The following is a 72,089-nucleotide window of genomic DNA, read 5'->3' on the forward strand; positions in this document are numbered from 1 at the left end:
TGATTGGTTGACAGTGTAAAATTATTTTACACTGTCAGTGTATATCCTTTTTTGTTGTAATATATTACACGTACTAATATATGATATTATATAATATAATAAAAATACTATTTAATATTTTTTCACTCAAATTATGATGCATTAACAAAGAGTATCGTGAGCTTGTCAATCAAGAAACAAAAATGTTTAATTAAATGTGTTTTCATATATAAATCAACAATTTGCAAAGAAAAAGAGACAAACAATCAACAATTTGCAAAGAGGAAGAGACAAACAGTGGTAGAGTAATTGTTCTATGAATATGGTGATGAATAGAGTGACAATCAATTTTAATGTGCTTGGTATGTTCATGAGATACTGTGTTGTGGCAATTTGAATGGCGATTTTGTTATCACAATACATGTGAGTCAGTTCAGAAAGTATGACACCCATATCCAAAAGTAAGCATCGAACGAAACATATGATAAATATGAAAAAAATTCAAAACTTTAAATAGTAGATATCGGAAAGTGATATACTAGTTGTTGAGACATGACTAATGCCTGCTAATGGCATATGTGTACCATAAACAATGTAATTGACATAGACAGAGAAGGATTTAACGACAAAAATGATTTATCATTATATAACATGTGAATTGATGCTCAAGAATCAATGATCCATATGGAGTGAGACATACTTGGTAGACTAGAAGATTTCTAACCTTTAATAAAGGAGGTAAACATGGCACATGGCTGAGTGGCAAGAATATTTTGAAGCTGCTCTGTAATATTAGATATTTGAGAAGTGGTCTTAGATGGACATACATAATTCAAACTAAAACCAATGGCAATAGGAGCAAGAGCAGCAACATTGGTTGATGAACTTTAACTTTTTTATTTGCTCTCGTCAATTTGGGACACTAGCTAAGATTTCCAATTACTTTTTTTTTCTTAAAAAAAAAGCACATTCATCATTACCAAGTCCAATTCTACCTTAATATTTTTCTTTATGAACAGGAGTAGTAAAAACATATGGAAGAGTGCAGAGAATTCCTTTATTTTGAATCATATTGGAGTGAGTCTTAAGTATGATTTCTTATGCCAATAACTCATAACACGTGATTCAACATTAGAAAGAGGACTATGATGTATAATACTTCCACGAAAACTCTCAAAATCATTCCGAAGGGCCATTGCAAATTGAACGAGAAACTGCTTTTATCTATGCTCGATGTATGCTTTGACAATTTTAATTCCGCTGATTCCATAAGAGCCATCCTATAAATTAGTTATGGCCGAATAAAATTCTTGAATGGTCATATAGTTTTGCTTAAGAGCCCTAATGTCATTCTTCAACTGGCACCACTTTTCAAAATTAGAGTGGTTATACACAGTGCCGGCCTAAGGGGTAAGCGAGCAAGGCAATGGCCTAGGGCCTCCAAACTCTTTTCCAATTAGTGCTATATTTAAAGTAACATCTTGTCCAAACAATATTCTGTAGCATTTAAATATTATAATCACTATTACTATCATATTCTTTTTTTTAATAAAATGGTAATAAATAAGATTAACTATGTGTTAAATATAAAAACTACCAAACTATTTATATATGAATATTTTTATATTTTTAATTGAGAGATGTGAGAGTATACATGACTGATTTTTTTTGCAAATTAAAAGTCTTTATTAATTGATATTGTTGTATTAGAGTGTGTCCTCTCAATTCTAGTAAAAGGATTAAAATATATTTTATTTATATAGTAACTTTCTTTTATCTAGTTTTAATATAAAATATGTATTTTGTTTAATTGTTTTATTTTGAAATTATTGTTTTCTTATTTGTCTTTATTGTGAATTTATTTTATTTTATTTAAAGTATTGTCAATCAAATATTTGAGTTTTCGCTATTCAAAACAAAAAACAAATCGTTGAAATTTTAGTTGAATGACAAAAAAAAAAAACTAGTTTAAGAGTAAAGTTTAGTGTCGTTGAATAAATAAATTAAAAGTGCAACATCTAACAAAGAAAAAATGAAAATAAGAATTTATTAGTAGAAAAATTCAAAAATATAAAATTATAAACAAAGTTAAAAATTTAAATAATTATGAAATTTTTAATAAGTAATTTATCAATAAAAAATTAATAATTTATCAATTAAAAGTTAATAATTTATCAATTAAAAGTTTAAATAAAAAATATATTTTTTATTCTTAATAATTTAAATTACTTTATAATAAAATTGGCCTTAGGCCTCCATATATGTTGGGCCGGCCCTGGTTATACAAACGTTTCAAATGACCCCAAACCTCCTTAGCAGTATCATATTATTCTAGTTACTCACCTATTAGTTGAGAAAGAGAATTATTAATGCAAGTGAGAAATTTCGAATTATTAACATCCCATGTTTCCACCTCCCTATGGAGGTCACCCCAGCGAAAAACCAATTTTACCCCGTTTCGGAAATGCATTTCCGAAATATTTTTTTTTTCAAAATTTTTCCAGACTTCGGAAGTGCATTTCCGAAAAAATCCCAAAAATTGGGATTTTGACTAATTCGGAGATGCATCTCCGAAACAACAAAAAAAATCTAAAAAAATCCCAAAAATTAATTTTAGGATATTAATTAATTCACATATCATAAATTTGATATAATTTATGAATAATGAATAATAATAATTATATATTTTGATATAATTTATGAGTTATGAATAATAGTTATTATATATTTCTATCTTAATTCATATTTTAAACTTTAAAATAATTTTAATTAAAAAAATTAAAATAATTTTACTTACAAAATAAGTTATAATTTTTTATTTATATATTTATAATAATTGTTATATATTTATAAAAAAAATTAAAAAAATGAGTGTTTTAATTTATATATTTATATAATAATTATTATATATTTATAAAATTTATTATATATTATATATTTATATAATAATTATAAAAATTAAAGAAATGAGTGTTTTAATTTATAATAATTATTATATATTTATATATTTATATAGAGGAGGACTCAAATTACACCAATATATTACACTTATAATTACACTCATTTATAACCTTTGATATTATTTTAATTCACTGGTTAGAAACAACAAGTTAGTGATTCATGATTCTTACTTAAAATAGTTTTTTCTACTTTTGGTAATATATAATTTTTATCTTATCAAATCATAATTAATTCTTATAAAATTAAATAAATCTCTCCAACTTTTTCTAACACATAAATAAATTTTATTTTTATAAAAAATACGTGCATAAATAATGAACAATTAATTAAAGTAAATAATAAAATTGTTTCAATTTTAAATAGAATAAAAACTAATGCTCAAAATGTGCATAAATAATGAATAATAAGCACATAAATGTTACAATTATATATTTTTTTTCACAATAAAATACAATTATATATTATATATTTATATATTTCACTTACAAAATTAATAATTATGATTATATATTTATATATTTCTATTCTGATTCATAATTAAAATAATTTTAATAAAATAATTTTTAACTTTAAAATTGTTTAGGAAATTTTGATTCACCTTAATTTTATTGATTTACCTTCATTTTATTGATTCACTTTCATTTTATACCTATTAATTGTATTGATTCACCTTGATTTTAATTTTTTAATAATTATTAAATTATTTCGGAAGTGTATATCCGAAACATTCCAAGACCAATTTGGTCTTGGAATATTTCGGATATGCATCTCCGAAAACACCTCCCTCTCCCAAAAAGGGGGTGTTTTCGGAAATGCATCTCCGAAAACTCAAAAAAGGGGGTGTTTTCGGAAATGCATCTCCGAAAACACCTTTTTTTCGTGTTTTCGGAAGTGCATTTCCGGAAACACCTTTTTTTTCCAATAAAAGTACGTTTTCGGAAATGTATTTCCGAAATAAGGGGTATTTTGGTAATTTCGCCAGAGGTGGGTAAGAATGTTAGTAGGTGGGTAAAGAAATTTTCTTAAAAAACGCCTTCAACATTTTCAATGATCTCTTTGATTGAGAAATTCCAGTTCAATGTCAATGTCTGACTGCTTTGTTAGTTGCAAAGGTGAGGATGTCTCTGTATGTCCATCCAGCAACCTAAACAATTAAATACCAAAATAAATTAGATTCATAGGAATTAATATAGGTATTGTACATTAAGGAGCTGAAACAATTGAAGATATTCACAACGATAAATCAATTGTTGCCTTCCCTAAAACCCATCAAAGGTTACAACGATGACCCAACCGTCACCATCTAAAACTCATCAACGCACGTTTTTCGTTATAAAGGAGGTGGAAAAAAACCTTAGCCCGTGCACAAACAGTGAAAAACCCTTAGCCCGCGCACTAATTTCACTTTTCCTTTGTTCACTTTCTAAGACTTGGTATTCTACATCCTTCACTTTCTCTGACCCTTCTACCTTTAAAACTCATCAATAGGATTGTTGTCAGATTCGAACATCCTTCACGTTTGCACGAACAGGTTTGACGATCAGACTTGGCCTTTTTTATTTTTCACTTTTTTAGATTCGAACATGATTTCACTTGATTATTTATGTTTCAATTTGAATTTTTGTTAGAATAGTTACAAATGAGGTCTATCGATTGACCCTTCTCGTTTGTGTTTCAATTTGTATTTTTGTCGATTGACCCTGTGGATGAAAATTGTAGCTTTCAATTTGGGGGGAATGGGTAGGGACATGATGATAAAATTGTGGCTATTAGGTCTAAAGTGAAAGGGTTTGTTGTTTTGGATATTGAATATGAATCAGATCTTGAAATGGAAGTGGGGCTGTGAAAACCCTAATTTTAAGTTTAATTTTGGGAAAATGGGAACTTGTTCGTGAAGTTGTTTATTACAAGTATGTTAAGTAAAGATTTAAGCAAAAGAGCTTATTAAAGTGATTGATAATAAAGGTGAAATTATTTCTAAGTTAAGAGTTAAGCTTGTTACTCTAGCAAAACCAGGTTCGAATAATAAACATTGAAATTGTGGTGTTTAGATCTCAGATGCCCTAAGAGATATCGAGACAATGATCTCTAAGCAACACACAATGACAAGGTATATAAAAGTGCAGTGCAGAAACTATAAAGAACACAAGTAATTGTTTACCCAGTTCGATATCAACAATACTTAATCTAGGGGCTACCAACCCAAGGATAAATCCACTATGATAGTATCAATTCAAAGTACTATGCAAACAATCTCTGGTTCACACGTAAACAACCTCCGGTTTACTGACTTCTTACTTAATCACTACTCGTGCTAACTTCTATCTAAGACTCACCTAGGTATGAGGCCCTCCTTAATCCCCCCAATCAAAATCGTGATGATCAATTACAAATATTAGAAGACACACTTCCAAAACACATTCACTCAATGCTTAAAAGCTTGAATGAACACAGAACTTACAACTCAATGGAAACATCACACTCTTATATCAAGATGATATTAGAGAGGTTCATAATAGACAAGACTGCACAAACCCTAACACAAATTACAATGTAAGTTCCACTAAATAATAGGTTTGATGCTTGCTATTTTTAACAATCTTCTGGATTGGAATTGGGCTTCACATCGTTGCAGGGCACTCCAGAAAATCTTCCAAAATCTTCTCCATGAAGATAGGGCTCCAATCATTAGATTCCTAAATATTCTCCATATTTAGTAACTAATCAAATATCTTTAAAACAAAGACAATCTCGTATCCCTCAAATCAAACTCCACGTAGGATTGCATAATATTCCATTCAATCTACTCCACTGAGACCAAGGTATAAAATAATTTAACACGAGACTCCAAGTACATTCTCTAACCTTCAATTCGCCACTCTCGTCTTGAGTTTTGAAGTGAATTGGACTTAAAAGTGCCTTGCAGATACACACCTCTTCCTCCTCCGCACTAGAAGCTCATTTAAGCATTGTTGGAGGTTGGGACTACTAGTTCAAGATTTTGCATCAACAGATCAGATTCAATTCTAGTTCCTGAATGGAACATTTACAAATTTTCCCTTAGTACTATGGGTTTGCTGCATTTTCTTTTTTAAAAAACTTTTCTATATTGTATATATTTTAATTCACAACGTTTCCTTTTCATATAAATTATAAAATAATATTTTTTCAAAAAAATTATTATGAGAAAAAATTCACATATTAAATTTATTAAATAATTAACTTATTTAATCTATAATTAGATATATTAACTATTCACTCACTTTAAAATGTAATTTTTTTCTATATTAGGTCAAAAAGAGGCTAGCTCGTATCTCAATCAATCCAGAAACACTATAAGAGGAGAGAAGGCGAAAAGAGGCGGTGTTACATGGTGGGCATGTGAGGGCGCCAAAACTGGCCTAAGACGTTTGACATATGTCGCCTGGCCCAAGTCAACCTTCTTAATATCCAAACTTAGTGAAAGTGTGTCAGACCTGTACTCGACAAGTAACTGACACTACTACCATTCCAAAATGCAATTATTTCTCGTATTAAGAAGGAAAGTATAGTTTCCTATATTCATTCGATCTAGTAGTATGGGTAGGGAAAATAGTCGGTCCAATGTGTTTTTTGTTAATAAAAGGGTAAGTTCCCTTTATTTCTTATTTTATATAAAAAATAAATAAAAAACTTATCACCATGGTCCATATATATTTACAACCGTGGTGTAATACCAGGACAAATCACCACAATTAATTTTAACGACCGCTGTGAAAAATATTACCTATATATGCTAACTTAATTCACTTCAGGACAGACAATGTTGTAAGTGTGAAACTCTAACTGCTCTCGTCTTGTCCCAATATTTTAAAACTCCATCCTAACTTTACAAAACTTCAATATAACTTCTCAAACTAGTATGAATCAAGAGAAGGGGTCACAAAACAAGCAAGCTCATAACTTTGTTTTCGTTTTCCACAAATCTTTTCAAGTTGTACGTATGTAAGTTATTTCTTTTCAAAACTCCATTCTTTTATTGATGTTAAGATGATGTATGTAAATTGTTTAAGTTATTGGTGAGATATATGTGGTTATATTTTAAAAGTATTTTGTTGTTTATGATTTTGTTCATAAATGTTGTTGTTGAGGTATGTTTGATAAATGTGTTGTTGTTTATGTTAAGGTTAATTTATGATTTTGTTCATAAATGTTTTTTGTTGAGGTATGTTTGATAAATGTGTTGTTGTTTATGTTAAGGTTAATTTATGATTTTGTTCATAAATGTTGTTGTTTATTCATAAATATTTTGTTTTGTACATAAGTTTATGATTTAATTTTCATATTTTTTGTTGAAGTATGTTGATGTTTATATTAGGTATTGTTAAATTATAATTCCTTGTGTCGAAAAGATTTGATTTTTTTTAAAAGTGTGAAAATAGTTTGTTACACGGAGATTTGTTTTAGATCTAGATAAATTTAATTTAGATTTAAAATATATTAGATTTGATTTAGTTCCAAAATAGGTATTTTGGACTTTTATAGTTTTGGGTTTTTGCTTAGGGAGAAAGTAACCTAAATCTATAAATAGGGAGAAACCCTCATTATTTTGTAATCAAGTCAAAAGGTTGTATTCACAGAATTTGCAGATGCAAGTGAATAACAAATTTTTTCACAGTTTGTGGGGAGAGAGTTACTCTGCAGAAACCATAATCTCTTTTCTTCTTTAAATCTTCTTTCTCTTTTCATTGTTATTTTGTAAGCATTATTGGAGGCTACTCGGGAGGGGGTGAATGAGGGAGCACTTTACACTTGGGACACACTTTGTGAGAGATACACCATTTGTCCACCTAAAACCTTAAGATTTTATGTGGAGAAGTGATGTGTCTCCCACGAAGATGTGTTGCTCAAACGGAAAGTCCCAAAAATAAGAATGCTCCTCGCTCGACCCTCCCCCTGGTTCGAGAAAGGGACCGACTAACTTGTAGTTGAAGAAAGTCAACGGATACAAATGAGAATGTGGAAGAGAGAGCTCTCACATGAGGGGGAGCATTGTGGACTCACACTTGAAGGGGAGTATTGAGAATCAAGTGTGAGGAAGAAGTCTCGCATTGGTTTGAAAAGGAAAGAATGAACACTATATAAGTGAGAGAATCCACACACCTATCATCTTAAGGTTTTAGGTGGACAAGTGGTGTGTCTCTCACAAAATGTGTCCCAAGTGTAAAGTGCGTCCTCGGTCACCCCCTCCCGAGTAGCCTCCAACAGGTATGTTAATAAATTTTGTTGTTGAGGTATGTTTGTTAAATGTGTTGTGTTTATGTTAAGGTTAGTTTATGATTTTGTAGATAAATGTCGTTGTTTGTGTTGTTTGTTCATAAATTGTTTTGTTTTGTTTGTAAGTTTATGATTTAGTTTTCATAAATTATTTTGTTCTGTTTAGCAACTTATTCTTCTAAAATAACTCGATTTATCAAATTATTAATTTCTAAATTAGAATGAAAGGTAATATGTTTATTAACAAGTTGGTAAAACAAGCATTCCACATAAATTATAATAAACTCATATGAACATATTACAATGGTTGCTACTTATAATTGTTGTAAAATATTGTACGCTAAATCTTTCACTACGGTTTTATCTGTCAACCATGGTAAGATATTGAAAAATCTCTCATATTTTAGCAGTGTGTATCGAATCTCTGACCTCCACATTTTACTACAGTTTCTTTTTACAACCATAATAATATGTAACGCGCTATTGAGTTTTTACTACGGTTATCAGCCTGTGGTTGTAAAGTGGACACATACTACCCCTCCCTAAGTTACCATAGTTGATCAACCGTGATGGTATCCCTTTTCTAATTGTGGTGAAATAGCCTTTTCGTAGTAGTGCATTAAAGAGGTTCTCCTAACAAAATATGTCAAAGAAAATTATGAACAAACAAGAGACGAATCTCGTCCTCAAGGGTGTAGCTGGCCTTAAAGTCTTAGATAAAAAAAGGATAAAGAGTCAGAAGGCGAAAGATAGGACAAGAAAGTCCATCAAACACTTAATATCATCGTTGGAGAGAGGGTTTGCAGGACAAGAAAAGATAAAAAGTGAGAATAAAAGACTTACGCCAAATCTTGACTGTTAAAAAAATTGATCAAACAGTCATATAAAAGACTTACATCAAATCTTAACTATTAAGAGCATTCGATTTAACGGTCTTATAAATAGCATAATTTTTAGGAGAAATAATAGATTATGTATTTTTTTTTAATTTTATTTAACAAATTCACCGTTGGATTGAAAGCTAACATCATATAGATCATGTCCATAAAATTTAACATCAATTAGAAATTATTTGATATGTCAACGGGATGCATAAAAACTAACGTCTTACAAAACTTCATCAAAACCATTAATTTTGATCATTCTCTTTAACATATCAAATAATTTCCGATTGATGTTAAATTTTATGAACATGATCTATATGATGTTAATCATTCTCTTTAACATATTAAATGATTTGCGATTGATATTAAATTTTATGAACATGATCTAAATGATGTTAGCTTTCAATCCAACGGTGGATTTCGTTATACGAATATTCCTTAAAGAGTTATTGGAAGTGTCATATTACTAAGTTTGACACTTTGATGTGTATGTATGTGTGTGTGTGTGTATATATATATATATATATATATATATATATATATATATATATATATATATATATATATATATATATATATATATATATATATATATATATATATATATATATATATATATATATATATATATATATATATATATATATATATATATATATATATATATATATATATGTTTGCTAACATAGACCCAATTGATTTTATGAAGGTCTATTTTAGCAACATATGCACCTTATGGTGCATTTAACTATTTTTTTGTTAAAACTTGCTAAAACACCGGAGTTTGCTAAATTACATCCATTTATTTTTATGAATGTGTGTTTTAACAACATGCACCATAAGGTGCATTTAACTATTTTGTAGTTAATGCTGGCTAAACCTTCATAAAAAAACAAGTGGGTATACGTAAGCAAATAATTTTAAAAAGTTCACTTCCTATTTATTTTCACTTTTGCATTTTTTTCTAATCGAAGTTAATGTTTCTACCTCATGTACAAAGTCATATAATCATATGGTGCCATTATTGAGCAATATGACACATTATTCACATAAAATTAGGTTTTAAATTTGTGATAATTTTTCCCTGTCTAGAACCAGGAGCTTCTACATTTATTTTTCTTTTATATCATTGTATTGCCCAAAGACAAAATATATAACCCCAAAAGAAAATTGTTTCCACTATCAAATACAAATTTGATACGTACAACTAATGTATCAAAGCAAACCCTCGTGATTCGTCAAAGAGTGTATCTTTCAATGGTTGAAAGGCGTTGTTAATCAGTCCAATAATAAATTAGACAATTTAAACAAGATTGTTAAATATACAACGCAAAATTGCATGCTATCTTTAAGAAAGAGACATTTGATAACTGTCTTTTTTTTTTGTTTAAAACAACATTTAAAGGAAACTGAATAATAAAAAATTGACACGGATAACATGCTGATTATCTACCGTGTTTTACTTGGCATATTTAGACACATGGGAAGTCGCACTCAATATATAATTATTAGAGCCTTGGAAGCCAATCATGTTTCGACACAGGAAAGCAACTAGAATCTCGAAGATAGATTTTGAAGATCGTGAGATATCCTATTCTGAATACGGTGTATATGCTAAGTCTTAGTTTTAGTAAATGATTTAGTTACTAACTTGAGTTATTATTTTTAACAAACCAAAGGACATTAATTAATTATGTTAGTATAATATCGGAAATTGCAAACACATACAGGAATTTTTTTTTAAAAAATGAGATATTTTTTCATAAATTTTGAAATTTTCGGAAGATTATATCATAAATTTTGAAATTTCTACTAGATTTTACCGAAAATTTTAAAATTTTCGAAAGATTTTACTAGAAATTTTAAATGTTCCGGAAGATTTTATCAGCAATTTTGAAATTTTCGGAAGATTTTATCAGCAATTTTGAAATTTTCGGAAGATTTTACCGGCAATTTCAAAATTTCTAAGATTTTACCAAAATTTTCGAAACTTACAAGATTTTACCAAAAATTTTGAAATTACCGTACCTAATTGCAACTTACCAAAAATCTTTTGAAAAAAATTATTCCGATTTCACCAAGGACATTTTTGGAATAATGAAAATAGAGGTGCCAAGTATAATTTGAGGGGTAGCAAGTAAAATTCTCCATCAATACAAATTTTTTTGTTGGGCTTTAAACCACATTTTATCTTTCTTAGAAAATTATACCTCGTACCCCTATCATTATCCCTCTACCCTTATATTTTTTAAAATATTCTAATTTTATCCTTTTAATTTATAAAATAATTTTATTATTTAATATTTACCATTTCACACCCCTACCAAAGTGCATCGGATAACTTGCAATCAAGTTTTCCGGTTTGTAATTTTTCTTCACCGGATAACTTGGAAAAAGTTTTCCGGTTTATAATTTTTTCACCAAATAACTTGCAGTCAAGTTATCCGGGTTGTATTTTTCTTCACCGGATAACTTGCAGTCAAGTTATCCGGTTTGTAATATTGTAGATAACGATTTTATTTACTTTTAGCCATGGTTTTTCCTTGTTGCCTAAACTTTTTTATTTTTTATTTTATTTATTTTTGTCCACGATTGTTCCTTATTGTCTAAACTTTTTTTTTTTATTTTCGGATTAGTTAAAAACTATGCACCATCATCATTTTTAAATGGTTTTAAATTTTTTCCTAACAACCCTTTCATGTTTCCATCATATTTTGATTTCATCAAGATTAAATGTAGTGTTTGTAACGTCCCAAACTACTTTCAAGATTGCTGACCCCCACAACGTGTGAGTGAGGAAAACGTATGATGAAAAGACTCGTGTTGGTTTGTGGGGTTAGTCGGTAATCCTGAAAGTAGTTTGGGGCGTTGCAGACACTACATTTAATCTTGATGAAGTCAAAATATGATGGAAACATGAAAGGGTTGTTAGAAAGAAAAAAAATTAAAACCATTTAAAAATGATGATGGTGCATAGTTTTTAACTAACCCGATAATTAAAAAAAGTTTATGCAACAATGAACAACCGCGGCCAAAAGTAAATAAAATAAAAAAATTTAGGCAACAAAGAAAAAATGTGGCTAAAAGTAAATAAAATCGTTATCTACAGTACTACAAACCGGATAACTTGACTGCAAGATATCCGGTGAAGAAAAATTACAAACCGGATAACTTGACTGCAAGTTATCCGGTGAAGAAAAATTACAAACCGGATAACTTGACTGCAAGTTATCCGATGCACTTTGGTAGGGGTGTGAAATGGTAAATATTAAACGATAAAATTATTTTATAAATTAAAAGGATATAATTGGAATATTTTTAAAAATGTAGGGGTAGAGAGATAATGGTAGGGGTAAGAGGTATAATTTTCCCTTTGTTATGGACAATTTTCAGGGCTCAAAAATGGGCTATGATCCCCTAACTACGAGAGAATTTTACATGCTACCCCTAAAATTATATCTGGCACCTCCAATTTATCTTAATACCAAAAATATCTCTTCTTAAAAAAGAACAACATATTGGAACAAACTTTTTGATACCATGATGAAAATTTCGAGTATCAACAAAATTTTCAGTAGTTCATTTGAAATTTTCGGTACGTTACAATTCTTTTCGGAAACTTCATAATTTTTCATTTTTACCTGAAATTTAGTTCATTTGAAATTTCTGAAATTTAAAAAATAAAAAATAAACTACCGGAAATTTCAGAATTTCCAATAAGATTTACCAGAAATTCTACAATTTCTAGTGTTCCGCTAAATTTTTTCAAATAATTTTCGGTATATATGAACGTGAAATTTCTAGTATTCTACTTACTATTTTCAAATAATTTCTGGTATGTTACCCAAATTTCCGAAATCACCCTAAAAAAAGTAAACTTTCATTGAAAACGTGAATTTGTGAAAATTTGAGTAGGATTATAATAGTCTTTTCATTGAATTCAAGAGGTGTGAGATATAACTCAGGGGTGGCATGTAAAATCCCCTAACTACGATGGTTGGATAAAAATAATTTCAAAAAAAAATATTTTGGATTCATTAAAAGAGCTTGAGTGCATCTCAATGAATTAGTCAAATAAGAATACTATAAGATTTCACTAAAGACATGATTCTTTCTAATGTAAGTCAATTACAAGATAATCAAAACTGTTTAAAACAAGCGATTTAAAAACACTTTACGTAAATATTCATTCAAAACATAAGTGGATTTATGATGATTCAATATGTTTGATACATTGTAGACCTAAGCTTACACATTCAGACCCGATTCATAGGTTAGGCAAGTGAGGCCAGACCCGATTCATAGGTTAGGCAAGTGAGGCCTTTGCCTAGAACCTCAATTTTTTTTACCTTTATGTATATTGTATCGTTGATGTACCATGAATTAATTAATTATTAGACTTATACGTTGTACTGTTGCAAATAAAAAGGCAAAAGAGCGGCACTTGTAGCATCTTTTTAATATAATAATTTCACTCATATAATACAAAAAGGCGTTTTCGGAGATGCATCTCCGAAAACAGCATTTTTTTGTATTTCGGAAATGCATTTTCGAAGCAGGGGTAAAGTGGGGTTTTCGCTGGGGGTGATCCCATAGGAAGGTAGATAAAGAAAAAACCATCAATTTATATTAAATAATAATAGATACAATTTTTTTGCACTACTTGGCTATTCTATTGTTTCTTTCTCTTTCTCTACTTTCATCTTTCCCACGTCACTTTCATATTAGTTTTGTTTGTCTCCCTCACACCTCTCATTATAATTTTCGCAAAATTAGAGAAATAATATAAAAACAAATTTTATTTATTTGATATTTTATCTTTTTATTTTTTTTTAATTTTTTATTTGTTTTAATTTTATTATTGATGAATTTTATCTATTTTATATTAGTGTGTACTGTAAAATATTTATTAGTTTATTTTAAAATAGGAGAATGTCAACTCAAAAATTTGAATTAGAAAATTCAAAATTGAAGAAAAAAAGAACTGAATCCTTAGTTGAATCACAAAAAGGAGCTTTAAATAAATTTATCAAACCAAAAAAAAAGTAAATTTGAATAAGAACATAACAATGGTCAATGTAGATGAAGTTAACAACTTATACAATGATGAAAATACAAATGGTGATTTATTAATAGAAGAACTTAATAGAGTAGACAACGCTAAAAATATACGTGATCTAAGTTAGTGGACAAATATTAGTACAAATTTGAGAGAATTATTAGTATAAAAAGGTCTCCTTAAAGTTATCGATATAGATTTTTCTAAGGATGAATCTTCGAGACATTTTTCTTCCTCATTTTATATTAAAAAATTATGAAATAGAGAAAAACGTGAAAGAAGATGACTAATATATTCTCAAGATTTGGATAAAGTATTTTGTTTTTGTTGTAAATTATTTAATACTCTTTCAAATTAGCAAGTTGTGGTATTAAGGATTGGAAAAATATGAGCTCTAAGTTGAGGAGTCGTGAGATGAGTAATGAACACATCGTTAATACGAGTTCATGGGTTGATCTAGAAACAAGATTGTTAAAAAATAAAACAACTGCCATACATGTTCAAGAACAAATAAATATAGATAGAGAACATTGGAGAAATGTTTTATTTAGAATAATTGCAGTTGTTAAAACTCTTGAAAAAAACAACTTAGTCTTCTGTGGAACAAATGAAAAGATTTATCAAGAACATAATGAAAATTTCTTAAATTTTATTGAAATGATTGCTAAATTTGATCCTGTAATGCAAAAACACATTCGTCGAATTAAAGATAAAGAGATTTATAACCATTACCTTGGTCATAAGATACAAAATGAATTAATAAGTTTGATAGCAAAAGAAATTAAAATTAAAATTATTCAAAAAATTAAAAATGCAAAGTATTTTTCAATTATACTTGACTGCACTCATGATATGAGTCATTAAGAGCAAATGACTTTTGTCAAACGATATGTTGATAATTCTTCTACTCCAATAAAAATTGCTGATTTTTTTTTAGAATTTTAATAGTAAATGATACAACTGGAAAAAAGTCTTTTGACGCAGTTACAAATGAGATAAATATTATTGGACTTGATATTAGTAGCCTAAGAGGACAAGGTTATGATAATGGGTCCAATATAAAAGGAAAATATTAAGGAGTGCAAAAAATAATTTTAGACATTAATCTTATATCATTTTATACTCCATGTGGTTGTCATAGTTTAAATTTATTACTTTGTGACATGGTTAATTGTTGTCCTAAAGCTATATCTTTTGTTAGGGTGTTGCAACGTATATATACATTATTTTCTCTGTCTACTAAAAGATGGAAAATATTACAAGATCATATAATCTAGTCTAACACTTAAATCATTGTTACAAGCATATTGGGAAAGTCGTATTGATCAAAGTGTGAAAGCTTTGAGATTTTAAACTTTACATATAAGAGATGCTTTATTAAAATTATATGAAATTACTTATGAACCTAAAATAAAAAAATGAAGTTGAATGTTTAGCCACTTATGAGCTTGAAATTTTTGAATTTTTAGTAGGCATGATTATTTGGTATGATATATTATTTGCATTAAACTCTATTAGTAAAATTATGCAATCAAAAGATATGTGTATTGATGTTGCTATAGAACAATTGAAAGGGCTTATTTTATTTTTTGAAAAATGTAGGGAAAATGAGTTTGAAAATGCTATGATTTCTGCAAAAGAAATTGCTTTTGAAATGGATATAGAACCAAAATTTCGTGAAAAAAATATTATTCATAGAAAGAAACAATTTGATGAGATTATTAACAATGAAGTTGTAAAATCTCCTGAAGAATCATTTAAAACTGACTACTTCTTATATATAATAGACCAAACAATCACTTTATTTCAAAGTAGATTTGAACAATTTAAAATATATAGTGATATTTTTGGTTTTCTATTTAGCATTGAGATGTTAAAATCTATTGAAGTTGAAAATTTAAAAGAGAATTGTTTTAATTTTGAACGAGCATTAAAAAATAATGACAAAACTGATATCGATGGATTAGATCTATTTACGGAACTAATATATTTTTTTAAATAACAAATGTATAAAATGATACACCAATCAATATACTTAATTATATAAAGAGACTTTATTCTTTTCCAAATGTGTATATTGCTTATAGAATAATGTCAACAATTTCTATAACTATTGCATCTGTCGAGAGAAGTTTTTCGAAATTAAAGTTAATAAAATCTTTTTTTTGTACAAATAAAATCTTATTTAATATCAACAATGTCTCAACAAAGATTAAAAAGATTGACTTTATTATCAATTAAAAATAAATACTAAATGAAATTGATTTCAATAGTTTAACAAATGATTTTGCATCTAAAAAAGCTCGTAAAATAAAATTTTAAATAAAAATAACTTTTAATTTAAAAGGCCTCATTATGTGTTGGGTCGGCCATGTACACATTAAACCACTATAAGCAAGATCTAACCTAATAACATATAAATGATGCAATAATGCACTAATGCAATAGCTATAGTAATGAATGTCGAAAATTAAAGGAGATAAAGGAAGAAAGAAAAGATACACAAAGATATGTAGTGGTTCGACGTACATCTTCGCTTTGCCTACTTCACTCTTTAATGGTGTTAAAACCATAGGAAAATAATAATGATCTTCCACTATTTGATAAGTTTGATACAAGCATTTTTAAGAAAATAAAATATTTAATGATAATTTCCTCTATTGAAGCTTACACTCAAACTGCTAATAAACACAACATCCTCATTGATTCTGATGCAATAAACTTGCTATCCATAATAAATTTCTCCAAGTCATTGTATGTGGCGATCCACCTTGATCCCACTGATTTCTTGTTTGAGTGATTTCCATTAGCTAAGCTTTGAATTGGAAAACTCCTAACTTTGTCTACGAACAGTCTTTACACAATTTCACTAAAGTTGGACAACTTCCAACTCCACCTTATGAATAATTTGTACTCGACTTTGCCAAAGTCTTCTATGGAGTGTAGTGAAACTCTATTCTTGATAAATAACTCAACTACCAAACCACATTCAATAGATGATCCCTACACCTGATACAAACAACGAACTTCACACAAAAATATTAGATACCCTAATGTACCACTTGTCTCCCTCAAATACTCATTCTTTAGAGATAAAGGTCCACAACAATGAATAACGACTAAGGTTGAAGATGATGAACAATGCCAAAGGAATAACACATAAACCATATACAATTCACAAGATAACTATAGGGAATTTAGATAAGGTCAAAGAAGAACACTCAAAGGTTCCTTCAAATTTTTGGGTAAAATGACTCTTGGATCTTAATGTTTATGGATAGTTTGATCAACCATAAATCATTACAAGATTGATTAACTCTATTTATCTGGTTTCCCTCAAAATAACAAATTACATACACAAGATGTAACAAAGAGAGATGCAATCTGACATGAATTAACATCCAATAAGTTATTCTCCAAACAAGAGAAAGAAACAAATGTGTTAGGAATAAACACACTAGAGAAGAAAAAAAAATGACATTTTTGTCTTAGGGTTTCACTTGAGCTTATTCATCTTGAAAAAGAATCACAATCAAAGTTACTTTTTCATGACTCATATTTCAGTACTCATGTGTTTAGATCAAATAAATAACTATTTAACCTAAGGTGAAAATTTTAATTTAGGGTTAATATCTATTCTCTCCCCTGTCATATGGCCGCTTTTTGAAAAACCCTCTACAAAAAAATTGCATGAATTCCCTTAACATTTGAAGATTCTCTCACTTTTTACCTTCATCACATCCAGTCTTCAAAAAAATTGACGTGGCGGGTTTATTTTTTAATTTATTTTATTAACTTGGATGTCCAAGTGGCTTTTTATTTTAATTTTTTATTATTTTTAATGCCATGTCGGCATTTTATTTATGTTCTTTTTAAGTTTATATTAGAAAATATGTTAACTACTAAAAAATGGTTGAGGTGAGAGTTGAACCCATGCCTTTCACATTACAAGCTACAGCGCCCCATCACTAGGCCAGTTGATTTGTTTCTTAATATATTCCCACCAACTTTATTTATCTCTTATTTGGTACTCTCATTGATCTTTTACAAAATGACACATCAGTAACCCATTTTTCAATCCAAGTTACACCATTTTCTTCTCCGTATTCACTAACGCTTTTTCATTTTCACTATGAACAATGCTTCTCCAATAATAACTCATATTCTCCATCTCAAGCACCACTCAAAACCCATAAAAACACTTCACCCTTTACCTCAAAGTTCATAACTCTCAAGATTATAACTCATTTGCATTTCATCATATTCCTTTCCTTAACCTCATGATTCAAGTCATAAATATGTTTTGATTTTGAGTCAAGTTCAAATTATGATTCGAATCAAGTTAGTCAGAGCCTAATTTTAGCAATCATGGAGAGTTGCGATTCAAGTCAAGTTCATCTTATGATTCGTATCAAATCACACAGAGGAAAAATCCAATTTTCACATTTTACATGGTTCGAGTCATATAATATACATGATTTAAATCAAACAACAGATTACCTTGATTAAAGTGCTCTAACTTGTGATTCAAGCAACATCCGATGAAATGACAAAAACAATTTTCTGGGCTAAAAAAGGATCATGGACAAACATTATAATTTATTGAATAATGAGGGGTCTTAATGGTACAAAGCTAAATAACAGAAGCGAATATAATGCAACTCAAGTGAGAGAGAAATACAAACACGCGAATATTTAAATAATGAGCAAATTAAATTGCAATCACGCTAATAATCAATAACACATACACGCAAATTAACAAAAATATCAAAACAAAGAAAAATGATACAATACGATAATGTGACTGCAATTTCAACAATATATTTCCATTATGTATTCACTTTTATCTTCATTGCTAAATAGATATTAAAGATAGCTTGCGCTTTTCTTGAAGTTAATTGAGGTATCCTATTTGATTTCAGGTAGCTTCTCTGATAGTCTATTCATTGAAATTAAACACTTCTTTCATATTCCATTCACCTTATATAGTTAAATTAGCATCAATACTAATTATGATTTTGTTTTTGTTCAAGATTTTGTCGTTGTTGATATAAATCTCTTCATGCATGTTGCTACTAGCGTTACGATGTTGGTCTTCTTCAATTTTCTTAAGGACGAATTTCAACATGTTGATCTTATCGCAAGCCTTTGCTTATTTAGTTTCGTACATGTTTGTGTTTGAGTCTTCACAGTGATCTTCGTCTATCCCTTTGCATGTTGGCTCTATTGTCCTTTCTAAGATTTTTTTCCTCCATCCCTCATCATATCCTTAATCATGTAAGTTTTCCCCTCTTCCATCTCCAATTTTTTTATTCAAGCTTGTGTTTTCCCTATTCTATCTCCAATTTTGTTACTCAATGATGTGTGTTCTAACTTGTGATTCAAACAACACTTGATGATATGACAAAAAAAACTAATTTGCTAGGCTAAAAAAGGATCATGGAACAACATTCTAATTTATTGAATAATTAGGGGTCTTAATGGTACAAAGCTAAATAGTTAAAGTGAACATAATACAACTCATACGATAGATGATTATAAACACACAAATATTAAAAAAAAAAGCAAATTGCACACACGGGAGTAATGAGTAACACATACACGCAAATTGAAAAAAATATCCAAATAAAGAAAAACGATACCATACGATAACGTGAATGCAATTTCAGTCGCCCCCTTTTGATGTTTGGAAAATTTCGAGACATTATTGTTGATCAATTTGATTTAAGCGTTTATTTGGAATTTGAAGGAAATTTAATTTAATAAGTTTCATTAGCACACTATAGATGAGCATGCAACATGTTTCTTGAGCTCTAAGTCTGCCCCTTGCATTAAACACTTAATGCGCATGAATATCAATAATATCTCGAAAACTTCTCTCCCTTTGACAAATATAAAAAAGAGAAAAGCAAAAAAGAGCAGGAAAACAACTATATCCATGATAATATAAAAGTCCAAAATAGAAATGCCACACTAACAAACTAAAGCACCACATAAATTTCATACGATACCAACTAGTGCAAACAACACAAATTCAGAAAGTAATCAAGATAAAAGAGATAAAACACAGAGAAATCATACAGAGATACCAAGAAAATATGGCTAGAAACTTGCCCCAAGGTACATAACCAAAATATAATGTCACACAAAGATAGTATCAAATTAACAATATTTAACAAAATGTAAATGTCATGTTATGCAATGCATGAAATGGATAAATCAAGGTAAGTTAGCTGCAGGATCAGGAGTGGAAACAACAACTATAAGATCAGGAGTGGGAGCAACAACTTCATGATCAATTTTGAATACTAAAACAAAACTACGAATGTATTCAACGACACCTTTCAAAGTATCCACTTCAACCATGACTTTCGCTTCACCTGCTTCCATTTCAGCTTTGTTCTCTTCCTTCATCTTTTATCTGCCTTCTTCCACTTCCTTTGTGATAGCTTTAATGAAACTCATAACTGGACCTTCACGAACATGATTATCAACCAAAATCTTTCCAAAAAATCATCAAAGTACGCTTTCGCATAATAATAAAGTAACCCAACAAATGATGAACCAGCTTCTTTAGCGAAACTCGCTCTTTTCTTCTTCTTTGGTTTGAAAATCTTGTATCCATACACCCAGCTACCATCGGTGTCCTAGTATTTGTACTCCTTTGTTAGACGATAGGCTAATGATCTAGAGGGGGTGAATAGATCAACCGAATTTTTTACGGTGTTTTAAAACTTTTGGTTAACAAAAGCGTCCTGAAATTGACTTTCGTCTATTTCGAACCACTATTGGTAGGATCAGATATGCTACAAAACACGAAGAAAATTGATACGCTAAAGAATTTGAAAAAGGGAATCAATTATGTTTTTCAAAAATTATTAGTTTGAATGGATACACTTAATCACCTATTTCCAATGAGAAAAGAATCGATAAATTTGCTAAGGCAATTTATCGAACAAGTGATGTGCAAACAATTTGCTGCACAGACAAATCAACAAACAATTGGCATGCAATAGTTAACTAGTCAATTGTAATCTAAGTGTGGTTGAATGTTAAATCTAATTGCAATTACCAATTACAGTTCTCTATACAAAATGGTTTTGTATCACAATTTAACACTTAGACTAATTTCCAAATTAACAATTGAGAACCAATATTAATAGTAAGTAATAGAGAAGTAAGGAAAGAGGAATACAAAGATTTATTTAGGAAGTTCATCGTTCGTCCTCACTACGACTACGTCTTCCCCCAATTCTAAACGGGAATTGAGATAGATTTTATTACTTTGCAAATTGTTATTATAAGATAAGTTAATGCAATATACAAACAAATTCAGTTTTGATGTTGATTCTTTATCTTCTATTCTCTTGACCTTAAGCAAGATCAAGTCGCCTAAAAGTCTCGAATTAATCCTCCGGTTACCGCTACTCCCTTGATCGAACCCACTATTCTTCAAGGCTTTCACTCGGTTGAATTACAATCGCAAATTATTGTCATCCAAAAACTTTGATTAATTCTCCGTCTACCATTACTCCCTTGACCGAACCCATCATTCTTCAAGGCTTTCACTCGGTTGAATCTAATCCAAAGCTTCTTGTCAAAAACCCCTAAATTACATTGATCTTGGAGGATAAAACCCCAATGGTTTTATTCAATGAAACCATCACAATCTTCACTCAAAGGAATCTTCAATTCCTATCCATGGACGTTATCAAACTTGATCATGTACCAGCAACACAAAAATGATTATGTGTAATTGTGTTAAGAGCAAGAAGAATAATGAATATGCTAAGTCTTCAGTATCTTTTAGGTTTCAAAGTTATTTTTCAATAAGTGCATGAATGTATATGTATGTCTGTGAAAAAAACAAAATTGGAAAATTCGTGCATAAAAAATGCCCAGAATTGAGCGACAGGTCGACCTCTGGACCCCATGCGTCAACCTAAACAAGGCAGTAATGTTTGGTGTTGATTCAGCTCAGTACGCGTCAACTCGTGCCTTCTATGCATTGACTCATATTTTTTTTTGAAATAAAAGCTTTTATTTACTTCAAAGAAACTATTACAGAGCAGGGCATTCTAGCCATAAATTGTGCCTATTTACATGAGGTTATTAACTATATGAGTCTTATATTTAGGTTTCATCCACCCTCTATAGACAATAGTATCTATAATGTTTCTAGTTACCAACTGTCTATCTCTAACTATACCCTCTTCACCAAAAATCTTTGAATTTCTATACATCCAGATATTATAACATGTTTCAATTATAACAGCCTTAAGAATTCCCATTTTCCAGCCCTTGCCTTTAGATTTCCTCAAAATCCAGGTAAGATCCAGTCTGCTAGGAACCTGCACTTTCATCCAATCAAGCACAGTACTCCAAATGCTCTTTGAATCCTGACATTCGAACAATATATGGTCACGATCCTCATCAGCCTTATTGCAAAGTTCACATAAGGAATGCTGCAATATACCAAATTTTTTCAATCTAGTTTTAGTAGGGTAACCTATCTTGACAAGCCAACCAAAGGATAGTTTTTGCTCTTGGCCGGGCAAAGTTATGTGCCAGCACCTGATACCATTCAACAATGTTGCTCTCTTGCTTCAGTGCTTCATAGACTTTCATCATCTTGAATTTACCAAGTGTAGCCATACTCTGCCATATATTTGCAATCTGTCCTATCTCCACTCTTTTAGCCATGATGTTCTTGAGTATCCAGGTGCAGTTATTGCCAAGATTGTCCTGCATTATATCTCTACCCTTTAAGTAATAGGTATGAATCCATTTTACCCAAAGGCTATCTCCTTCCATACTGATATTCCAGAGGCATTTTAGGAGTGCTACAGAATTCCACGTTTTCAAATCAAGAATATTCAAACCTCCATGCTTGAGAGGTCTGCATACTTTCTGCCAGGCAACAAGGCTCTTCTTACTAGGTGTGCTTTTACCAGACCATATGAATGTCCTGCAGATGGAATCAAGTTTCTTTATGACACAGTCAGGCAAAGGAAGGCTGAACATCCAGTACTGAGCTATGGATGCCACCACACTTTTTACCAATTGGATCCTGCCAGCTATACTTAACAGCTTAGTAGTCCAATGCTTTATCCTGCTACTAATTTTATCAATCAAAGGAAGATAATGGCTCATGTGCAGTCTTTTACTCGATAATGGGATGCCTAAGTACCTAATTGGCAGATGCCCCTCCATGTAGCCTGTAGATATCATCACCTCTGCCTTTGTAGCATCATCCATACCTCCAAAAAAAGCCTTGCATTTCCTCGGGTTAACTATGAGACCAATAGATTTAAAGAAGGATGAGAAAGCTTCTATGAGAAGCTTAATGGAATTAGTATCCCCCCTGCTAAACATCAAGATATCACCAGCGAAAGTAAGGTGAGTGAGGTTTAATTTTGCACATTTACTATGGAAATGGAAATCTGAGTTATTAATCATCTTTGCCATTACTCTATTCATGTATTCCATCATAATGACAAATAGGAGTGGGGAGATGGGGTCTCCCTGTCTAATGCCTCTCCTTGCTTTCAAAACCGCAGAGTATTCACCATTGACATTAAACCTATAGCTGACTGTGGAGGTGCCCAACATGATCCATTTTATGAACTTATTTGGCAGGCCAATTTCACTCATAATTGTTTCCAAGGCTGACCAGTCCACCATATCATATGCTTTCTGAAGGTCAATCTGAAGCATGCATCGAGGTGTACCTCCTTTCCTGTCATAACCTCTCATGAGCTCAAAAGCTAGCAAAATGTGATTTTGGATAACCTGGCCTTTCAGAAAAGCTGCCTGGCTCTGATGGATTATGTCAGGGAGCACAGTGCCTAACCTATTAGTTAAGACTTTGGAGATAATCTTGAAGAAAGTTGTACATCCAGCAATGGGTCTAAAATCTTTCACTTCATTAGCAAGATCATGTTTTGGAATAAGTGTGACAATTGTACTATTGAAAGCTTTGTACAACTTACCTTTCACAAAGAATTCCTGGACAGCAGCTATCACATCCTGCTTTATATATTCCAGCTGGCCTTGAAAAATTTAGAGCCATAGCCATCAATGCCTGGAGCTTTAAGGTCTCCTATACCCTTCAAAGCTTCCCAAATCTCCTTCTCAGTTACATCACTAGTGAGGTAATCTCTTTGACTGGGACTGACTTGTTTTCCTCTTCTCATTGCCTCAATGTCCACATGTTTCAGATTGTTGTCCTTGGTTCCCATGAGTTGCTGATAGAATTGCATAACTTCCTCCATAATACCAGCCTGCTCTGACACCATACTACCATCAGATTTCTTCAGCATATTCATGCTCTTGCTCTTGTGTTTGGCTTTGATGGAAGCATGAAAATAAGAGTTGTTGTCATCACTAAGTCTCAGCCAATCTATTTTCGACCTCTGGATCAGCATCTGCTCCTCTAGCTCATGAAGTCTAATGACTTCCTCAGTATATTTTGTCACCTTTGTAACTCTACTCCCATCCATATTGTTTAACCTGAGATCCCTCTGTGCTAGCTCCAGATTATTCCTTGCCTGTTCCAATTGATGTTTCATATTGGCCAGACCCTTACTTAAGCTCTTTAGCTCAGGCTTCAGTCTTTGCAGTTTTCCCCACAGTTTAAACATTGGGCTGCCATCAATAGGTTTACTCCAGCTATTTCTAACAGCCTCCTCATACCCTGGTAAATCTGTGACACAGTTATAGAACTTAAATCTGCTACCTCTTTTGATTTGTTCCCTAGCTGTCAGGAGAAGCAGTGCATGATCTGAAACACTAGGGGAAAGAATATTCAGAGTTAAGTCATTGTATTTAGTAAACCAGTCCATATTACCAATAATTCTGTCAATCCTCGAGTGAATAGGATCCACAGTATGTCTATTGCACCATGTGAAGTAGTCTCCGCATCTATCCATCTCACTGAGCCCTATTTGTAACATCATGTCCTGTAAATCACTATACTCAGATTCCATGACCATTCTGCCTCCAATTCTATCTTGGGCACTGGTGACATTATTGTAATCCCCAACTAAGCACCAAGGCTCATGAGGGCATATGGTCATACTGCTGATATCCCTCCATAACCTCTTTCTTTGCTCAAGGTGATTGCTACCATATATTGCAGTCAACCAGAAAAGGAAATCACCCTTCAGATTAAAGACTTTGCAGTGAATGTACTAATCAGAACTATGAGCATAATGAATATCATATTGACTATCATTCCAAGTGATCCATATTCTACCATTATCATGTGAATGATAATTATCCAGATACTTATCATAGAGATTGAGCATATCTCTAATCTTACTAGATTTAGCAAATTTGACTCTAGTTTCTATCAATATCAAGATGTCAGGCTTAATAGATTTGAGACGGGAACTAATCTCTCTGAGCTTGCCTGACTTGTTAAGTCCCCTGACATTCCATGAGGCTAGCATGGTCCCCTGTCCAAGGTCACTGTTAGGTCTTTCAAAACCTCCAGTGCCTCAAATCCATTCATACAGCTAATCTCAGGACAAGTTTCAGATAGAGCTTTTTTACCTCTTTCCTTGATTGAAGAACCTACAGTTATCCAATCATTCTCCTCAGGTTGTCTGGCAGGGTCTGATTTTTCCTCTGGTGATGCTCTATGATGCATTGACTCATATTGTCGACCTAAATAAGGCAGTGAGGTTTGGTGTTGATTCAACTCAGTATGCGTCGACTCATGGCTTTTGAGGTTGGTGCAAAACCACCATAATGAATTTTGACAAACTTCACAAATCAGCTTCAATATGAGTAGACCTATACAACTTAGGAGTCGACTCATGACTATGTAAATCACTCAAAAATCCATTTTTCATGATGCATATGTTTCACTTGACCCATGTATTTTTCAAAACACTTAATGCACATCTTTCCAAGATGAGTGTAATGCTTGTTCCAAGGAGAGTTCATCCAAATTTTACAAGCACATTTCTTATTATATTTTTAACATCATTAAAACCAAAAAGGACTTAGCACTCACATACTCCCCTTTTTTATGATGGAAAAACCATTTGAAACAATGAGTATTTTGACGGTCTATGAAGGACAAATGCTCCCCTGTCAATATGCATTAAAAAAATCTTGAACTCTCCCCAATTGCTTTTCTTCCCAATTGCTTATTCTCCCTTTTGAAAACATCAAAAAGAGAAAAAAGGCTAAAGAGATGTTAACACATAAATAAATTTCAGAGGCGATTGCAAAGTAAATGAGCATTAACGGACATTCACATATAATGAATTTAATGCAATGTTGTCAATAATTAACCGGAACACACATATCAAATTTCACACATTAGTCATGCAAACTAGAAAGTTTTTTAAGGATAAGATACAAGGAAATAAACATGATGAGATGCAACGAAGATAGATAAAATGCCTACTCACATCAAACATCAAATGACATGAATCAATGATGCAAATGAATACACATGAAGTATAAACAATCAAAGCGTCACTTTAAACATATAGATTGAAAGACTTATTAACGCAATCAATGAGATTTTAGGAAGTGAACAACAATGTAAGTTATCAAACATCAAGTGTACACATAGCAAGAAATATCTATTCATTCAATAATAACGAGGGATTAGGAGCCAAGAGTTAGAAACGATATTACCTCAAAATTTGAATGTAGACAACACTCACATATAGCTTACACTTTTTCAAACAAGGTTAAGCAATATATTGTCATCTTTCTCCTTCTCAAGTTACACTCATTTTGGGCCAATCAATTCCCTATTTAGTGTCTTTGTGTATGTCTTCTAAAGATACACCTATATCATGAAACGAAACACCTTTTCCAACATTTTTCGAATAAGACCCATCAAAAGCAACAAGCATAAATATATAACACAATCATGCTCTCTTATTGAACAACATGCATATCTTTCAAGAATAGGACAATTTAAATAAAATGCCTTCAAGCTTTTAAACAACACAAATTTTACCATTATGAAGTTTAAGAACAAACAAAATAAGGACATATGAGATAGAAAAAGGTGAAGGGTTACCTCAAATATCTACCGAATATAGTTCCTTTGTAATTATCAAAGGTTACAAAATCTTTCATTTATGCCACAAAGTCAAGGATTAAGATAATGTGACCCGTAATGCGCCTTGAACATCTACTATCGAGATCCCATACTCTCTTGTAGACACGATACATTTCACCTATATGGTTAACCAATGGAAATAGGTGCCAATTCTCATTGGGTCCTTGAGTGTTAGTGACATATTGGTTGCATTTAGGCAACCATTGGAAAATGCCTTTGGGAACTAAAATTCTTCGAAAATGACATTTCGCAATGGTTTGTCCTCACTTGCAACAATATAGAAAATTTAGATGATGAACATGTTCACTTTTGCTAGTTGATTCCTTTGAAACAAAAGTATACTTTTTATACAAAGGAGTAAAAGACTTTTTGAATTTAGTTGGATCAACGACAAAAGTTATTTTAGGTTGTAAAGCCTTGTCTAATTTGGCCTTAAGAGTTTTCACTTCTTTTTGCCAATTGTGGCAAGTCTCACAACCAAACCAAGAAGATTGTTTATCCTCATTCTCATCCTTTTGAATATCTAGAATAGATTGTTTTAAAGCTTTCATATTCTTTTCGGTTTCTTCAACCTTAGTTTCAAGATATGAAAATATTTTCTTATTAGAAGCTAATCTTTTAAAAGCTTAAATAGTATATCTATGTAGTTCATCAAAAGCTAATTTTAATTGATAACGCGATACATTATCTAGAAGTTCAGGTTTCAAGTGACTTACATGTTTCTTTTTCTTGGGTTGATGAGCCATGAGACAAAGGTTTTCCTTTTCTCCTTTCTTTCTTGAATTGTCTTCACCTAAGAGTTTATTACTCTCCCAAGTTGTGTAAGCTTTACTAGGTTTGTTGTAATTTTTGCTTTGACTATTGCCTTTGTCCTTGTGCTTCTTCTTATTTTGTATATGATTCGTGAGATAAAGGTTTCTCGTCTCTTCATCATCACTTGAGTTATCTTCAGTTAAAGATTCATCACTTTCCCGAGTTATGTATGCTCTTTTAGGCTTGTTGTAATTTTTCTGGTGGTTCTTGTCTTTGCCCTTCTTGAGCAATAGACAATCCAGTTTACAATGGTCGGCCTTTCCACAGTCGAAACATAGTGTTTTGGATTTTCCCTTCTTGTTTTCATCTCGATTTAATTGTTTGGATTACTTTCCATGGTTGGTTAGGTTCTTGTCCGAATGTTTCACACCATTCTTCCTTATGTACCTATAATACCTTCTCACAAATACTTCCATTTCTTCATCATCGACATCACTATAGTCACTCTTGTTTTGCTCTTTGTTTGAGGTCTTGGAGCTTGAGGCTTTTAGAGATATAGAATTTTTCTCTACCTCCTTATCTTTGTTTTTCTCCTTCTTTACTATTTTCTCATGCACATTTAGACATATGAGATGTTGCTCGTGTTCTTCAAGCTTGCCAAAGAGAGTTGTAATGTCCAAAATTGAAAGATCATCAACTTCCTTTATAGCCGTAACTTTAGGTTGTCATTCTCTATTCAAACATCTCAAAAATCTGTTAGTTGCCGTCTCATTTGGAACAGGCTTCTCAAGTGCATTCAAACGACTTAGAAGATGTGAGGATCTCTTTTTCATATTAGAAATTGTTTCACTATTTTCCATATGAAAGACTTCAAACTCTTGAGAAACTTGTAATGCGTTCCACATAGCTTTAGCCGTCGTACAATGAGAGACGCGATAATCTTCATCAACCCCCAAAGAGGCTACCAAATAATTTCTCGCTTTCCAATCATACTAGTAATTTTTCTCATCTTTTGCATCCCAATTTTCTTCGGGTTTAGGAATGGTAACACCATCCTTGTTGGTCAATGTTATTTGAAACCGCCCGTCTTGGATGTCTTTCCATACTTTTCCATCAATATAATTGATATGAATGCGCATACAATCCTCCAATAGCCATAGTTTTTACCATTGAAAACCAGAGCTCTATTATGCGCCCATATAGGTTCGGAATCCATTCTTCTAATAAGTGTATTTAGAAGCAAGGATAAACCATGCTCTGATACCATTTGTTAGACGATAGGCTAATGATATAGAGGGGGTGAATAGATCAACATAAATTTTTACGGTATTTTAAAACTTTTGGTTAACGGAAGCGTCTCGGAATCGACTTTTGTCTATTCCAAACTGCTATTGGTAGGATCAAATATGCTATAAAACATGAAGAAGATTGATACGCTAAAGAGTTAGAAAAAGGGAATCAACTACGTTTTTCAAAAATTACTCGTTTGAATGGATACACTAAATCACCTACTTCCAATGAGAAAAGAATCGATAAATTTGCTAAGGCAATTTATCGAACAAGTGATGTGCAAACAATTTGCTGCATAGACAAATTAACAAACATTTGGCGTGCAATAGTTAACTAGTCAATTGTAATCTAAGTGTGGTTGATTGTGAAATCTAATTGCAACTACCAATTACAATTCTTTATAAAAAAATGGTTTTGTATCACAATTTAACACTTAGACTAATTTCCAAATTAACAATTGTGAATCAATATTAATAGCAAGTAATAGAGAAGTAAGGAGATAGGAACACAAAAATTTGTTTAGGCAATTCATCGTTTGTCCTCGTTACGACTACGTCCGCCCCCAATTCTAAACGAGAATTGAGATAGATTTTATTACTTTGCAAATTGTTACTAAGGCAATTTATCGAACAAGTGATATGCAAACATTTTGTTACACAGACAAATCAACAAACACTTGGCGTGCAATAGGTAACTAGTCAATTATAATCTAAGTGTGGTTGATTGTGAAATCTAATTGCAATTACCAATTACACTTCTCTATACAAATGGTTTTGTATCACAATTTAACACTAAGACTAATTTTCAAATTAACAATTGTGAACCAATATTAATAGCAAGTAATAGAGAAGTAAGGAGAGAGGAACACAAAGATTTGTTTAGGAAGTTTGTCGTTCATCCTCGGTTCTACTACATCTGTCCCCAATTCCAAACGGGAATTGAGATATATTTTATTACTTTGCAAATTATTATTACAAGAAAAGTTAAAGCAATAAACTAAAAAACTCAGTTTTGATGTCGATTCTTTATCTTCTTTCCCCTTGACCTTAAGCAAAATCAAGTTGCCCAACAATCTCGAATCAATCCTCCAGTTACCGCTACTCTCTTGATCGAACCCATCGTTCTTCAAGGCTTTCACTCGGCTGAATTGCAATCGCAAATTATTGTCACCCAAGAACTTTGATCAATCCTCCGTCTACAGTTACTCCCTTAACCGAACCCACCATTTTTCAAGGCTTTCACTCGGCTGAATCTAATCCAAATCTTCTAGATAAAAACCCCCAAATCACCTCGATCTTGGAGAACAAAACCCCAATGGTTTTATTCAATTAAACCACCACAATCTTCACCTAAAGTAATCTTCAATTCCTATCCATGGTCATTATCAAACTTGATCATGTACCAACAACACAAAAATGATTATGTGTAATTGTGTTAAGAGCAAGAAGAAGAATGAATATGAGAAGACTTGTGTATCTTTCAGGTTGCAAAGTAATGTTTCAATGAGTGCATGAATGTATATGTATATGTATGAAAAAAGAGAGCAAAATATGGAAAATTCATGCACAAAAAATGCCCAGAATTGAGCGACAGGTCGACCTCTAGACTCCATATGTTGACCTAAACAAGGCAGTGAGGTTTGGTGTTGACTCAACTTAGTATGCGTCGACTTATGGGTTCTGTGCGCCGACTCATGGCTTTTGTGCGTCGACCTAAATAATGCAGTAAGGTTTGGTGTTGTTTAATCTCAGTATGCATCGACTCATAGCTTTTGTGCCTCGACTCATGGCTTTTGTGCGTCGACTCATGGCTTCTGAGTCAGCACATGAGTTGGTGCACAGGTTGATGCGAAGCCACTAGAATGAATTTTGACAAACTTCAACAATCAACTTCAGTATGAGTCGACCTATAGACCTTAGGAGTCAACTCATGACTATGTAAATCACTCACAAATCCATTTTTCATGATGCATATGTTTCACTTGACCCGTGTATTTTTCAAAACACTTGATGCACATATTTCCAAGATGAGTGCAATGCTTGTTCCAAGGAGAGTTAATCCAATCTTCACAAGCACACTTCTTATCCTTGAAGTATCACATCAAGAATATTTTTTCAATTATTGTTCTCTCAATCATTTGCTTTGGATTTAAGGTTTTTGAAGCTTGAGCAGAGTTTAGAGCCTTGTAGATATAGACTTCAGAGTCTAGAGAAAAGAAGGCTTGATTTATCAGAGTGATTATGGATTATTTGATGCAAATGTATTGACTTGATTATCCAGATGCTTAACCATTAGAGAAACACTTCTTCAGACTTCATCTACGCTTCCTAATATGATGAAGTTTAGAGTCCAGAGTCTCTCTGTCTAGAGTTTGCATAGATCAGAGTTTATGTTGTCTAGACTTCAGGGTCTTTTTTTCCCCAGAGTCTACTTTGTTTAGATTTAGCTTTGTTTGGACTTTGTTCTGTTCATAATTAGAGTCTAGTTTTTCTTAGAGTTTGCTTCGTTCAAAGTCAGAGTCCATTTTCTTTATCTGCACATTTAATGAAACAATTAGTGTATAAAATTATTCTCTATACTTTGTTATCATAAAAAAAATTAAAGATTGTAGATGTGAAATAAAGTTTGTTCCAACAGTCTCCCCCTTTTTTATGATGACAAACACCTGTATTTTGAACGAATCACAGTTCAGGAATGAAACAGATGAGAACTCAAACAACACCTTGAAAACCTAAAAAAATATATAACACGACACATTTAAAAAAGGATGATCATTACTATTGTAATACATTAATGAAATAAGAGGCACCAAAACATGATTTTATTTTACCCAATAAGGCAATAATTCCCAAAGATATCTCAAGCGTTTTGACAACTTAAGGAAGTAGTGGGACAAATGTCACACTTCTCTGCCGTAACCAACAAACCTAAAGATAGAAAGTCCCAGGACTCTGGAGCGAGTTTCTTGTACCATATCATGGCGCATTTTCTGAGTGTTGTTGGGAAGACCCTGCACCAGATGGCGCCCCTGATGTTGTGGTAATCGAGGACAGATTCAATGTCCTCGAGGTGATCATTGGGGTCTGTCGTGCCATCATATGCATTGAGGATTGGTGGTTTTCCAGCCTGCGGGGGAGAGGAACCCTCATGATTGCGTGGGATAGTGGTCAGCAGGGGTGATCTTTGTCGTTTCAAACGTGAGACTTGGAGGGCGATGAGTAATGGTGGCGCCCTCTATCATGTCGGGGCATGCCCTTCAATTGTTTCCTTAATTTGTTAGTATCTTCGGTGGTCTTAGTCTTCTTGACAGTTAAGGAGCGTCGCTCCTTACGAGGGGGAGTGCGCTCTTGCTTCTTGGTGGCCGCCGACATCTTCCTTTCTCGTCGAGGTCCCCGAACTCGTGGTTGGGGGGATAAACTTTGAGACTCCTGGTGCCCATGCCTCTGCGGGGGAGTTGGGGATAGTGTCTATTCCCGTCGAGGGGAAAGTGTGTGGGATCTGAGATGACGGGACCTTTGAGGAGGTGTTTGAGACCATGCCCCCTCTCACCGGGGCGAGGATCTGGACTAACGGTGTTTTCACGGAGGAGTGCGCGATCGATGTTCCTTCTCCAGCCTGGCGATGCGCTGATTCCATTGGTGTAGCAGGAGGTTGGTGTGGTTGATGGCACCGATCAGGGTTGCGTGGCTGGATCGGCGTTGGCGGACAAGGGGATGTCCGCGTGGGCAAACAGGTTGTCATCTTGCGGATTAAGATCACACAACGAGACCTGAGTCGAGGAAGAGGCAGTTTGCCCGTCCCTCTAGTCGCCTTGCCCGTTGACAGCAGTGGCGTTTTTTGATCAGCTCAGCGAGATGGAAAGGGTCGCCATTGGCGTTAACGTCATTGTTGCCGATGGCCATGATGATCGGTAGGTTGGTTGAAATTGCTTTGGTCTTATGCAAGGAGAAGACACGGAGGCAAATGTTCCCACATACGACGCCATTTTATCGTACTTGATCAAAATGGATCGTCTTGGCCTACAGCTTGTTGGACTGGTGAAAATGGAAGGGGTGTACCTCCAAGGTATTCCGATGCCAAAGTGAGAAAGATAGCAAAGAAGCGCAAGTACAAGAGAGTAAGAGTATAAATAATGAATATCTGCCCTCTTGTGAAAAAGAGTATTTATTGTCTCCAACGTTAGGCCAAGATCTGCTGTTTTGGACTGAATTGTTTGGAAGCCTAAAACGGGAGACTGCTAGGATCCTATGTGGTAAGGCTGAGTCAGGAAGTGACTTTCATCCTGAGTGAATTGCCCATAGGATTCGGAGGAGGAAGAGCGGGTCTTCCGCTAAGCACTTGACTTCATGCCCTACGTAGGGCACGACCGTGGTCGACCACGTGCTCTGCACCGAGTAATAGGGTTGAAGTTCCAAACGGTTACTCAATCTATTAAGGCCTTTAATCTAGATTGGGCCCAACGTAGCTAGAGGTGTCAATTTAAGGGGCCAATTAATTTGGGCCCTATACCCTATAATAAGAGGGCCTAAAATAATAAACCCTCAAATACATAGGGCCCAATGTTAGAAGGCTCTAAAATTTGAAAGGGGGCTATAAGGCTATAAGGTTTCTTCAATGGGAAAAAAAATGCATTATGCAAAAGGCCTAAAATTTTAGGGCCTAAATTAAATCTTAATAATTGGGGGCTCAATATAATAAAGTTTTAATAGGGTCAAATTATTAGGATTTTTAATTATTGAACTTGTTTGACAGCTCTAAACGTAGCCGATGTTGGGCCTGCTCGGGGGCCAATCTAAAACAATACTCCCTCCGTTTTTTATTATAAGTCGTTTTGGGAAAAAAATTGTATTTAAATATATGTCGCTTTACAATTCCAATGAATAATTAATGCTATTTTTCCTGTTATATCCTTAAATATTTCTTATTCTCTTTCATTTCAATTATATAAATTTATCTTCCACATGTCATAAATGAAGGATAATTTTGTAAAAACCTTCATAATTTCTCATTTCTCATTTTCATACAACAATTATTATTTTTCTTAATCTGAGTGAAAAGTCTAAAACGACTTACGGTGTATAATAAAAAACGGAAGGAGTATTGTTAGTGTATTTTTTTTGTTTACAATTGTTAGTGTATTTTTCATATAATAAATACCTTGGAAAAAATTTCTCACTCACTTAATTACAAAATATTTTGAATTAATTAATCGAGTCGGTGGACATGTCTGTCTGTTACAAACAAATCATTCAATAATTGGTACCGTGTTTCATAAAGCCCACTAGGAAAACCCGTTCTATATAACAGCCCGAAACCCTAATCATAGCAATCACAAAATCAAAACCAAAAACGCGTTGAAGACTTTTGAGGCGGCTATCATCTCCTTCGTTCTGTTCATCGCCGGTAAGGCAATTCGAAGTCTCTGATAGCAGTCGAGACGCAGCCACCGTCTAGGGTTTTGTTTCTCCTCTCATTCGTTATCGATTTTTCATGCTCGATTGTTTTTGATTGTTTTGTTTTCCAAATTGAATCTATTCGATATTCTTTGTAATCAGAAAGAAGAAAAATCTCATAAACAAGCTTTTAATTGATTCTAGTTTAAGTTTTTTTGTTCGATTGTTGATTGTGGATTTGTGAATTTCGTTGATTTCAAATCCTTGAAATTAGGGTTTGAGAATTTGGGGATTTTAGGGTTTCAAATTAATATTTGTTCCTCAATTCTTTTGTGCTTGTGAATCCCATGGCGGCAGGGCGACAAAGTGTTTTGGGGAAGAGGGAATCTTACAAGCATGATTCTGTCAAGGAATTTGTGTATTGTAAGTATGATGATTCTTCTGCAAAAGAAGATAGAGAAGAAGGTGAGATCCTTGTTGATGGGGATGAAGTTTTACCACCGTCAGAAAAGAGAAGAAAATTCTCTCCCATCGTTTGGGATCTGGCAGAGAAGAAGGCGAAGATCTCTTCCAAAGATGGGGTCAAGCACGTTGCTGAGTCTCTATATAGATCACCTGTTGATGAACGAAGTCCTGAAGGTAAAGGTGTTTTGAGTGAGTCTTCGCTGAATTCCTCTTGTGTTGTTGATGAAAGTGAGATGCAGGGGTGGAACATCACAAAGTCTAAATGGGCTTCTGATGATCTATCACCTATGGGTGATGATGATAAATACACGCATGATAAAAGAAGTTCAAGTTTAGAAGTTGGTGGTTCTTCAGGTAGCACAATCACTGGATCTGATATTGATGATGAGGCTAGTGATTCTCCGTCAGATTCGTTTGAAAATAGTGATATGATGCATGTGCAGAGAGGGTTTAATATGTGTCAGAGTTGCAGAACTGTGTCCGAGTTTGAAATGATTAAGAAAATAAATGAAGGAACTTATGGTGTTGTCTATAAAGCTAAGGATAAGATGACTGGAGAAATTGTAGCATTAAAGAAGGTGAAGATGGAGAAGGAAAGAGAGGGCTTTCCATTGTCAGCCTTGAGAGAAATGAATATTCTCTTGTCTTTAGATCATCCCTCTATTGTTGATGTTAAAGAGGTAGTGGTGGATGATGATGATAGGGATGATGGTACTTATATGGTAATGGAGCATATGCAGTATGATCTCAAACAATTAATGGAGGCTAGGAACCAGCCTTTTAGTTTGGGTGAAATAAAATCTTTCATGAAGCAACTTCTCGAAGGTGTCAAGTATCTCCATGATAACTGGATTCTCCATAGAGATTTGAAGACATCTAACATTCTAATGAATAAAGAAGGGCATCTGAAAATATGTGACTTTGGAATGTCAAGGCAGTACGGGAGTCCGCTTAAGCCATATACTTCTCTTGTCGTTACATTATGGTACAGGTGAGTATCAGTACATTGCTTCATGCAAGTTATTTAATTTCTGATTTATGCTGTTTCATGTATATTTACATGGTTATGTTGTTATTGTGTGCAGAGCCCCTGAACTTTTATTGGGCGCTAAAAAATACTCCAAAGCAATTGATATGTGGTCATTGGGCTGTATAATGGCTGAATTATTTTCCAGGGAGCCTCTTTTCAGGGGTAAAACTGAAATTGAACAACTTGATAAGGTTAGTTAAAGTGTCAATTTGATATCACTTTATATTCAATTAAAGGTTATATATAGTGTGACACAACTTTGCCATCCTAGTAACATTTGTTTGTTTGTTATCTGTCTGCAGATTTTTCGAACCCTTGGTACACCCGATGAGAAGATATGGCCAGGATTTTCCAAATTGCCTGGATCTAAAGCAAATTTTGTCAAGCAACGGTAAGCTTGCCTTTTATATTCTCATATTTATTGAGATGCTCAATTTTATGAATGATAATACTATGTTTTTCAACCTTTGACGTGCAGTTATTCATATTGCAGGTGTAGTATGCTAAGGATGAAGTTTCCAGCTGCATCTTTCACTGGTTTGCCAGTTTTATCCGAGTCGGGATTTGACTTGTTGAGTAAGCTCCTAGCTTATGACCCTGACAAGGTATGTTATTTATGTAATGATGCTTTATTGGCTTTTTGATAGTTGATTCTGAATAATACAACTGAACAGAAACTGTTAATTTTCTTGTAGAGAATATCTGCTGAGGCTGCTCTGCAACATGATTGGTTTCAATGAAGATCCACTTCCCAGAACCGATGACAACTATATTTTCTTCATCCTAGTTGCTAGCAGCTTAGACAGGTACTTATGCTAGAGCGGGATTCATGAAAAACCCAGAGCAATGCCTTATGTTAACCCACACTTTTCCAACTTCTCTTTCCACACTAATGATCTTATACTAAGAATGATGTGATTGCCAAGCACACAGTAATTGACTTCATTAGGTTTTTTGTTTATAAAATTGGAAGCGGCATGTATGATGTACAATGAGATGAGAAGGTATGGCACCTGATTTTTTAATATTGATATCCATGTAGTCGTGTACCCTTTATGCTGGGTAAAATTTGTACATATATTTCAGGACTGAAGTAATAAATGAGTTTTTGATATGGTATGGTTCCTATTCTTTTTTATGGCTTTTTTTTCCAATTTTATTTTTTGATTAAGCCTTCTAATTTGAGGCTGCCAAGTTTTGTGGTTACTTTCTATGTTGCAACTACTTTTTGCCACCAGGAAAGGCTCCTTAAAATTTGGGTACAACGATGCTCGAATTGGTGATAGCTGTTGTAAATCAATCAAGGGAAACTTTATTTGCACCTTGATCAACAGGTCATGATGTTAGTTTCTGAGTTTGTAAAGTTTGTTCTTAAATACGATGATATTATATACTAGAAAAAATGTTAAATTAACTAGTGGCTTGAAAATGGATTACAAGGAAGCGAGTTGGTTGGTGTGAAGAAAGGTTTCAGAAAGAAATGTTGGAAGGTTTTTTTGCAGGCAATGCTCCATAATATGCTTGAAGTTTCACTGTCACTCAATCTATGCCTTCCTTACTTCAATTGTGGGCTTGTTTTGGTGACTGTGTTTGACAAACTTCAACTAGACATTGTAAGTTGAGGAAATTAGTCAATCCTTTCATCTGGTGCTGGTCTTGTTTCTATTTAGTTTATTATTTATTTATGACCTTCATTCAATTTCAAAGTCATATGTTGAGGTTATCGTGGATATAGAATTTATATGTTGTTCTGAATAGGCCATTAACCTGAGGGAACTCTTGTTTCTGAATCTGGTGCAACTATTCCTATTTTTATGGATAATTTAAAACAAGGTTACCTAATCACCGACCATTTGATGTTTGCAGTTGTTCTTTAGCCTCCCCCTCTCTATTCTTTAAAACTGGAAAATTCTGTCGTCTATTTGTCTTGTCTTAATCTTTGAATACTATAACTAATTAACTTTACTATTGCAAAATATAAAAATATTCCTTGCCTGTATTGTGATTTTCATCTTGGTACATTACATTATTCATTACCATGTTTGTAAGAATATCAGACCATTTGAAGGATTTGGTGTTCTCTACCCATAATTTCAAATCTTTTCTCTCATTCTGTATGTCAAGTCTCTTCTTGCCACGAGAAATACAGAAGACATTTAAAGAAATAAATAAAGGAAATAAATTGTGGATTGAATTGAGAGTGAAGTCTAGGAAAAACGGGTTGGTTGGGAAGAGATCCTCCTGTGAAAAATTGTTTAAGTGAAATCGGATGCTCTTTATAAAGCAAAAAAATGAACATCCCATGACTTAACAAAAAGGATAAATTCAGTCAATTTATAACAAAGACGATTATAGAATAGTAAAATTGTCTACAACCTAAATCAGGGATGCATCTTCTGATGCTTGATAAGAGAGGATGGGACTAATGTTCTTGGTGAATGCAGGAACCAAATTTTAAGGTAATCTGCATACTGGAACAATTAATTGAGGTTGCAGGTGACAGTGAAAAGAGATAGGATGGGATGCAGATGCACTATGAAAAACTGAAAATGCCTGATTATGGAGATGTAATTTTGAACGTGTCTAATATATGCACACTTCATTTAATTTTTAATTAAGCTCCAATTCTATGAATAAATTTATTCCGAAAATATATTTTTCGGAACCTTCTAAAGATAGAAAACTTGAATGTCTTGAGAAATTTGCTATTGCATTGCTGCAACAATCTCAATTTCCAGATAAAGAAATTTCAAAATTGAATTCACTTGAAATTTTTATGTTTACCATTGTATCAATTTTGAATTTGTATTTGATAGAACACAACTACCTAGCCTAAAATTTTTTGTTATAATTTCCTGTGGGAATTCAATGATTCGCTGATGCAGGAAGTTGGACTTGCCAATGGACCATGATGACAACCAAATCCCCAACTTAGAATTTGAAATTTCGTACTCTTGAATCTTTGCCACAATTGGTGATTTTTCCTCAATGGGTTCGAGGATGTACAAACACACATAGTCTGGTAATTTGTGTCCGTAAATGGAAGAATACAGAGGAAGCAGGAAGCTCACTACTGCGAGACACCCATATTTTAAGAAATGCAATTAGTTGGTTTTGAAAATGTAATTTTGGAGAATTTCCAAAATAAATTTACAGAATCGGGACGGTCTCAAAAAAATGAATGAGTTGTATTGTGTGTATGTGGTGCGTTAGGAAAGAAATTTTCATAAAAAATAGGGCCCCCACCACCACTAACACCACTTGCGTATTCTCAATATGAGAAATGTCAAGATCACTTTTTTCAACATTCTCTCAAATATTCACTCATTCACTCTGTTATTGGTTGAAATATGTGTGGATCTTACCACTTTATGTGAGAGCTATTTTTAAAGTGGGATTCACACATGTTTCAACAAATAAAAAAGTTGGTGTTTAAAAGAGTGTTGAAAAGAGAGTGTTGCTAGCACTCTTCTTTAATATATAACATGTCCACTTGTGAAATATACCAATGTTCTATTGAATTATTATTATTAATTACTATAGTATAAAAAACAATTTAAAACAATTTAAATATATTAATATGAATAATTTTAGTATTTTGTGCTTTTAATTTAAAATGTAAATTATTATTTTGTGCCATTTGTTGTCTATAAGATTCCTGGTGGAGAAGTATTTAAGTAGAGTAAAAGGAACACCGAATGGGACTTTTGATAGAAAAATAGTACCGTTGTGAGAAAATCATAGATTGGATGTTGAGGATTGTGGTTCAACTCATATTTCATGAGCCTAAATATATAATTTTTTTTTAAACTTGTATAAGTTTTTAGTTGTTTGACTTTTGATTTTTACACATTAAATGACAGTTTATCTTTGTTAATTTATTTTGTGATTGTATCTTCTTTTTAATGTTCTAACACCGCATTATAAATTAATGACTGGAAGAAAACCTACTTAATATAAATGTAAAGAAGTCATGATGGCAACCCTAGACACATGTCATCTTGGTAACCATTCTTGCCAAATGTCATCTTAATAACAATCCTCGCTACATGTCATTTGATAATAATTCTAAATACAAACCATAATAATAATTATAGAAACTCTATATTAAACTAAATAAATATATAATAATAATATAATAATAAAATTAAACCATCAATATTATTAATAATAATAATCTACTTAATATCTAATTAATAATAATATTAAAATAACAATTAATAATAATAACAAAAATAGTAATATAATAACGAACTACTATGATAATAATAATCTACTTCTACTTAATATAAATGTAAAGAAGTCATGATGTAAACCCTAACCACATGTCATCTTGGTAACAATTCTTGTCAAATGTCATCTTGGTAACAATCCTCGCCACATGTCATTTGATAATAATTCTAAATATAAACCATAATTTTACAAACTCTATATTAAAATAAATAAATATATAATAATAATATAATAATAAAATTAAACCATCAATATTAATAATAATATACTTAATATCTAACTAATAATAATATTAAAATAACAATAATAATAAAACAAAAATAATAATATAATAACAAACTACTACAATAATAATAATAATAATAATAATAATAATAATAATAATAATGACAATAATAAAATATTCATCTAACAATATTATATCTTATTATTCTAATTCTTATTTTTTTATACAAAAAAGTATTTAATTATCAAAAAATAATTATTATAATACAAATTTTTAATTAACACTATTATACTCAACAAACATTATTATATCTTATAATCCTAATTCTATTTTAATTATTTTTTTAACTATTATCTTTTAGTTATTATGTTTAATATTAAAATTATAATTTTTTATATGAACTATAAATTACTTAGTTTTTCTAAATAATAAATAAAAATCACAAATATAAAAATTATTTTAATTTTAATGAATACAAAAATTGTAATTAATATACTATATTGATGATAATATATAAACATTAAAAAGTAAAATAAATGTGTTTAATATTTCTACTCGACAAAAAAAGAAGATATGCTATTCAAAATACGTTTTTAGAAAATTACGTGTTTTCTAAATAAGTACTCAAATTTTTTTTATAATAAATTTTTAATGCATTTTTTTTACAATATTTGAATATGAAAATTATCAAGTACAATATTTATTTAGTATTACTGTACTAATTTTTTTTAATAAATCATTATGACTATCAAAATTAAATAAAAATAAAATTCTATAAATCATTATTTTCCCCATATTTAATTATAAACACTTTAGATATTTTTTGAATTTATTTAAATATAAATATTTTATGTTATTTTTCAATTTAACTTTGACCATTATTTTTCTTTTAAAAAAAACTATAATCAATAACTCTCTAATTGTATTAATAAAAATATTTAAATATTAAAAATACCAGTTACAACATTTATTAAGTGTTATTATACTACAAATATTAATAAATTATTATATTAATTAAAAGAAAATAAAAATAAAAATCCTATAAGTCATTGTTTTTCCTTTACTTCATAGTATTAATTTTCTTATGGGACTAAAATATTTTCTATAAATATTCACGATTTGGATCACACAAAAATTTATTATTATTAAGATATTTTTTAAATATAATCATTTAATACAAATATTAATTTATATGAATAATAATTTTTATTCTTTGTTGAACCAACTTTTAAATATTTTGTTCATATTTCATAACTACTCCATCACTCAATTACAATAATAATAATTAATGATAAATTATAATTAGTTGAATTGTGAGCAGAGACGGATCCAGAAATTTTAATAAGTGGGGTCAAAGTTAATTTTTTATATTCAAAAATTAAAATCAAATAATATAAATATTTATAAAAAATATATAAATACTTATGCGTAAAATAATGATAGTGTATATTTAAAAAGTTAAATATTACAAAACAAAATACCAATGTATAAAAAAAACGCGGCATCTTTTGACACACTATATTCCAACCAACTACCAAATTTAAGAAATCAATCGGGATTGAACTTGCGTAAAGACTTAACAATTTGTTGTTGTGGAAAATTAAATAGGAGATTTGTGAAGGAAAAAATAAAGTAGTGTGTAGAAGAAGAAGACAAAAATTGATTAGAAATAAAAGAAATAGGCTTTTGTAGTGTACTCTGCTCTGCAGATTTAATAAAAAGAAACTTTCACATGCCTTTTTACCTTCCATTTACTTTTGAGAAAGACAAAAATAAAACGAAAAAATAAAATTTAATGTCAGTTTATGTTTTCTAGAGGCTTGAATTTAATGTAAATGAATGGTGTGGTGACATGAAAATCTTTTTTGTGGGGTCAATATACCAAAAATAATTATTATTAGTATTAAAAATAAAAATTAAGTGGGGTCACTTGACCCCAATTGATACCACTTAGATCCGTGCCTGATTGTGAGTTACAATTTTTAATCTTATTTAAAATAGGGTCATGCTAACGAGTGCCCCAGGGGCACTCTTTAAGGATTCCAAATATTGAAAACGCTCTTTAAATAAATCAATTATTCAACTTCCAAATCATTAAATACAAGTATATTCAAACAAAAACATACTATTTATTTCTTAAAAAAAGTCAATTATTTCAATTTCTAATACATTAAATACAAGTACTTCAAAACAAAAACATACCTTTTTAAATTCTTAAAGAGTGCCCCCGGGGCACTCGTTAGCATTTCCCTTTAAAATAATATTAATTAATAATAAGTTTTAATTAGAAAAATCGAGAGTACAGTTTTTAATAAGAGTTATTTTGTTTTTAATAATCATTATTGTATATATAAATACTTATTTGATGAAGAAATTTTACATATTTATACTATATATATTTCGGCTAAGTCTTCATCATTCTCTTCATACAATTGATACTTTCAACTACGATTTATTTTATACAATTGATACTTTCGACTATGATTTATTTTATATTGCAGATGGTTCAACTTATTTTATCATAACAATTATCTATATTTTAACTATAATTTGTTTTCTATTTTGGATTGTAGATCCTCATTCTTCTATTCTAACCATGTTCATAAGGTACCAACTTTTTTTATTGTGTGTCAAACTTAAGATTAAACTTTATTCTATTATATAAGTTATGTCAATAATTTAGTTGTATTATTTTGTAATAATTTTTTTGAGAATAAATATAATATTATGTTATCTACTTCTACATTGTTCTCTTTTTTTTCATAACTTAATTTGAATGTAACAATTTTTAGATGAATGAAAAAATAAAAAATTTATATTGTTGATACTTCTGTACTTTTACTATTTGAGAATTATGTGAAAAATGGAAACTCATGTAAGTACATGTCTCTAACAAAAATATTTTAGAGATATACGTGCCTGATTTAATTTATTTACTTAATTATTGAAGATCTCCAAAGGCCTTCAAAAAGAATTTATGCATACAAAAAATATTTCTCATTTGTAGTATATTTTATTGTGTAAAAATGAGAATGATAATAATGACATATTTTGATATAGTCATGATATATATTGCTTTAATTGTAATAAAGAAAAATATTAATGTAATTTTAGTGATTATTATGATAGATTATTTAATAGGTATGTATTTTTCTTATTTATAATTGTTAGTTTAATATGAATATATAATATTTAATTTAAATAAGATTGATATGAAATATATTGGTTTATTTTAAAAATATATATTGTAATTTATTTTTATTTTTATTTTTTGTTATAATTTAATAATGATAATTGAAGCTATAAAAAACTAACAATTATGTAAGAAATAAAAAGATAAATGATAAGATAAATGATGATAATGATAATACTAATTAGATTTATAAAGCGTACTATGCTATAATGCTTAAGAGGTAAGAATAATAATTGTTCTAATATGATAATGAATATAAATAAAATTATATATGATATAAAAAAATATTATATGATAGAATGGTATGATAACAACTTATTGTTATATCAAGTTTAATTATTGATTTTGACTAAAAAAATTAAACAAAAATACTTTATTTCAGACTTTAAATCAAATGTTGATACGTACGACTTAAAGTTTTATATGTAATTTTTTTAGTAGTTAGTTTATGGTACTGAATTTTTTTTAATATAGTTCTTTTTATTTCTTCAAAACAAAATAGAAAAAATATAAAGTTTATTTATATTTAAAATATTATTGATAATGACATATTTTAATATAGTTATAATACATGTTGTTCTAATTGTATTATAGAAAAATATTAATATAATTTTAGTGATTGTCATACTATATTTTATTAGTTATAATTTTAAATAAAGAATTAAATAATTTATTATTGTAATTATCAAATTTAATTCATAACAGTTTTGTTTTAATATGAATTGTTGAGTAGTTTTAATTAGTTACATATACAGATTTTCATTTTAAATGTAATAATGAGTATGTGAGAGGTCATGGGTGTTACTAAAAATTTATAAAGTAAAAAAATAAAATAATTAAATTAGAATAAATGAGTGGTAATAAAGAAGATAATGAATTTAAGATGTTACTAGATAGACATAAAGTAAAAGAAACAAATAATAGGAATACATATTTTCAAAAATAAATCAAATTTATACAAAAATTTAAATGTATAAAATATGAAATTTTATAATTATTATAAAATTATTATTTTATAAAATCTTATATAAGAATATTAACAATTATAAATATATAAAAAATTTATCTAATTTTTTTTATCAAAGTAAAAATATAAAATTTATTTATATTTAAAAAATAATTTATAATGACATATTTTAATATAGTCATAATACGTGTTATTCTAATTGTATTATAGAAAGATATTAATGTAATTTTAGTGATTGTCATAATATATATACATTTGCATATTCGAACAATGCTCTTCCATTCTTTCTATGTTTATGTTAATAGTTTTCTCTCTCTTTTTCAAAGCATTATAACCAACAAAATAGTTGATTTTTATTACACATCATTTTAATAATAATGTCTATTTATATGAATAATAGGTATGATTATTATTTTATTTTATACATAAATTAAATTTATAAATTATATTATTATTATTATTATTATTATTATTATTATTATTATTATTATTATTAACTATCTCTATATATTCTTTTGAATTACATAATTATTTGCGGAAAATAAAATTTATTTGTAAGTTATAATCGCTTTAGTTGTAAGTTCCTAAACTCTATTTTTTTTAAAGTTATGTAATAATAGAGTATTTAATTTAATATAATATATAAGTAATAAGTATTATAAATAATTAATTTATTTTTTAATAAATGAGAAATACGAGGACTAATCTACAAATTTTTTTTATCATAAAAGTATATTTAAGAATCAAAATGTCACTATTTAATAAAAAATTTAAGATAGCTTCTTCACTAAAAAATTAATAAAGTTTAAAATCATTAATGCCTATAAAATTGAAAGAAAAAAATTCTTTAAAGTTTTATTTTAATTTTCAAAATCATTTCTCCTTTAATTTAATTATTTGAAGTAAAAATAATTAATTTATTGAGATGATTAACCCATAATAAATAATAATTTTCTATACTGAAATAAACACTTCATTAACCAGGTCACAATATATCTCTTCCACTATACTAAACACAAAAAAAAATCATAAAAATATGAATGAAGTTACTTGATTAACATAAGAACACCGAAGAAAAATAAATATAGGTAGATATTTATGATTTTAAAAAATAAAAAATATCTAGAAAATATATGATTTAAAACTTTTTTTGGACTTCACATTGAATAAGAAATTTCCGAGGTTTTGTAAATTATAGACTAAACACTAAAAAAATAATTAAAATTTAGATTAATTTACTGTTATATGTATTATGAATTTCATGATTAATCACAAATATTGTCTATAAATAATTTAATATAACACTTTTTATAATATACCATTATTCACGTTAGTATGATAAATATTTTAAATTTAAAAAATATCATTGAAATTTTTTATATAAATAAATTATTAAGGATTTTCATATTTTTAAAATTTTGTTTATATTTTATAAAATTGTAAAGATCGTTTAAGCATATGATATAATTTATATATATAAATTATTAAGGTAAAAATTCTAATCAAACCTGTGCCGTGCAACGCACGGGTCATAAATCTAGTTTAATTAATCCCCTTTATTTGGAGATAGATAAGAAAAAATTTTAAATCTAGTTTTAACAAAATATTAAGTTTGAAATTTTTTATGAATAAAAACTTTGTAAATTTGGGGTAATAGTTATCCTTGTCATAGATAGAAACTTTAAACTTTTTATTGAGAAAATGAAAGAAAAATGTAACTATAAAATGTACGCAAAAAAGAAAAAGAAAAAGAAAAGAAGGATGAATAATCTTGTAAAAAGATAAAAATAATATCTAGTATCTAAATATTAGTACTAATACATAAATCTATCATGTGTATGCAAAAGTAAAACCGGGTGTTTTTAAAAAGTCATTTGCTCAACTTCAAATTTTTGGGATGTAGAACACTAAAACACAATTTTAGTGAGAAATTGCCTGCGGTGACTTTTAAAATAAAATTTCCAATATGTCATACTGTTAAAAATTTCTCAATATGACTCACTTTTTTTTACACAGTCAGCTATTTTTGGCTGAGGGTATTTTAAGAGGTAGCTTCATCAAGACCCTCTTTTATTTTTTACGTATTTATTTAAGTTAATTTTTTAAAATTAATATAATAACAAATATAATATTTTAATAATTATTTTAAATTCATTCTTTTTTACCATTTCTTTTAAAAAATAATTATAATAATTATAACATCCTTTGACAGTAGACCCGCATTCAATAAAAATCTATTGATTTGTGTGGTGATTCTCTATAAATAACATATTAAAATAAGCATTGTTCATCTCACTTAGCATTTATCCCCTATAATCATTTATGTATCTGCTATTGTGTTTTATGGGCATGAAAATAAAATGAGTGTTGGTCTAGATCCGCATTAGAATTTTAGAACATTGATTACAATCATCAACATGAATTACAACGTTTAAAGGTGAGAAAAATAGAATATTATTGTCCATACATAACTCTGATCGATGATGGCGCTTATGGTACGTTTCTGTATTATTTGTGTCGTGTTGAAGGTGATTTAGATGTCTATTGCATGTTCGAAACCCATAGAAGAGAATTAAATAGAAGACTTGAAAATTCACTTGATTTGGTTGTTGTTGTTGATTAATTTATTAAGATAGACGTTAGAATTTGTTGATGTAACTTTACTTTGTAATTGAAAGTTTTTAATATTAAATATATTTTATATTGTTTGCTCCAAAGACATTACATAACATAACTAAAAATTTGATCATATATTTTTCATTAATGATTTTGATGGTATGGATATATCAGACGATACATCACATCAAAACTAAGATCTATCTTTCAACTTTATTGGATCAAGATTAACTGTTTTTTAGTTATGCTTTTGGATTTGGCTATCAAATTTAGTATTGAAAAGGAAGGGATGTCGGGCGAGATGATGACTCTCTTTCAAGATATGCATCTCGAACCTGATTTCCAACTGACACTGAAATTGGCCCTGAACAAAATGTGCCCCTCCCCGGTCTCAAGAACTCGAGCGGTCTTAAGTTAATAGGTATTGGTAGCCGATTCATATTGTATAGATGTTGGAAAGCATAAAGATCGATCAATATTTTGATTGTAAAACATTAAGATGTCAATGCTTAGTAGTGATTGTGTTCTCGGTGGGTTTATCGTTAGTGTTCTAGTGCAAATAATATATCTTTGTTTTTCAAAGCACGTCAAGACCAAAACAAAGCAAACAAACGTCTGTTTCCTCCAAGATCGTAACGTGAAGACTTGAGTAGGGGTGGGAATAGGCTAGACCAGTAAACAGAGACCTATGACCTAGCCTACACAAGTCAGACCGGCCATTTTTTTAAATAGAAAAGACCTAGACTTTCTTATAAGCCTATTTAGCTAAATAGGCTAGGTCGCGAGCCATGAAAAAACTTTTTAATCCTATAAGACCGACCTATTTAAATAAACATGAATACACCTATGATAGACTACATATCAGATTTAGACTTTTAATTTTTAAGCAGATCAGACTCAAACTTAACAAAGTCTAGCTCGATCCAACCTATTCCCACCTTTAAATCTGAGCAAAAGAAGATGTAAACAAAAACATACTAAATGTGAAATAGACGGTCATTTTAATGATTAATATGTATTTCATGTTTAAAGTTAAATTTCACCATTTTTAATATAAGTTTTTATATTTTTTTATTTAGTTTGATAATTAAATTTATAAAAATATTAAATTAAATAATTATTATAATATTTTTTTAAAAAATATAATAAAAATTGATTTATTATATATATATATATATATATATATAATAATTAAAATATTATTTTATTATTAATATATTATAATTATAATTATATTAATTAAAAATCTAATTTAAATCATTAAATTAAAAAATAATAAAAAGTCCTAGGCCTATGGTTGGCAGGGGATCTTCATAAAACTACCGAATAGAATACTCGGCCATTGAAAGTGGGTCAGATTGATATATTTTGTTAAAAGTAAGGCATATTGAACATTTTGTTTTAAAATAAGGACTTTTATTGATCATTAGTAGTGAAAATAATCTATGACATGTTATAATATTTTGATCTTAAAGAGATTGAATATAAAATTTTGATTGAGTTATTTTTTACTTAGTGAATTGTCTAAAACAAAATTAATATACCCGCTCGGGTATATGATATACCACCAGATATATTTTTAAAGCAGTCTGTCTGACTAAAACCGATAAATCAGCTCGGGTCTATGAATTATCCCCGAGTATATTTTTAATGGAAAATGAATTAACCACAATATCATTTCTAATTCAGACTTGACATGCTTCTCATTCCCATTAACTTCAAAGTTTAATGGCTGCTTTACATAAACTTCTTCCTCTAAAGGTCCATTGAAAAATGTAGACTTCACATAAAGTTGGTGCATCTTCCAACCCTTGTAAGCTAAAATCGCCGCAATCAGTCTGATTGTTTCAAGTCTAGCCACAAGTGCATAAACTTCATTAAAGTGTACTTCATGACTTCATGTCCTTGAAGAAAGCTTTTTGCAACCAACTTTGCTTTGTACTTGGCAATTTCACCATCTGGTTTCAATTTCAGTTTTAAAATCCACCTTACATCAATTGCTTTCTTGCCTAAGTTCTCAACCAACTTCCATGTTTGGTTTTTCTTAATGGCCTTGAGTTACTCCACCATTACAACTATCTAATTTTCATCATTCAGAGCTTGCACGTGATAGATTGATTATGCCTCAACAATCATGGCTTCCTCAAGAAATCTCTCATAGTCATTCAGCCTGATTGGTGAAGCTCTAATTCTGCTTGATTTTCTCATTCTTGATTATGTGAAGGCTCAGATGGTGCAATTTGTTCCTCGTCATGCAGAGTAGTTCCGATGTGGCTTGAACTCTCACCTTTTTGCACTGAGTAAGTCGATCCACATCCTTGTCATCGCCGTTGTCTTTATTGAAATAGAATTCTCGAGCATAATGATCAAACTTTTGACAAAAATAACATTGGACCCCCAGTTAAGATTATAAAGGAGATCATACAAATTCAAAGTAGATTTTTATGGTGTGGAGATGAGGAGAAAAGGTGCATTAGTTGGGTGAGTTGGAACAATATTTGCAAACCAAAAGAGGAGGGTGGTCTTAGAATAATACATATTGGTTACTTCAATAAAACTCTATTATGTAAATGGAAGTGGAGAATTATGAAGGAAGAAGGGTCCGTTTGGAAGCGTATCCTGGGAGCTAGATATGGTGACTAACAACATAATGTGTTGATGGGTGGGAATCCAATTTTATGCAGAAAAGACTATGTTTGGTGGAAGGACATCATGTTAGCAAGTGTGCTGGAAACTAACTGGTGATTGTTTTACAGGTAATTTAGTCTTTGAACTTAGGTTAGGAGAGAGTATTTATTTCTGGCACAACAAATGGGCGGGCGACTATCTTCTCAAGAATCGGTTTACTGCCCTGTATAGACTATCTTCGTAACAGGATGGTAAGGTTTGGGAGATGGGAGTTCTTCAGCTGGGAGATTGGGTGTGGGATATTAAAGTCGATTCCGACGTACTGCTGGGAGATCCACTAGCAGCCATGGAAGCCATTGAGCTTATTGAACTTTTATCTGCTGCAAAACCTGATGGTGCGACAATGGACAAGGTCAAATGGAGTTATTCTCAAGATGGGGTTTTCTCGGTTAAGAGTTGTTATAATTTATTCCGGGATAGAGACCTCAAAGACGTCGTAACAAGCGATAAACAAATGGCATTGAAGATGATTTGGGGAACAAGCATACCTTCTAAATTAAGGTGTTCGGTTGGAGAGTAATTCTCAATAGATTGTCATCTAAGGACAATTGGCTAAAAGAGAGATTATTCTTACTAATGAAGACAAGGTTTGTGTTGCGTGTTGTGATGCTTTTGAAGATCTTGAACACTTATTTTTCAGTTGCAGATTTAGCCAAAAAGTTTGGAGCAATATTCATATATGGGTGGGTTTGGAAAATTTTGAATAGTTTGTCTGCTTAAATCACCCGATTCAGTTCGCACAAGCATTGAAGGGGAAGGTTAAAAAGAAGAAGGTCTGTCTCATTTGGTTGGCACCAACTTGGTCAATTTTTAACGTGAGAAACAAGCTGATTTTTCAAGATGAAGCTCCTGTGTTGGATGATATCATTTGGAACGTCAAAACTGTCTCTTGAATTTGGCATGTTATTGGCAATAGAAAATATAGATGCAATATTCTGTAGAATTGGTTACATTCTCCTCTAGACTTTCTTTGCTTTGATTAAGAATTTGTTTGTTCTTTGCTGTAATTGGGTTGGAGTACCCATTGTACTCCTATAATTTAATAAAATATTGCTTAAAAAAACCATAATACTAAGGTCGTCCATGTTTTTTTTGGTTGGGGAAAGTTGAAGTAATTCCCTTTTCACAATATCAAAAAAGAATGAGTCTACAATAAATAGGTTCTCATTTATTATATCATCTATATGTTTAGGGTGCGTTTGTTTCAAGTATTAAAACTTCTATCCCGGGAACATTATTCTTGGGAACATTGTTACTAGGAACTTTATTCCTATCTTTGTGTTTGGTAAATATAATAAGTTCCCAGGAATATTTTTAAAATATATTTTATTTAAAATTTTAAAATAAAAATAAATGAAATAAATATATGGAAGTGGGAAGTTATTGGAAGTTATTTCTTATTCCATGGAAATATAAGATTCCCATCCTATTACATGGGAATGAAAAATGAAAAAATCAAGTGCAAATAAAACTTCCAAGAATAAAAAGTTCCAAGGCATAATTTATAAATACTTGAAACAAATATGGAAATACAAAAAATTAAAGTCACATTCCTGAAAATAAATCTGGAATCCATGAAACAAACACCCCATAGAATCGAGCAACTATTATCAAGGAGGTCTTACACCAATTTCAACTAATAGGCGCCACATTTTTGGAGGAATCTTGCAACTTTATTGGTTTTGGAATTGAGGTGAAGGGTTATCTCATGGTTTCTCCTAGCCCAATCATACATAATTTCTCATGTTATCATTCTTTGCAACCTTTGATATTACTTGGATTATCTCTTGGACCTTTCCTTCAAAGGAATTATGGCAGGACTATCTGTTAGCAACCATCCGCAAGAAAAGAATGGGGAGAAGAAAAGAATGGGCAGAATTGAGCCTATGTATGTCAATCGTGGTTTGGGACAGATAAGTATAGAGTTCGAACTCTAGAGCCCGTTGTCCGCCTCTACTTTTGGATTGAACAGAAAGTAGAAGCATCATTTTAAAATCTTCTAAAGTTTAGTTCAATATAGTTTTACTTTTGAAAATATTGGCCTTCAAATCCTACACTAATTTAAAATTCGCAGCAACTAAAGTTAAGCAGCAGCCACCTTTAAAAACAATCAACTGATTCTTAACACTAAAATATTTTTTTCTGAGCTGTTAAACTATGGGACCAGTTTCAAGTTCAACAAAAATTGAACAGTTACAAAACTCACCATGTTGAGTTACTCAAAGAACCAAACCCTATGCATGTGGATATGATAACTTGCCAAGTTTTAGTTTGCTAATAAAATGGCAGTTGTCTCAGTTGACTTGTAAAAATTAGAGTAAAAAAATCTTACACAAAAATAAAGCTGAATAATGGTCAATAGACAATTCATTGAGAATTAAACGTGCTACATTCAATAAAAATTTATTTAAATAACTCTTCAAATCTTAGTTTGAAAAAACCCGGCGTTTGCAGCAAAGTTGAAAGGGTGTGTAAATTTCAGAATGTATTACTAGAAATTTGCAGACTAAATTCCTAAAAAATCAACAACAGTTCGAACCCGAGGGTCCAACTCTATTGAGAGAGCACTTTTTCGACCTCAACAGTCACCTCTTTGGGAGGCTTTTCAGCATGGAGACTAGCAACAATGCCCTTCTTTGAATAGTAATCAATAACCTGCATGCCCAATGCACATTTTTTGTTTAAGACCATGAAAAACAAGTTACAAAGAAAATGCTAAGAAATAATAGGAAAAGGAAATAAGACTAGAAAAAATATCCATAGATGTTTCAAATCTACTCATAAAACATTACAAATCAAAAGAAAACTGCTTAGCTGAACTAGAGTGCAAAACTTACAGAGATAGTCTATATTGTATAAACTTTTAATTCAACGATTAGATTTTTAAAAATGTAATCAATAAAAAGTTTTTAGAAGTACTTATAGATATGTGTGTGCGTGAGTGTGTTTGTGGGTCGAATCCATAGAATGGTTATACCCACTGTGGGTATTTTTAGCAGATACCCAATGAATATGGGTCCAATCGTCATTCCTAACAAAATAATTGCTGAAAGCTATTGTATAATTGAAGTTTAAGTTTTACTTTCGTTGAAAATGGATTCAGAATTATACCGGTTCAGTTTGCTTGTGAAATGCCTCAAGTCTTGACTTAAGAACAGCTGCAGTGTCATCCTTGCGCTGAATAAGAGGTTGACCAGTAACCTGAAAAAGACAGATTTAGTATGAAAGTAGTCATGGGAGCTTAGCTTAAAATAACACGCTTGTAGTATGAATTTAGTAACCATCTCAAAACTAAAATCATTTCCTAACAAAAATTCTTAACAATGTATATTTGCATCTCATTTCATTCATCATTTGCAAATGCTTAAGTCTCTATAAGCAAAAGTCATACTTAGAGTGAGTTTGGATAAGCGTCTGGCTCGTAGAACAGATATAAGCATCTGATTTCTACCTTACAAAAAAGTCCATACATAATAGTAGATGTTCATAAAGAGTTAGATAAGGGAGGTATGATAAAAGTCAAGGTGCAAAAGGTTATTTTAAAACTCCTGGGATTATAAGATCCTTTTAACTTTTCTAATTGGCAAAGTGCTTATTGAAAAGTTTATTTAAACCTGATATAAGGCAATTAACATTTCGCAGGCCTAAATATAGATGCAGACTTACATCATCAACACCAGGAGCCTTGGGAGGAGCAAACTTTGTATGGTAGGTTCTGCCACTGGGAGGGTGTATCCAGCGTCCAGTAATTCTTTCCTCAAGGATTGCGTCATCAATTGCGAAATTGAGCACTTTGTCAATTTTGGTACCTTGTTTTTCCAGCATCTCATCAAGCTGCAACAAAGCGAACAAAAGGAAGGTTCATAGTAAGTAGTAGAACAGCATGCAATTCAAGTCATTCTGCTTTTTACATACAATCCCAATATTTCGAACAAAAGAAACTCACTGAGTAGCTCAGATGTCAAACAATGCAATACCTTCTGTGCTTGGACCACAGTTCTTGGAAAACCATCAAGAATGAAACCTTTCTGACACGATGGTTTCTTAATTGCTTCATCAATAATTCCAACAACCAAGTCATCAGAAACAAGTTCTCCCTGAAAAATTATAGCATAATGTCAGATTAGAAATTCTACCGAAACACGGTGTAAAACAATAGAAGCACAGTAATATTGTATACAAAAAGTCCTTACCTTTTCCATAGCTTCTTTCGCCTTAATACCAAGAGGGGTCTTAGCTACGACAGCAGCTCTCAACATATCACCAGTAGCTAAGTGGCATAAGCAGTACTCATCCTTAATAATTGGCGACTGGGTGCCTTTTCCAGATCCAGGTGGGCCTGCAATAACATTTTTAAGTTACACTCTACTAGGACTTTGGAATCTAGTTTCAAATATGTATTAATAAATGGATTCTCAAACGATGAATATTAAATATAATGACTGGGATGAATATGAAGAACAACCTACCTAAAAGGTACAACAACTCAATAAGTATAACAACATTGGAGTATGATATATGGTACCAAATTAAATTACAATGATGCTATAGGCACGATTTGAAATATAGGTATGAACTATTAACACATTAAAATTTTCATTTTAGCTCTTGTATTGCAATGTAAACCAATACTATTTGAAAATTCAAAACACTAGACTCTAAGACAGACAAGGGTTGGAATCGGGTCGCGCGGATCTCGCGATCCCAAGATCCAGCGCTTTTCTTCTGAGCATCATCCTTGCCGCCATCTTCCACAATCTTTGAAACGCTCTAACACAGACCAGTTGCTGGCATGCAAGATCGTACGATTTCAGGAGTTATGGCACGATCCTGACAAACATGATCTCGATCATTAACGAATAAGTCAACTGCTGATATTCCAACACAACACGTGTGCGATTGTTTATGCATACTTAATAAACATCAACCATTGATTATTTCAACGACTGTTTTGAGATCACTTATTTTATCATCGCTATAGAGGAGCCAAATCCCAAACGGATACTCCTAAAATCAGTAAGGGTAAACTAAAAAAACTAACAAAAGTGAAAAAAAAAACCTGAAAAACATAACAAAAAAACAACAATACAAAACAAATCTTGTGCGAGAATCTGAATTTGAAACCTAATTGAAACAATCTTTAGCCAAATTTTACTTACCTACCTGAATAGCAGTGTTAAGACAATAAAACACAAAATTTAATTATCTTCTCCAGTAACTGAATATTAAAGCTTATTGTGCCAAATTGTATTAACTGAAACTACTCGAATTTCTCACTGAAATCCCTATTATACAACAAAATCAAAGAAAATTTCCACTAATTAAATTAAAAAAACAGACAATTGAGAACACCATGGAGTGACATAAAAAAACCCTAAAAACCGCATCAACATTCCTAGGCAACAAACATCATATTCCGGAACAAAACATCAACCATTTCAATACAGTTTCATTTCGAATTTCCGGATCTGAATAACAAACGACCAAAACCAAAATGTCGATAGAATAAAACGACACAAAGAGAAAGATGAATGAATTACCAACGAGAATAAGACGCTTGTCAGGTTTGGAGGAACACTTGAGCCGACGAAGTAGCTCGGTCATGAGATCGACGGAGGGAACATCTTCCAAGGTAGCGTTCGCCATTACAGTTTTCTCTGTAAATTTTGTGCAGAGAGCACACAGATAAACAAAGAAACAAACACGCGTAGCAGAAACTGAACAACGTCGAGAATTCTTATGTTTATGTATAAGAGAGAAAAGAAAAAAGATGAAAGGGTAGTTTTGTCTTTTTATCTACCTGGGTTAGGTTGGGCTTCGGACCCTTCAACGCTTACGCTTCTAACTCAAGTCTTCGTAATCACATTGGCTTTGTTTTTAAATTTTGCCCTTTCGTTGGTTACATGTGTTAGGTGAGTGTTTTATTTAGTAATATTTTTGTTGTTCTTGTTGTTTGGGTTGGTGAATGAACATTACTTTATAATTATGTTGTTTATCAAACAAAAAGGTCTCGTCAAACATGTACTTAAAATACATTAGAATATTATTTATTTTTTGTTTCAAGCTTTTCGAACTAAAGAAGCTTTGTTAAAAAAAAACTAAATTTATTACTAGGGATTTATCATGTTATTAAAAGTCAAAAAGAGGGTGACATTCTCAAAAAAATTTAAAATAAGACAATTTTTTAAACTAAAATGATATTTCATTTATACCATGGTTGAGTCTTATTGTTAAAAGATAGTGGGTTGTCTCGGATAATATTTCATGTGGTATTAGGGTTCGAACTCGGATTATTATATGTTCTCTCTCTAAATATTTGTTTGAGTATGTATTGGTAAATAGGTCAATAGCAAAATAAATATTTAAATAATAATATCATGGTTGCATAGTGTTTGTTCTGGTTTAGGTTGGTGAGTTGAATAAATAGTATAATAAGGTCAATTACTCACAATAAAAAGGGTTCAAAACAACCTCTAAGTATAAAGGATCGTCAGATCAAGGTTAAAGATCAACAGACATCAACATTCGAGGACAAGTGTCTCGGGATGGAAGGTCATAAAGATTTAAAACCCTATAAGATTATTATAAAGGGAAATATGTATAGTTCCCTAGTGTACATATTTTTTAATCCTAAAATACCTTTCACATCTAATTGTCATTCAGTTGGGTGTCATAGTGTTTGCAAGTGTCACCTCCGACGTCGAACCGGAAAGTCAATGCATCAACCATAAATTGGAGTACACCAATAAATCTGAGTTCTTTTTTCATTAGTGAACACCTTGAGTATTTGCAAGATCAACGACGCCTTCTTTAGGAATCACTTCAACAACACTTACTTTCTTTTTCCCGAAATTCAAATGCTACATTATGACGACAAAAACTTTCTATATATCCCTTATGGTTGACTCTTGACACGAGTACGACGTGACTGCAGTTGAAGGAGTCTCCCCAGGATGATGGAGGCAAAAAGAAAGAAGTTGATTCTGCCTTCTTACTTTTACCCACACTTTGGAGGGATCTTTAACCAATGAGACAACATTCACATTGTAGTTTGCATTGACAAGTAACTGGAATTGTTTGAGAATATCTAACCATAAAATTTTCCCTTTAATACAATGTGGGAATCACATCCAATGTATATGGTGACCCTCCCCACTCAAACAAAGAGATATAGTTTTTCCTAATGGAAAAACATAGAGAATATTCAATGAACCTCCTAAAGACTCACTAGTATATGAGAGACCCACATTATCGTTCTATATATGATGGCGAACTAGTTAAACGTGTATCAAACCATCATGTACCCATACTGGCAATGGCAGACCATGAGGTTTGACGTGTGTTGGTGGACAAAGGGAGCTCGTGCACATCATGTGTGCATAAATGTACAATAATTTGGGCTTAGAACCAGTATTGTGATCCTATCATGGAGGAAACCTCCCAATCTTTTATAGTACCAATAGAAAACTCTAGGCATACATTGAATTCTTTATGGTTTTGGAATGAAGAAGATAGAAGAATAATCAATGTAAAATTCCTAGTAATTGTGTGCATATCTATTTAAAATTGCATCTTAGGAAGGTCGAAATTATCGGTCCTATGAATAATATCATTAACAATACACATGAAAGTGAAGTTCCATATCAATGCAGACCGAGTCGTGGTGCTCAAATCTTATTTCCCTGCATCTCACACATGTTTCATGGACCTCTAATCTAAGCAACAAGTGTTAGAGGAGAACATGATTTCGAGAGTAAACCCTGGAGAGTTGGTAAACCTAGACGCTCGAGTAGAATAACGAACTTTCAAAGGGACGGGGGAGACAAATAAGCGCAAGAATGAAGGTAAAATGGTTGAAACCTCTTTTAGATTCCATCAAAATCCACATTAAAATGATTTGTCAAAGATCATCATAATTGGGACAAGGTTCCCAGAATTTGTACTAGAGAAACTCAAGACATGCTTGTAGAAAAACCATGATTTATTTGCTTGGTCAACTAAAGAATGCCAGGGTTTAGTACTGTGGTGGCTTGCCACATTAGCTCTCAAGAAAAATGTCCCACTTTTGTCTTAAAATCGGAGGAAGAAATCAAATGAGAATGTTGGAGCATCCAGGAGGGTCGTTAAAGTGCTTCTAAGAGTTGAATTTATAACCGAAGAAAATATAATACATCACTTTCCAACAATGCTCTCGTACAAAAATAAAACAAAAAGTGGCATATGTGTGTCGACTATTTGGACCTAAATCGAGACTTCCCCAAAAGACACACACCCACAACCAAACATGGACAAGCTTGGCAGTAACTCTTTAAGGTTAAAACTTTTGGCAATCATGGATGCATACTCAGACTACAACATAATCCTGAGATTTCCTATCGATTGCAACAAAAGGAAAAATTTAAGATAGAACATGGATTTTTTTACAACATCATGTCTTTCGATCTCAAGAACGCATGCATGAGGTACCATAGATGATGAACAAGGTTTTCAATAACCAGATAACTGACATGTTTGAAGCCTACATAGATGACATGATTGTTAAATCCATGTAGAAAGACTAACACATAATCCATCTAGAGGTCGTATTCTAGAAGGTCAAGAGATACGACATGTGTTTAAACACAGATAAATGCACCTTTAGAGTAAGTACATAGAAATGTCAAGTTGTGGTTGAAATGGTGGTCCCAAAAATAAAAGAAAAGATTCCAACAACTAAACGGCATGTTAGAATATTCGTCGCAACTTATCTCCAATTTCAGTCATTATGCTCTACCATCTTATAAACTATTAAGGAAGGAGAATGCATTTGAATGGAAATTAAAGTGTGAGACCGCCTTTGCCATACTCAAAGAGGTATTACCACAACCACTCTTTTTAGTTTGTCTTGGTGACATTGATACATTTTTATCTATTTCTCTATCTCGTCGGAGGTTGTGGGGTTTGTTTTACTGAGGGAAGGTGAAATATCTTAAGATATGGTGTATTTTATTAAGAAGATTCTACAAGGGCTAGAAGTGTGTTATAAAAAGATGGAGAAAATTGCTTTGACCATTGTAACTAGGACAAATAGGTTAAGGAGTTATTTCTTGACACACCTCGTTGAGGTAAGGATAAACTATCCCATCTAACAAATAATATTTAAACTATATCTAGCAGGAAGGATGACAAAGTGGGTCATGGAGATTTTGAAGTTCATTTCTTGTGACCCAGGGAAACACTCAAAGTACAAAATTTGGTCGAATTAATTGTAGAAGCCATAACTAAGAAGCCAAAACACTCTTGAGGTGGACAATATTTGTATATGGCTATTATAACATGAATGAAAGGTAGTGGATTCAAACTTTTTTTGGAAAGAGACACTACTTCGTAATGGAGGTTGATGTTAGATTTTATTTCCCTACTTAACAAAAACAAAGTAGAGTGTGATCTTGCTTCATCATAATACACATAACACTCGAGATAGGAGCTGAAGATGTGGTGATCAAGTTCGGCTCGGAGTTAGACACATCACATGTACAAGGGTGATACCAAGCCAAATATGCAGCCATGAATAAATATTAAGCGATAGTAATAGTTGCCATGTTCATATTTTTCAAGGTCGAAATCATTCAAATACCAAGAGAACAAAATTCAAAAGGGGTCCTCCTATCAAAACTAGTCGACACTAAAGCTCGGGATTGCAATGAAATTGTGATCCACAAGGCATTGTTAAACCTCGACGTAAATTGCATTATGAGCATTTTTTTCAAAAGAGACCAAAGGATAACTACCCAACAATTGGATAACACTCACTATTAAATGCATAGAGGTGGGAGAAATAACAAAAGACATAAAAGAGGCATCAAACATTTGAAACAAGCCTTGTCCGTATTCAATTATTGAAGGTTGGTTACTATTAGAAAACGATGAATTGGGATGTGAAGACACACATCCAGGAATGTCAAAAATGTTAAAGACATGGTGACAAGCATATCACGCTCATGATGGGGGATGGACATTGTTGCTGGAAAATTTGTGGTGTCATATGAAAGTATACATATTCTTTTAAAGTAGAAAGTGATAGAACAGTAAGGATATAGAACCCACAGAGAGAGTAAAAATAACTTAAATTGATTTGTAAAACTATCTTTTGTAAATGAGCATGAGAAAAAAATAATAATTGTTGATGGTTGTCACAAGTTAAGTTTTTTAAGGTACATAGTGGAATAAATACTTTGGTAAGAGTAGACAAAATCAATGATTGAAAATATGTTAGGCAATGATCTATTATTATGACTTGTCTATTGTGCGTACATGATATGATATGTGTTGCCATATGAGGTCATAATGTGATCTTATGGTGTATTCCTACAACATCAGAAACATATACAAAAGGGGAAGAATTTTTAAGTTTCAATTTTAACTTTAATGCATGTTTGGTTTCATTCTAAATGTCCTATATAATTGTAGGACTTTAAGCGTAAATTTTATAATCTAGGGAATATTCCTATCCTATTATTCTCAATCACATTTATCATGAGTTCCACTTGTTGTTAGATTCCTCACAATAACAAACTTTCATCTTTTCCTAAGTTTATGAGACAAAGAATCAAATTAATAACCTTATAATGCATGATAAAATAAAACACTAACAACACATTATTTAACACAAAATACTACCTTATATTAACTTCATATTGCTCAACATAAAGGAGTTTAGCTCATGATAAGCTTAGTACATACATCAACACTAGATCCTAAGCTAAACATTCTTGAACACATAATGAAAAAGAAATGAAAACTTAAGAGTAACTTCTTATTATTATTACAATCTTCAATTAACAAGAGATGGATTCAGTCACGCTAGATGTTGGTAACTTATACTTGAGAGGATGAGATGAAGACTTATCCACTTTCGCTTATCTTGCTATATTCACCAAATTCCACCAAGTGTTTCTCTCTTTAAATTTTTGAACCCTCCTTTTTGTAATTCCTCAAAAAGGTCCTTCTACATTCAACTTCATATATGGTTTTTATGTTGTCTTGGATCATGGGCTTTTGAATATTCATGATTTATGGTCGAAAAGAATCAGCAAGTTTCCCTCACATTATTCCTTTTCGTACAATTGCAGAGACAAATACAATCAACATGTCGGAGAGAAAGTGTCTTGTGGAAGGCTAGTGGCGCAGGTAGGCAGTGACAATGTCTTTCAGCAGTCTTGTGGGTTGTAGTGGTTGTACAATTGTACATACTTTTGTCTTCTAGCGCCTTGCTCTTATCCCCTTTACTTTTCACTCAAATGCATTCCAATTCTTTGGTTGATGCCACATATTACTTAAAGCAATGAACATCCATTCCTTGCATCCTTTATTCTGTCTAGCTCTCTTCTCAAAGTCGGGGTTAAAGTGTTGTTTTACTACTATCGCTCCAAGACTCATCAAAAGTCATCTCTATAGAAGTAACAAACACATAAAAAAATCACAAAGAAGAGAATCTATTATGCTCTTTATAATTTACTCAAAAATAGCAAAATGCGCTTAATTAAACTAGTAAGTGACTGAAATAAAAAGATAAAATCAAGTATTAAGGTCTATAATAACTCACAAAAAGTGAGTTATCAGACATCATGGACCCTTTCCCAACAACTTAAGGACAGTAAAATATTTTCTCTCATTATCAATTAATTTATCAAATAAATCAAAGCAGAACCATTGGAGGCATAAAAAATAGCATGTCTTTGGAAAAGTCACAACCTAATTAGAAGCAAAAAAAAGATTTTGAAGCAAAAAGAAGATTTTTCTTTAGAAAAACAGTGACATGGTTTAAAAACATCATGGTGCAATTGGAAATTTGTGATGCAATTTAAAAGCATCATGGAGTGATGCTTTATTCGATCACGTGATGTCAGGTGGATTAACGAATAAATCACAGTTCAACTAGAAGAGCTGTGGCGCAATTTGACAGTGTGAGAAACCTAGTGCCATGGCAAAAAGTCAAAACTGATGAAAGGACTCCAAATTTTATGGTACTATAGGCAGCTGCAAGGTCAAAGAGGAAAATTTGGGATGTTATATACGATTAAAGCTTATATTTCATCTTTAATTCATGTAAAACTTCTCGAACTTTATTGTATATGATAATGAGTAGCTAAATTCTTATTGATTAGGCCTTTAGATGAATTTTTGCATCTTAAACTCATTGGATATGATTAATTGTTGAGAATATAACAAAGTGTGACTGTGGATAATAGTCCCACATGACTTGAGCATATATAAGTGGGAGAACCCACTCACCTATCAACTTAAGGTTTTAGGTGGAGAAGTGGTGTGTCTCCCACAAAGGTGTGTTGCTCAAGCGAAATGTCCCGGAAATTAACAATGCTCCCGAACTCGACCCTCCCCCGATTGTTGCGCTAACATTAATTACACTATTTAATAAAATTGCAATTCTAGTATTATTTAGTTAAATTCATGCTTAAAGTCTTTTATATGTTAAAGAATGCATTATGAATTAAATTCAAGTAGAAATTGATTATTAACCATAACTTTAATTGTTCACTCAATAACTATTATAGACATATTGAAATATTCAATTGTGATAATAGTGAAGGTGTGAAAAACACAAGAAAGGGGGGGTTTGAATTGGGTTTTAAAAACCAAAAGCTTTTCTTTAAAAATCCCCTTTAATAAAAATAGACTTTCTTCACTATTGTTAATAACATTAAAGATGCAAGAAGAAAATAACAAGGTATGTTTATGCTAGTTTACTTGAAAATTATCAAGTTAATCTAGTCCACCTGCCAAGGTGATTTTGCCTTATCAAACAAGGTCTTAATCCAATAATCTCAAGATTATTACAATGCACAAGCTAACTGCAAGTGACTCACGTACAGACTATAAGACACACTAATCTTAGACTTCTCAAGGATTCTGACCAACTGGTCCCTTAAGGAACAATCAAACAACAATTTGAAAAAGGTTTGTTTACAGTATATTTGCTTCTACACAAGCTGATAGTGAACAATATTTCAAGAATAATAGACTAAGGAAAACGTATGAACAGTCTTGTAAGAACGTGAATTAGCAACCTCTTCCTTTGGTCTTCAAGCTTATTTACAACCAATAAAATAATATATCTATTGGAGGGTGTTTTTGGAAATTCCATAAAGTTGGAAGTTTGATCATTGTAGGGGAAAATATCGTACAACGTGTCCGTCTTTTCATGGTAGTGGAGCAAAACATTCATTTTGTACCATGTACCATGTAACGTTATCTTATTTATCTTCTGGAATTCAGAGGCTTCTAACGAGCATGAGTTAGAAGTAAGAAAATAAGCCTTGGGTCATCAGAACTTCAAGTCTTTAGAGTCTTCAGAACTTCGTCTTCAGAATCTTCAGCACTTGGTCTTCAGTACTCTTTGTCTTCAAAAACATAAGTCTTCAGCATCTGGACTGTTCCTCATAATTTCTGTCTTCAAATCTTCAGAACTTGGTTTCTTTGATTGCGTATCAGAGTCACAACTTCAGAGTCTTCTGAAGTGGTTTGCTATTGTTCATAAGAACTTGTGTAGCGTAGAAGCGGAACTTGGTTTCTTCTGATGTCTTGGAAGCGCCTTTCATCATATTCAGAACCTGTTTATTAAATACTCAAACTAACAAACATTAGAGTACCAAAATTGTTCATACAAACATACTTGTTATTATCATAAAAAATCAGAGGTATTATTGCAGAACCAATTATTGTTCTAATAAATAGGAATTAACGTTCAGGAAAACTTTTTTTAACTATGAACTCACCTAAGACAATAGGGGGGTTGTAATTAAAAGAGAGGGTGATGTATCAAAAAATTGGTTATAACTAATTTGTTAATGGGTTAAAAATGTTTTTAGTCTTTATAAAATTACCACAAATGACTTTTAGTCCCTATAAAAAAATATTGACTTTTAGTCCATATAAAATTACTTTTGCACGCAGTTTTAGTCCCTCCACAGGTAGTAAAACTGCGCGCAAAAGTAATTTTGTAGGGACTAAAAGTCAATACTTTTTTATAGGAACTAAAATCTAAAATTGGAATATTTATAAAGACCAACAACATATTTAACCTTTTGTTAATTTATCATTGTACTAGATAATCAATGTTAGGGAATAAACCAAATTATCAAATAATGTGAGATAAAGGATTCGAAAAGTCCTGGTGATTTTTAATCATTATCAAATTTATCTTATTTTATTTTCGTATCTACAAACCAAAACTTTTAATACAAAATCCCTCAATTTAATATATAATAGTGTGGTTGAGTCAAAATTGGAATAGTTCTAGTGAATACGAACTTTTAAATTATTTCTTAACAAAAATTTTGTACACTTTCTAAATTGTTCATCAATTTTTTGGCGTTGTTGTTAGAGTTGGTGATTAATTTCAACTAGTCAATTAAATTATTCTTGGATTTACTAAGTATTTTAGTTTTTGTTAATTTAAATTAAAAAAATTGTTCTTATTGAGTTTTTTTTTTAATTGTGCCTTGCTATGAGAATTTTTTTCTTAAAAGTTTAATTATCTAATTTTAAAAAGTGTGGCTGCTCGTTGTTGTTAGGGTTTGTGATTAATTTCAACAAGCAATCAAATTGTTCTTTGATTTATTAAGTATTTCATTTTTTGTTCATTTAAATTAAAAAATTGTTCTTATGTGCATTGCTATGGGACTTTTTTTCTAAAAAAATTAATTGTTTATTTTTAAAAAGTGTGGCTGCTGGGATTCGAGCCCAGGTCTCCACGGCCACAACGTGGAATTCTTACCACTAAACTACAGCCACTTGATGGAATGATGGGCAACCAAATAAAACTTAGATTTTACAATTTCATTTAAATCGAGAGAGGAAAAGATTGGTTGTACTGTGTACTCAGTGGGACTCTCCAAACTTAGAAAGAGTTAAAAGAGAGATTCTTGGAATGTTTTTCACAAATTCACAGTTTGTGGAAAGCAGCAATTTAAAGTTTTAATTAAGGCGACTCAAATTATCTTTGTGATGCTTGGAAAATGTTTATATTGCTGCTCAAGAAGTGTCTTAATCATAATATGGACAACATGGAACAAATGCAACATTCTACAATGGCCTTGAGAGTTCAAACTAGAATGTTTCTCCATGTCTCGGTTGGAGGTACTATAAACAACAAGAATGAAGATGAAGTGAAAAAGCTGATTTAGAATATGTGTCAAAATTAATATCGCACATAAAGTGACAAAGATCCAAAGAAGAAATGCATGATAGAGCTTGATAATTAACATGCTCGATTAGCATAACTCGAAGCCTTAACAAAGCAATTATCTATCATTACTCTTTTTCAAGCAAACATTATTCTAGTCAAGGTGCTAATATGTGGTTTCTATGGTGAAGGTCACACCAATGGCAATTGTGTGCCATATTGACAAAATGAAAAGGCTAATTATGATGGAAATTTTCAAAAAAGAAAATCCTTACTCCATCACTTATAATTTCGGGTGGAAAGTTCATTATCAAATCAACAAGTTCCTTAGAATCCACCATTAAGGAAGTTATCGCCTTTATAAGATATTATAAATCAATTCATGTAGAAGGCTTGAGAAAATTTTGAGGCAAGGAAATCTAGTCAAGAAAAATCCAACATGAACAATTAAGCATTCATAAAGGATTTTGAAACTTAAATTGTATAGTTATCTAAACAATTGGAAGCTCAATCAAGTGGAGATTTTATTGGGAATACGCTATACAATTCTAGGAACGAGAGTTGTAAAACTATTGAGTTGAGAAACAGAGTAATACCCACAATAGTAAATCCTAGGAGTAAAAAAAGAAAGTGACAAAAGATGAATGTAGAATTCATAGATGAGGGAGAAGTTGAAAATGAACAAGAAGAAAAAATGAGATAAATTAATTGAGGAAAAAAAGTGAGAATGGAGTGAAAAACACCATCGAGGGAGAAAAAAGTGAGAAGTTGACTAATGATAACTCAATTTTAAGGAGAAATAAGAAGCAAGTTTTAATGGATGGTGACAAGAAGCAAGAGATTACTTCATATGTCAAACTTCCTTATCCACGAGTAATGAAGAAGATGGAGAATGAAGAAGGGGAGCTCAAGAGATTTATGGAGAAGTTTACTAAGCTTCAAGTCAACATTCTTTTTGGTGAGAGTTTAAAGTAAATTTTAGTTTATACAAAATTCATGAAAAATTTGTTAACTGAAAGAATAAAACCAAAACATAATGAAAATATATCATTGCTAGAAGAATGCAGTGTAATTATCCAAAGAAAGCTTCCACGAAAGCTAAAGGATCCTGGTAGTTTAACATTCCTTATTTGATTGGTAAGATAAATGTTGGGAGAGCACTTTATGATATATGGGTTAGCATTAACTTGACGCCTATTTCCATGATGAAGAGGCTTTATTACGAGCATGTTAATCATAGAAGTATGACTATAACACTAGTGGATTGTCTTTTACTTATCAATATGGTGTTATTAAAGATGTATTGGTTGAAGTGAATGATTTATTATTTTAGAGAACTTTTTATCTTAGTCATGGATAAAGATTCAGAAGTATATCTCCTTCTTTGAATACATTTCTTAGCAACTGGTGGAGCATTAATATATGTGAAGTTTGGTGAGGTTATGGTGAAATTTCAAGATAAGTAAGTTCTTGAAGTGAGCTATCATCGAAATGAATATCCTCAGTTATCATGTGTATGTAGTTAAGGAAGTATCTTAAAATGAGTCACTCTTGCTACCTATTGAACGATTTATTATGAAGTAGAATTGACCGGCCTCTATATCGTAGTCTAGTGTGAAGTAGAATTGAAATGATTGAGATCAGTTTTGAAAAGTAATAGGGGGCAGGAGCATTTAATACAGTTTTATAACTAAGACATTTCGTCACCCATTCAGTACATGTGCGATGTCGTGAACAACTAGGATGTGACGCATTTCATAGAGTGCTTGAGCATTTGAATATGGCATGTTTCCATGAGTGGAATTATAGTCGTTGATTTTGTGATCCATGTTCTTAGTCGTTGTTAATCCTTCTGTTGTTATTGCTTATAAATATGGTGAGTTGAATATTTAGAAGTTTTTGCAACCCTTTAGTTTCCAAGATTTTAGTCACTTTTCTAGAAAAATGCAGTCATTCCCTTTTTCAGAGAACATCACTATAAGTGATTCAGAGTTTTGCTAAAAGCTTTCTCCTTTTTCATTCCTCCTGCTTCATCAACCTCTTTTAACCAGGTACTCTTCTACTTCAAGCTTTAATTTTAGCATTTCCTACTTTTAGTTAGGATAAGTGATAACACCATCGATTTATGAGTGAATATGAAGTGGAAACTTCATCTAAATCATCCCATGACTCTCATCATCCTTCTCATAGTAGTGATCACGTAGGGTCATAAATTACAGCCATATTTGACAATTATGGGTCAGAAGGGAGGTTTGAGGCTTCCTTGGCAGAAGAAACTTCTTTTTTTAGGTTGTTAGACGCCCTTATAATAAATGTAGGCAGAGGAATAAATCGCGCTGAGGTCCCAATGACCCTTTTGTTCTTTCAGAAGACGAGGTGCAAATTAATTGGAAGAGGAGGGAACATATTAAATATTTTGTTCAATTTCTTATGAGAATTGAAGGCCTAGCAACAATGAGGTGCTGGAACATTTAAATCGTCGATGTTAGTCGGGTGCACTAATGTAGGATTCGATAGAAAAGTGGCATGAACTTCTTCGGCTTTGAGCATTGAGGCCGCCCTGCATGATGCTGACATTATGGTCGACGATACTTTAGGGTGGTTGGTCTTTATGGTGCCATAGAAGAAAAGAATATGTATTTCTTTTGATGATTGCATAGTGTTGTTCTATGAGTGCTTATTTACGAGAATAGGACTCTGACTGCCCTTTTTTGAAGATGCCTTGCCTTGCGTGTGACAACTGATTTGTGTGTGAGGATCGTCTACACCAAAGCGTATCTTGAGGTCGACTTCTAATTTTGTGTTCGTCGAATCGCTTTGTCTGATGCTTCGACGAGCCACTTTTTTATCGTCGGCGCCAGACTCCCTCTTTGTTTTCCTTTGGAATGTGAATGTTGAACGGCGGTCGGATGTTGATACTGACAGGTCCTCTTGCAACTGGGATCTGGGATATCTTTCTATGGGTATTTCTAGTGGACCTCTACTTCTATGTCCGGTTGGTGGATACTCTGGTGCATCAAGTGGAAATCCTATGATATCCACAGGATGCACTCGGATATCATATTGATGTCCAACATTAACTACAAATTTGTATTATTTGGGCGTCATTAATTATGAACTTACGGTATCTTGAAGGCGTCGCCTCAGTATGAGCCTTGGCAAGAAGGATACACGGGGGTGACTTTAGGTCAGGAGACAAATTAAAAAATTTCTCCCTGGTCTTCATGGATATCGCCCTTAGAGCCCGACGTAACCCTAGATCAAGACCTGGGAATATTCCTTCGCTCTCTTGCAAAGTTCTTGAGGAAATCAGAGGTTTGGATCCCAAAGAATTGGAGTGGAAGCGGTGGTTGACAAATCCCCACTTTTATTCTCGAACACTTTCGGTTTTGAGATCTGAGGAAGTTGTAACCGGCAAGGATGGAGAACGGACGCGAATTCGCGGAAAATCAAGGATATGAATCTGAATAGCAAGAATCCATATCTAGAATTTCTAAAATTGTTTGATAGTGCTTGTGAAGCGAACATGATTTTTTTTGGAAAATGTAGGAATCAGAAGTTGATTCCTACAGATGGCATCATTGTTCCGTTAGAGAGCCAAAAATGGATGATCTAGCTCCACGAAGGAGTCAGATATGAAGATAGTTGGTTAATGGTGGTCTTGAATGATGGGTCTGGTCTCCTTTATGATGGCGTGGTGGACCTGCATAGTTATCACTTCAACATTCAAGTCAGTTCAAGATTCAATATGAGTACATTGAAACTGGAGATTAGTAATTGTGTATCTTATCATCACATGTGAACTGTTTTATATTTGAGTCGAATAGAGTGAACTTTTGATGAATTGGGCCTATTGGCCGGTCTAGAACACATATAATGTCTTGATGTCAATAAATAGGAAAAGGCCAAATATGCTTTGGGAAAAGCTTAGCACAAGTGCGATACCATTAAAAGAATCGTGTTTATTATGGAGAATTCTCCATAATATATTACCTTACCAAAGACAATCTCATTAGGAGAAGAATTATTAGTCAAAATCTTGCCAATGTGTAGGGCGTGATGCTTCGATGAATCGTTTTCACATATTTTTTAGTGTCTCGTCTTTGCAGGTATTTGGTAGAAAATCAACAAATGGTTTGGATTACCTAATGTGTTTCAAAATGAATGCATGACATATATAGAATAGTTTACATAATCATTTAGCAGTTGGAGAAATATCTCTAAAAAAGTTATCGTGGTGTGGTTTACGAGCATATGAAAAGCAAGAAATGATTGCATATTTAAAAACAAGGTTGTGAAGATGGAGCAGATGATTGAACCAAATACAAAAGAATGTTTGGAACTGGTTGAACATCCAATCTAATAACTTAAAGTGTTATGTATACCAATGGCATATGAATCCTAGGTTATGCTTTGGAGTCATAGATGGATGATGATAGTTAAATAGTAGACTTAAAAAACATTGTCAAAGTCTGGGGGGGGGGGGGGGCTGTTGAACGTATTTAGAGGTAGTCAGGCAGGATAGTCATGAAATTTAGTGAATTTAGTGAGAAGAAACTCCATATCAGCTCTGGCGTGGCAGCAACTAATTCCAGTTTGGATTTATGATCATGTTAGGATCATGTTGCAGGTGAATGTTTTTGAAAAAGAAAGAAATTGGTTGCGACACATTTTATCAGCAACAAATATATGCATTGATCTATTTGAATAGTCAATATTATGTTTCTATATAGTCAAAAGAAATCTCAGATCTGGTTCGATGTCCTTGGTTGGTCCTGAATTAGATTACTGATAGTGATTTTCAGTGGACTTTCAATCATTATGGACTAACTAGTCAGCAGATTGCAAATCAAACTTATTTGAGATTAGGTGGTCAAATTTGATTGACTATTGAAGCTAGTTGTTAGCTGGGGATCAGGTCATTAAGGTTAGCGTGTTTGGACAACAAATTTTGGGTCTATCAATCTGTGTTGGTGTGGCTGCTTTAGGAAGACTATAAGCTTGGAAAATTTTCTGAAGACGTTTAGGTGTTATCCTAATGTATTAATCCATATATATGCTTGATCATAGAAATACGGGCACTAGGATAACACCACAAGTTGACAGAACCTAGTTTGAAAAGAATGTAGCATAGAAGTAAAAAATAATAGCCAGCTACTGATGGTTACAAAACCTATAACTGGGGAAGGTCCCGTCCTCTATCTTAAAACAAAAATGACTTGAAATGTTTCCATTAAAAAACAAAACTGGTGTACAAAATTTATGTTACCATTTCAATAATGATAAGATCCAGAATAGTAAAAAAACCTTCCAAACACCAAAATAATACGGAAAACATGAAGGGTAGGATAAGAATTTTAAGCTAAATACTAAACAAAACAATAAACAAGAGTCAAGACATAAACATTAAAAGTTCAAAGCAAAACTAAAATATAACATTATCCAATACAGCAAGCATCCTTTAGTTTAGTTTTTAATCAACATCCTTCCTCTTTGACTTCTTCTTCTTCTTCTTTCCTGACTCGCCATTGGCAGATTCATCTACAACCTGATCCTGAACATCAGCCTCTTGCTCCAATTTTCTCTTTTCTTTCTTTTTCTTCTTCTTTTCTGACTTATCACCATTTGTTGTTTCTGCAGCTTCTTCATCTGCAGCAGCTTTCTGCTTCTTCTTCTTAGTTTTCTTGGCTGATACTTCCTCTGTTTCCATTTCTGTATCTGCAAAGATTCATATAAATCATAAAAATGAACATTAGAAACTACGGCATAATTACAGGATAAAAACAGTAATCTTTCCACCATAAAGCATCATGAAAAAAACACCATGACATCAAATTCATATTTAGTATGAGAGAATGAGATGGAGTCGGTAGATCTCCTAGTCTGTACCTAGGTTGTCAGCAACTTCAATAGCAGATTTCATGACATCAATGTTCTTACGAGGGGCAACTCCCTTATCATAAAAGTCAAGTCGCTCCTCAACTTGCTCACGGAGTTTGTCCCCAAATGCTGAAGTACCCTTTTCTGCACAACATAACAAAATAATGATACAGATGCAAAATAAAAGGAGCAAGAGTTTGCTAAAATTAATAAGCAGGAAACAAACCAGAAAAGCAGTCAATCCTAGATGCAATAGAGCATTTGTTTGCAAGGTAGCGAGCCATGCGACCCTTGTTTTTGGCAGATGCTCGACCAATAAAAGAAGAGTGGAATATCAGACCATATTTGGGAGTATTTCCTCTTGTTTTTAATGCCCTGAATAAAGCAGAAAGATAGATTATCAGAGTTAAGATGACAAACATGGAAATAGTGTCAACTGTCCAGACAAAAGACATGCAGTTTTACAAATTAAACCTGCTTGCTTCTTCAGAAAAAAACATAAGCAGTTCAATTTTCATAACAAGTGATGAGTTAAAAACCTGAACAAAGCTTTCTCTGCCCCAAGAATCTGAAGAGTTGATGACGGGCACTTAGCTAAATTTGTGAGACTACCAGCATGAGAAATTAAACGAGCTCCAACACTATCACCAACTAAAGATTGCAAATTTGGTGCAATATCATTCATCTTAGTCGTTAGGTAATCAGACAACCTTCTCCTGTAGTCAGATAGGTCCATCACCCTTTGAGCAAACTGATGGACATTGATCAAGTCCACAGGGGACAATTCTTGACCTGAAAAAAACAAGACAAAGCAGGTTAAGAGAGATGAGAAAAAAACCAAGTTAAATGCAAAGATATGATATTATACCCATGGAGGCTTTTGCTGCTTCTACAATCTCCTTTGCTTTATCTTCATCTCCGACTAAGTCAGTTAAGGCT

The 72,089-nt window shown here is 31.8% G+C and overlaps 3 protein-coding genes and 1 non-coding gene across 5 annotated transcripts in view; 1 reads left to right on the forward strand and 3 right to left on the reverse strand.

The window, feature by feature from the left end:
• The first annotated feature begins 34,575 nt into the window (after positions 1-34,575).
• On the forward strand, positions 34,576-37,953 carry LOC131636846 (cyclin-dependent kinase G-2-like). Its single transcript, XM_058907438.1, has 5 exons — positions 34,576-36,124; positions 36,219-36,354; positions 36,466-36,554; positions 36,657-36,768; positions 36,859-37,953. The coding sequence occupies exons 1-5, from the start codon at positions 35,016-35,018 to the stop codon at positions 36,901-36,903; spliced, it is 1,491 nt and encodes a 496-aa protein (XP_058763421.1). The 5' UTR covers positions 34,576-35,015; the 3' UTR covers positions 36,904-37,953.
• Positions 37,954-52,425: 14,472 nt separating this feature from the next.
• On the reverse strand, positions 52,426-56,032 carry LOC131636855 (adenylate kinase 4). 2 transcript variants are annotated; one of them, XM_058907451.1, is made up of 7 exons: positions 55,887-56,032; positions 55,627-55,743; positions 54,280-54,425; positions 54,064-54,183; positions 53,753-53,920; positions 53,198-53,287; positions 52,426-52,741 (listed from the first exon to the last, which is right to left on the reverse strand). In XM_058907451.1, the coding sequence occupies exons 2-7, from the start codon at positions 55,730-55,732 to the stop codon at positions 52,640-52,642; spliced, it is 732 nt and encodes a 243-aa protein (XP_058763434.1). In that variant the 5' UTR covers positions 55,733-55,743; positions 55,887-56,032; the 3' UTR covers positions 52,426-52,639. The 2 variants fall into 2 exon arrangements, with proteins under 2 accessions (XP_058763434.1, XP_058763429.1); XM_058907446.1 differs by lacking the exon at positions 55,887-56,032 and having other exon boundaries at positions 55,627-55,869.
• Positions 56,033-64,807: 8,775 nt separating this feature from the next.
• On the reverse strand, positions 64,808-64,879 carry TRNAH-GUG (transfer RNA histidin (anticodon GUG)). Its single transcript has one exon. It is a non-coding gene; the product is annotated as a tRNA-His (tRNA).
• A 5,717-nt stretch (positions 64,880-70,596) lies between these two features.
• LOC131636870 (nucleolar protein 56-like) overlaps positions 70,597-72,089 on the reverse strand; it is a 3,017-nt gene continuing 1,524 nt past the window's right edge. Inside the window, exons 4-8 of the mRNA XM_058907460.1 lie at positions 72,019-72,089; positions 71,690-71,942; positions 71,377-71,525; positions 71,160-71,294; positions 70,597-70,988 (exon numbers count right to left, since the gene is read on the reverse strand). The exon at positions 72,019-72,089 is cut by the window's right edge and continues 117 nt beyond it. Of these exons, the coding sequence (XP_058763443.1) occupies positions 70,744-70,988; positions 71,160-71,294; positions 71,377-71,525; positions 71,690-71,942; positions 72,019-72,089 (853 nt within the window). The 3' untranslated portion in view covers positions 70,597-70,743. The remainder of the gene's footprint in view (positions 70,989-71,159; positions 71,295-71,376; positions 71,526-71,689; positions 71,943-72,018) is intronic.

Source organism: Vicia villosa, linkage group LG1 (genome assembly GCF_029867415.1).
Source record: "Vicia villosa cultivar HV-30 ecotype Madison, WI linkage group LG1, Vvil1.0, whole genome shotgun sequence".
Lineage (NCBI taxonomy): Eukaryota > Viridiplantae > Streptophyta > Magnoliopsida > Fabales > Fabaceae > Vicia > Vicia villosa.

Coding starts and splice junctions, on each gene's coding strand:
- LOC131636855 (XM_058907451.1), bottom strand. CDS start 55,732: ATGGCGAACGCTACCTTGGAAGATGTTCCCTCCGTCGATCTCATGACC. Junction 54,426..55,626: donor CAAGCGTCTTATTCTCGTTG/GTAATTCATTCA, acceptor ATGTTATTGCAG/GCCCACCTGGATCTGGAAAA. Junction 52,742..53,197: donor TTCACAAGCAAACTGAACCG/GTATAATTCTGA, acceptor TTGGGCATGCAG/GTTATTGATTACTATTCAAA.
- LOC131636846 (XM_058907438.1), top strand. CDS start 35,016: ATGGCGGCAGGGCGACAAAGTGTTTTGGGGAAGAGGGAATCTTACAAG. Junction 36,355..36,465: donor AAATTGAACAACTTGATAAG/GTTAGTTAAAGT, acceptor ATCTGTCTGCAG/ATTTTTCGAACCCTTGGTAC. Junction 36,769..36,858: donor TAGCTTATGACCCTGACAAG/GTATGTTATTTA, acceptor ATTTTCTTGTAG/AGAATATCTGCTGAGGCTGC.